This window comes from Macaca fascicularis, chromosome 3, assembly GCF_037993035.2.
Source record: "Macaca fascicularis isolate 582-1 chromosome 3, T2T-MFA8v1.1".
Taxonomy (NCBI): domain Eukaryota; kingdom Metazoa; phylum Chordata; class Mammalia; order Primates; family Cercopithecidae; genus Macaca; species Macaca fascicularis.
The window spans coordinates 85,513,074-85,582,922 of NC_088377.1; the positions used below are offsets into that span (position 1 = coordinate 85,513,074).

Genomic DNA, 69,849 nt, shown 5'->3' on the forward strand with positions numbered 1-69,849 from the left:
AGGTCAGGAGATCGAGACCATCCTGGCTAACAGGGTGAAACCCCGTCTCTACTAAAAAATACAAAAAGCTAGCCGGGCGACGTGGCGGGCGCCTGTAGTCCCAGCTACTCGGGAGGCTGAGGCAGGAGAATGGCGTAAACCTGGGAGGCGGAGCTTGCAGTGAGCTGAGATCCGGCCACTGCACTCCAGCCTGGGGACAGAGCGAGACTCCGTCTCAAAAAAAAAAAAAAAAAAAAAATCAGTAATAATAAGTAATGTGTGAATCCATTAGAATGTTGAGAAGTAGACCTGTGACATTTCAGAAAAATGTATATATCAGACACAGCCATATATATCGGTATTGCCAAGTTGGAAGAGCATCACAGGGCATAGTTTCATGAAAGCTTCAAAAAATATACTAATTGCTGGTAATATGTGAACAGAAAAGAATAGCCATGTTAAAATAGGAGTGCCTGAGAATTAGCTCTGTTCATCTTGTCTCCTAGCTGTAAGCACCCTAGATTCAAATTATGCACCTAGAAAACTAAATTATTGTGTATGTTATAGACCTTTGAAATGGATACATGAAAGTTAGTGAAATCGGAATGAATGTTTCGCCTGCCAAAGATACGTATTTTTGTAAGTGATACAAGGGCCCCATGAGCTCCGTGGCCACATCTGTACAAAACAGGCCCTCCTTTCGGGAACTTGTCTCGGGAGAGCAAAGGGGTCAGCTCCCTAAATGGCAGCTGAGACAGCCCTCCCTGGTGGCATGGCCCTGTTTCCTGTTGATGTGGTGATGGTTGGAGAGTCAAATTTTTTTTTCCAGAATTTGTGAATATCATCTCTGATTAATGATTACACAAAAGCTTTTAAAATTCTTTTAAATTATTTCTTTCTAATTCTATAAATAAACTGTAGTTGTACAGCCACTGTACAGCTAACATTTCAACACTGGAAATGAGGCTGGTTTATTCCAGTTTGGCTCAGATTCTTCAGGGAAGCCCAGTTAAGACAAATAGCTCTCTATACTCAATCCTTACTTCGCTGAGAAGATACAGGCCTGCCCACTCATTCCCACCTACTCTTCATGAGAGGTCCTTTATTTCTGCGTGTTTCCTGTTCTTTGGGACCTTTAGGAGCTACCCTCTACAGATATTGATAGTCTGTAGAGTCAAGAATACCATGTAACATGTTAAAGTAGACTCTAAAGATTAGTTCTTTGGCAATAGCCCAGTTTGGACTTAGTATGTACTTTTGAAAATAAAACTGCTTATTTTTAAACTCTGTAATTAGGACGTTTTGCTATTTGAGTTATATTCCTTTCTAACTTCAATGTCTGCATTCATGTATAATAGCCATTTTATGCACAGGTGAGGTGGTTCCCACACTTTTTCACAGATGTTTCATTACCTAGATGAGTGTATTACATAATAAATTTGAATAATGGTAGTCTTCCAAATGACAAAAAGCAAGCTAGTTGATTTGTCAATTTTGAGTTTAAATGTTTTGACTGCTTATCAGCGAAAAATTCAAAGAGTAGCATACTGCTATTAATGGAAATGCAGAGTATATTTAATTAGCATGATTTTTCCATGGATATGTGTGCTTCATTTGATCTTCTATTGTATGTAGCTCGTGATCACATTTTCTGTTGGTTAACGTCGTTCCTAGCTTATATGATGGAATTAAATATATTCTGTGTAAAAAGAGGTATGGACTAAATATTTCTGGACAATGACTTTCAGCTTTAGAAACTCTGAGAAAGGACCTGGTGTGGTGGCTCACGCCTGTAATCCCAGCACTTTGGGAGGCTGAGGCGGGAGGATCACAAGGTCAGGAGATCAAGACCATCCTGGCTAACACGGTGAAACCCCGTCTCTACTAAAAATACAAAAAATTAGCCGGGCGTGGTGGCAGGTGTCTGTAGTCCCAGCTACTCGGGAAGCTGAGGCAGGAGAATGGTGTGAACCTGGGAGGCGGAGCTTGCGGTGAGCCGAGATTGCGCCACTGCACTCCAGCCTGAGCGGCAGAGTGAGACTCTATCTCAAAAAAAAAAAAAAAAAAAAAAAAAAACTGAGAAAGGGCTGGGTGCGATGGTGCACACCTGTAGTCCCAGCTACTTGGGAGACTGAGTAGGATTGTTTGAGCCTGGGAGGTCGAGGCTGCAATGAGCTGTGACCATGCAACTGCACTCCAGCCTGAGCAACAGAGTGAAATCCTGCCTTTAAAAAAAAAAAAAGGAAGAAACTGAAAAAGTGAGTCCTCCCCTCTCTGAAGGTGTTGGAGAGGGTGGACGTAACCAGCCCTGGCCACTCTCAGGCCACACTCTGCTGGAGTGCCTCAGGCTCCTCTCAGTTTTCCATTTCCACAGCAAGAAGTCAATAATACTTCATTTTACAGATGAGGAAATTCAGGCAGAGGAAGATGATTCAACATCCCAGGGTCACATAATCTGAAGTGGGAAAGTGCTGAGAATCTGGTCTGTTTAGCTCCAAAACTTGTTTTTTCCTGTGGAAGGGGACAGTCACTAAACATTTCTTTGAAAACCTACCAGCCTGTCTTATGTGGATTTATCTCATTTAACCTCCTGAATTAATCTGGGAAATAAATACCAGCCTCATTTTACAAGCAAAGAAATTCAGTTTCAGAGATGTTAGATAGAGCCTGGCGCAGTGGCTCACACCTGTAATCCCAGCACTTTCAAAGGCAAGTGGATCACTTGAGGTCAGGAGTTTGAGACCAGCCTGGCCAACAAGGTGAAACCCTGTCAAAATACAAACCCAAAAAATACAAAAATTAGCCAGGCGTGGAGGCACGTACCTGTAGTCTCAGCTGCTCGGGAGGCTGAGGTGGGAGAATTGCTTAAACCCGGGAGGTGGAGGTTGCGGTAAGCCAAGATTTCACCGCTGCACTCCAGCCTGGGTGACAGAGTGAGACTTTGTCTCAAAAAAAAAAAAAAACATGTTAGCCCAAGCCCAGGACATGGCTCCAGTTGATGACAGGAATCTGAACCCAGGTCAGTGCAAAAAGTCTCACTCACAAGTCTGCTTAAGGGGGTCTGCAACTGACCTGTGGACATGCGATGGCACTTACATTCTTCTGGTTTGCTTGAGGCCACACGTAGAAAAGTATCTATAAAGCCCTCACGTTAATGTCTCACATGTAGAGCCAGGTGGCCTTTTGAGCTTAGGTAGCTTTGTGCCTGTTTATCGTCTGGGCTTTCAAAAAGAGTTTGTGGAATAGGTATCTATGAGATGTACATGTATTTCCTGGATGGACAGAAGCCATGACTCCCTATTTAGTATGGAACCAGGCAAGCCTGGCACTCAGTATTCAGTTTAGCACTTCCTGCACACAAGCAGGCTCATCTAGTCTCCAGTCCAGCCCTACAAGCCCCTCACATGCCCAGAATACCCGTAGGGAACTAACACTCTGGGAATTGCCTGTAGACTCCATAGCCTCCTGCCACAGCTGAGTGTGAGTGTGGACCTCAGCAGCTGAGGAACTCTGCTCCAAGACTGCTTGGTGGAGTTCAGCAGCAAAACCCTATGTGACAGCTTGTCCTGTCAAAAACTTGCTCCTGCTCCCACACATGCCCCAACACAAGCTGCTTTTTTTTTTCTCACTTCTCATCAGGGGCATCAATTCCTCAATCCCCGTTCCACTTTGACTGCCTCTGCCCACTTCCTGCTATCTTCTTCCCCAACAGCCACATACTTCTGGAAACTGTCATGAGAATCTGTTTCAGATATTCTTCCTGGAGCACATTCGTACTGTATTCACACATTGCAGAGCACACATTCTGATCTTCAGTTCTGACCGTTTCTTCAGATTTACACACATCCTGTCATTTTCCACTCCCTATGCTCTTGTAGTCACCTCCTAATCACCCAGTTTTGTTTGTTTTTTTAGAGACAAAGTCTCATTGTGTTATCCAGGCTGGTCTCGAACTCATGGGCTCAAGCAATCCTCCTGCCTCAGCCTCCCAAAGTACTGGGATTACAGGTGTGCACCACCATACCCAGCCCAGTTTTCCAGTTTTAACCCATTCTACATACCACTGGCAGACCGTCCATATACCACATTTTAGACTGTCCCTAAAATGTGGCCCTCTGAGTTTGGCAAACCCTGCTCTAGTCAGTGCCTGTCTCATCCAGAAAGGCAAGGCCTTGTGTCTGCATCTGAGGACACATACTCAAGCTGCTTCCTCTACTGGTCCTCTATCATCAAGTTTGGTTTTCTCCCACCAGTGGGTGTGATTTCCTTTCCAGTTCATCCTCTGGTCCTGATGTATTTAAAGTCTGCCATATGCCACTGCAGGGACTTTGCACGCAAACTGCTACTGTCCGGCTGCCACCCTCAAGAAGCTTAAAACCTAAGTGAAGGAAGGAGACATGGGCATATAGACGGATTCCAGGCACAAGGCTGCATATTGTTGTATGACAGGGCGCCAGATGTGCGGTACTGGCCCCTTCCCATTGTCCAGAGATTTTTTTTTTTTTTTTTTTTGAGACAGAGTTTTTGCTCTTGTTGCCCAAGCTGGAGAGCAGTGGCAAAATCCAGCTCACTGCAACCTCCGTTTCCCAGGTTTGGGCGATTCTCCTGCCTCAGCCTCTTGAGCAGATGGTATTACAGGCACATGTCACCATACACAGCTAATTTTGTTTGTATTTTTAGTAGAGACGGAGTTTTGCCACGTTGGCCAGGCTGGTCTCATACTCCTGACCTCAGGTGATCCGCCCGTCTTGGCATCTCAAAGTATTGAGATTACAGGCACGAGCCACTGTGCCTGGCCACAGATTGTTTTTTCAAGTAAAAACTAAGATTTTTTTAGGCCGGGTGCGGTGGCTCAAGCCTGTAATCCCAGCACTTTGGGAGGCCGAGACCGGCGGATCACAAGGTCAGGAGATCAAGACCATCCTGGCTAACCCGGTGAAACCCCATCTCTACTAAAAAGTACAAAAAAAAAAAACTAGCTGGGCGAGGTGGCGGGGGCCTGTAGTCCCAGCTGCTCGGGAGGCTCAGGCAGGAGAACGGCGTGAACCCAGGAGGCAGAGCTTGCAGTGAGCCGAGATCCGGCCACTGCACTTCAGCCTGGGCGACAGAGCAAGACTCCATCTCAAAAAAAAAAAAAAAAAGATTTTTTTTAAAGCTGGATGTAGTGGCTCCTGCCTATAGTCCCAGCTACTTAGGAAGCTGAAAGCAGGAGGAATCCTTGAGCCCAGGAGATCAACACCAGCCTGGGCAGCATAGCGAGACCCTCATCTCCCCACCAAAAAGAATTTTAATTTTAAGGTTCTTTTATAAGGTGTTCTAAGGGGAAAAAAAAATGTTTTTAAGTGTTCCAAAGTACCCACATATAAACACCTCAGAGTTCAAAGGCGGAGATTTCCACTCAGTCGCTAGGAGTGTCCTGGGAGTGTGAAAGTGAGAGCCTTGGAGATGGGGATACCAAGCTAAGGGAGGGGAGGGAAGGAGAGAAAAAGGGAGGGAGAGGGAGTACAGAAGGCGGAAAGAAGAAGGAGGGGAAGGAGGAGACGGGAAGAAAAAAGAAGTGGAGGGAAGGAGAGATTGAGAGGGAGGCAGCACAGACAGGCAGGCATTCCACAAGAGAATGAGAGCTGTGGCATGTCAAGTTGCTGAGGGGCAAATTCCCTCCTGGGATCAGTAGGTAGTAGAGACTGACTGAAAGGGAATGCCACCCTATAAGGGGTTAGGTTTTGTAGGGTGATGCTTACTCTCTGCCTCACGCTGTTCACATGTCCACACCACTGGTTGATGAATCTCCTCACACTGCTTTGAGAGTACAAAGACAAGTCCAGTAGCAGGGTGGAGGATGAGTTTAGGGAGGAAGAGAGCTTGGGGTAGACAATCGGAAAATGAAGATCACTGGATCTTAATGAGATGGGGTTGAGTCTGGATTGGCGTATCTTATTCTGCTCCAAAGACATGTGACAGCTCTGCACCAACAGCTGAGGAGAGAGAAAAAGAACCTCTTGAAAGCAACAGCATTCGAACCATTTTTCCACACCAAGGAGAGTTACAACCCCAGAGTGGGTCAAGGCTTTGAGAGGACCCTGAGCCCTGAGGCCTTGGCCCAAGAGCAAGTCCTCAGAATTATGATATAGTCTAAATTGCCACTTGCCAGAGGAGAATGGGAGCCCTTTAAAATTCACAAGTAAGTTGTTCTTGGGATAAATCCCAATTTGTTCCTGTCTGCTGATACCTTCATCCTTCCTTGGTCAGGAAGAAAAGAAAATAAAACTTCCTGTTTCTCCAGTACAGTCCAGAGATAACCAATAACATTTACCCACTTTTTTTTTTTTTTTTTTTTTTGAGATGGAGTCTTGCTCTGTCACCCAGGCTGGAGTGCAATGGCCAGATCTCGGCTCACTGCAAGCTCCGCCTCCCGGGTTCACGCCATTCTCCTGCCTCAGCCTCCCGAGTAGCTGGGACTACAGGCACCCGCCACCTCGTCCAGCTAGTTTTTTGTATTTTTTAGTAGAGACGGGGTTTCACCGTGTTAGCCAGGATGGTCTCGATCTCCTGACCTCGTGATCCACCCGTCTCAGCCTCCCAAAGTGCTGGGATTACAGGCTTGAGCCACCACGCCCGACCAACACTTTTTTTTTTTTTTTTTTTGAGACAGAGTCTCACTCTGTCACCCAGGCTGGAGTGCAGTGGTGCAATCTCGGCTCACTGCAATCTCTGCCACTTAGGTTCAAGCAATTCTCCTGCCTCAGCCTCCTGAGTAGCTGGGATTACAGGCACCTGCCACCACGCCCGGCTCATTTTTGTATTTTTAGTAGAGATGGGGTTTCACCATATTGGTCAGGCTGGTCTCGAACTCCTGACCTCGTGATCCACCCACCTCGGCCTCCCAAAGTGCTGGGATTACAGGCGTGAGCCACCACACCCGGCCTTTTTTTTCTTTTTCTTTTCTTTTTTTTTTTTTTTCTTTGAGACAGAGTCAAGCTCTTCTTCTGCCCAGGCTGGAGTGCAGTGGCGTGATCTAGGCTCACTGCAACCTCCACCTCTCAGGTTCAAGTGATTCTCATGTCTCAGCCTCTCGAGTAGCTGGGACTACAAGCACCATGCCTGGCTAATTTGTGTATTTTTAGTAGAGATGGGGTTTCACACGTTGGCCAGGCTGGTCTCGAACTCCTGGGCTCGAGTGATCCATCCACCTCGGCCTCCCAAAGTGCTGGGATTATAAGCATGAGCCACTGCCCCCAGCCTATCTACTTTTCTACAAGGTAATTGCTGCATCATTATGAGGTCATTGTTCCACCCTTTCTACATTGCAGCTGGCTACTCCAGAACACCTGGTGGTCAGTCTTCTTACCCATCCATGCTGGATTTGGTGCTACTGTAGGATGGTTTCTTTCTTACTGCATGCATAGAGACACACTGGAAAAAAAGATCACAAAATTATTGCCAGAGTAAGAAAGGAAAAAGCTTCAGGGGTGACTGGTACTCAGGAACCACAGCCAGAGGGTGCAGTGGGACTGAGAAGGACTCAAGGCCCATTGAGGAAAGGCGGCTGGCTGGGCTCGACTCCCTGACTATGGGACTAGAAAAGACTTTGTAATCCCAACACGTCGGGAGGCCAAGGTGGAAGGATCACTTGTGTCCAGGAGTTTAAGACCAGTCTAGGCAACATAGTGAGGCCCTGTCTCTACAAAAAATCAAATATTAGTCAAGCGTGGTGGCATGTGCCTGTAGTCCCAGCTACTTAGGAGGGTGAGGTGGGAGGTTCACTTCAGTCTGGGTAGTCGAGGCTTGAGTGAGCTGTGATTGTACCACTGCACTCCAGCCTGGACAACACAGTGAGACTCTGTCTCAAAAAAAAATAAAAGACTTTGTGTCCTTGAAATTGACCTAGATAAATGACACAAACACTCTCACAGGAAATTGAGGAAGTTGCCATTGGCCCAGCATCACAGGTGCAAAAATAGAGCCCCCATTCTGAGAACCATGTCACTGCCCCGCAGATCAGTGAATACGAAAACTGGGCTGCAAGCAGCAGTCCTGCAGGAAGTGAACTAGGCCGACTCAGAACCATGCTGTAAAGACGTTTATGTGGGGTTGGGCGTGGTGGCTCACGCCTGTAATCCCAGCACTTTAGGAGGCTGAGGCGGGTGGATCACAAGGTCAGGATATCGAGACCATCCCAGCTAACACGGTGAAACCCCATCTCTACTAAAAATACAAAAAAATTAGCCAAGCGTGGTGGCGGGCACCTGTAGTCCCAGCTACTCAGGAGGCTGAGGCAGGAGAATGGCGTGAACCCGGAAGGCAGAGCTTGCAGTGAGCTGAGATTGCACCACTGCACTCTAGCCTGGGTGACGGAGCGAGACTCCGTCTCAAAAAAAAAAAAAAAAAAAAAGTTTACGTGTCCCAGGACACACGGGACTTTAATGGAAAACACCTTTTAAAAAAGGTACAAACTTTGAGAGGCCTAGGTGGGAGGATCACTTGAACTCGGGAGTTCAACAACAGCATGGGCAACACAGGGAGACCCTGACTCTACAAAAAATAAAATAAAAAATTAGCCAAGCTACTTAAGAGGCTGAGATGGAAAGACTGCTTGAACCAGGGAGGTCAAGGCACAGTAAGTCATGATCACACCACTGCACTCCAGTCTGGGCAAAAGAATGAGACCCTGTCTCAAAACAAACAAAAAAACCAAAAACCATATAAGAAGGCAAACCACCAATAAAAAAAAAGAGCAGCTGGATTTTAAAAAGAATTAGCAATTGCATAAATGAAAGATATAGGCCAGGCAAGGTGACTCACGCCTGTAATCCCAGCACTTTGGAAGGCTGAAGCAGGAGGATCACTTGAGGTCAGGAGTTTGAGACCAGCCTGGCCCACATACCAAAACCCCATCTCTCCTAAAAATACAAAAATTAGCCAGGCGTGGTGGTGCATGCCTGTAGTTCCAGCTACTCGGGAGGCTGAGGCAGGAGAATTGCTTGAACCCAGAAGGTGGAAGTTGCAGGGAGCCGAGATTGCACCACTGCACTCCAACCTAGGCAACAGAGCAAGACTCCATCTCAAAAAAAAAAAAAAGAAAAAAAATTACAGGTTGAGTACCCCTTCTCTGAAATTCTTGGTACCATCTTATTGAATTTGTGATTTTTTTCAGATTTTGAAATATTTGCATATGCATTATGAGCTATCTTAGGGGATGTGACCCCAGTCTAAACACAAAATTCATTTATGTTTCATATACACCTAATACATGTATCCTGAGGATAATTTTATACAATTTTTTTTAATGTGCATGAAACAAAATTTTGATTGCATTTTGACTACAACCATCACATGAGGTCAGGTATGGAATTCTCCACTTGTGGCATCTTGTCAGCACTCTAAAAGTTTTAGATTTTGGAGCATTTTGAATTTTGGATTTTTAATTAGGGATACTCAATTTGTACCAAAATTAGGCACTACTAGAGGAAGTAAGTACTGTAATTATACCCTTTTTACAGATAAGGAAACAGACTTAGCATAAATCACTGCCCCAAGGCTCCCCAGGTGGTAATTATAAAAGTGAACTCAAAGCCAGTCTGACCAGAGCTCATCTCAGAGTGGAGAACAGGCTGGAGGCAGCACTACAACCCAGACGGTGTCGAAATTTCCAGGGAGGCCACTGACTGTGCACCTAAAACTAGGCCCCTGGAGCCCAAGTTGGGCCCAAGGTACTCACCATCTCCCACCTCTGGATGCCTCCTCCCACTGCAGCTTCAGCTAGTGCTGGGGGTTGACTTGTAGTTAGGGTCAGAAATTTTGAAAAAGCTTAAATGTACACAACTTTTAGGGATATATGTTAGTTACTGTTTGCCTAAAGTATTCCCCCAAAATACTGAAATTCAGGAAATTAAGCATTTGACTGAAAAAGTCTTTTTTTTTTTTTTCAGGCAGGGTGGGCGGGTTTGTTTGTTTGTTTGTTTTTTGAGACGGAGTCTCGCTCTGTCGCCCAGGCTGGAGTGCAGTGGCGCGATCTCGGCTCACTGCAAGCTCCGCCTCCTGGGTTTACGCCATTCTCCTGCCTCAGCCTCCTGAGTAGCTGGGACTACAGGGGCCCGCCACCGCGCCCGGCTAATTTTTTGTATTTTTAGTAGAGACGGGGTTTCACCGTGGTCTCGATCTCCTGACCTTGTGATCCGCCCGCCTCGGCCTCCCAAAGTGCTGGGATTACAGGCGTGAGCCACCGCGCCCGGCCTGTTTGTTTGTTTTTAAGACGGAGTTTTGCTCTTGTCGCCCAGGCTGGAATGCAATGGCGCGGTCTCAGCTCACTGCAATCTCTGTCTCCCGGGATTACAGGCCCAGCAGCTCACGTCTGTAATCCCAGCACTTCGGGAGGTCGAGGCGGACAGATCACCAGAGGTCAGGAGCTCGAGACCAGCCTAGCCAACATGGTTAAACCCAATCTCTACTAAAATACAAAAATAAGCTGGGCGTGGTGGCCAGGATTACGGGAGTACCTGTAATCCCAGGTAATCCAGAGGCTGAGGCAGGAGAATCGCTTGAACACGGGAGGTGGAGGTTGCAGTGAGCTGAGATCACACCGCTGCACTCCAGCCTGGGCGACAGAGACTCCATCTCAAAACAAACGAACGAACGAACAAACAAACTTGTGCTTACTTCCACACCCTTGTGTGTTCACCAAGAATCCATTCTACGGCCGGGCACAGTGGCTCATGCCTGTAATCCCAGCACTTTGGGAGGCCGAGGTGGGCAGCTTACAAGGTCAGAAGATCAAGACCATCCTGGCTAACACAGTGAAACACTGTCTCTACTAAAAAGATACAAAAAATCAGCCGGGCATAGTTGGGGGTGCCTGTAGTCCCAGCTACTGGGGAGGCTGAGGCAGGAGAATGGCGTGAACCCAGGAGGCAGAGCTTGCAGTGAGGTGAGATTGCATCACTGCACTCCAGCTTGGGCGACAGAGCAAGACTCTGTCTCAAAAAAAAAAAAAAAAGGAATCCATTCTATTTCTTCCCAGATCTGCATATGTGAAAAATATCTATTTTAAATATGCAATTCAGTTAGCAATTATGTAAATATATTATGAAATAAATATGAAAAAAGTTTTTTCTATGAAAAGTAGATTTAGGCCGGGCGCGGTGGCTCAAGCCTGTAATCCCAGCACTTTGGGAGGCTGAGGCGGGCGGATCACAAGGTCAGGAGATCGAGACCATCCTGGTTAACATGGTGAAACCCCGTCTCTACTAAAAAATACAAAAAACTAGCCGGGCAAGGTGGCAGGCGCCTGTAGTCCCAGCTACTCAGGAGGCTGAGCCAGGAGAATGGCGTAAACCCGGGAGGCGGAGCTTGCAGTGAGCTGAGATCTGGCCACTGCACTCCAGCCTGGGCGACAGAGCTAGACTCCGTCTCAAAAAAAAAAAAAAAAAAAAAAAAAAAAAAAAAAAAAAAGAAAAGTAGATTTAAAAAGAGTGGATTAACACAAATTGCCTTTTTTTTTTTTTTTTTTTTTTTTTTTTTTGACAGAATCTCACTCTGTTGCCTAGGTTGGAGGGCAGTGGAACAATCTTGGCTCACTGCAACCTCCACCTCCTGGGTCAGCCTGCTGAATAGCTGGGACTACAGGCATGCGCCACCACACCTAGCTAATTTTTTTTTTTTTTTTTTTTTTTTTTTTTTTTTTTTTGAGACAGAGTCTCTTGTTGCCCAGGCTGGAGTGCAATGGCTTAATCTCAGCTCACTGCAACCTCTGCCTCCTGGGATAAAGGGATTCTCCTGCCTCAGCCTCCCGAGTAGCTGGGATTATAGGCATGCGCCACTACGCCCGGCTAATTTTGTATTTTTAGTAGAGATGGGGTTTCTCCAGGTTGGTCAGGCTGGTCTCAAACTCCCTACCTCAGGTGATCCTCCCACCTCAGCCTCCTAAAGTGCTGGGATTACAGGGGTAAACCACTTCGCCTGACCTTTTTTTTTTTTTTTTTTTGAGACGGAGTCTCGCTCTGTCGCCCAGGCTGGAGTGCAGTGGCGCCATCTCGGCTCACTGCAAGCTCCGCCTCCCGGTTTCAGGCCATTCTCCTGTCTCAGCCTCCCAAGTAGCTGGGACTACAGGTGCCCGCCACCACGCCCAGCTAATTTTTTGTATTTTTTTTTTAGTAGAGATAGGGTTTCACCGTGTTAGCCAGGATGGTCTCGATCTCTGACCTCGTGATCCACCCACCTGAGCTTCCCAAAGTGCTGGGATTATAGGCGTGAGCCACCACACCCGGCCTTTTTTTTTTTTTTTTTTTTTTTTTTTTGAGATGAGTCTTACTCTATCGCCCAAGCTGAAGCGCAATCGCGCGATCTCGGCTCACTGCAACCTCTGCCTCCCGGGTTCAAGTGATTCTCCTGCCTCAGCCTCCTGAGTAGCTGGGATTACAGGTGCCTGCCACTACACCCGGCTAATTTTGTATTTTTAGTGGAGATGGGGTTTCATCATGTTGGCCAGGCTGCTCTTCAACTCCTGACCTCAAGTGATCCTCCTGCCTTGGCCTCACTCAATACTGGGGTTACAGGCATGAGCCACTGTGCCTGGTCTGATTTCCAGCTTTTGTTTTGGAAAATTGCTTAATAAGTAATAAAAGTAATAATGAATGGGCTGGATGTGGAGGCTCACACCTGTAATCCTGGCACTTTGGGAGGCGAAGGTGGGAGGATCACTTGAGGCCAGGAGTTCAAGACCAGTCTGGCCAACATAGTAAACCCCACATCTCTACTAAAAATACAAAAATTATGGCCTGGCATGGTGGCTTATGCCTGTAATCCCAGCATTTTGGGAGGCCAAGGCAGGTGGATCACCTGAGGTCAGGAGTTTAAGACCAGCCTGGGCCGACGTGGTGAAACCCCATCTTTGCTAAAAATACAAAACAAATTAGCTGGGTGTGGTAGCGGGTGCCTGTCATCCCAGCTACTCAGGAGGCTGAGGCAGGAGAATCTCTTGAACCCAGGAGGCGCAGATTGCAGTGATCCAAGATTGCACCATTGCACTCCAGTCTGAGCAATAGAGCATGACTCCGTATCAAAAATAAATAAATAGCCGGGCATGGTGGCTCACGCCTGTAATCCCAGCTACTCAGGAGACTGAGGCAGGATAATAGCTTGAACCTAACAGGCAAAGGTTGCAGCAAGCTGAGATTGCACCATTGCACTCCAGCCTGGGTGACAGGGCGAAACTCCATCTCAAAAAAATAAAAATAGGCCGGGCGCGGTGGCTCAAGCCTGTAATCCCAGCACTTTGGGAGGCCGAGACGGGCGGATCACGAGGTCAGGAGATCGAGACCATCCTGGCTAACACGGTGAAACCCCATCTCTACTAAAAAATACAAAAAACTAGCCGGGCGAGGTGGCGGGCGCCTGTAGTCCCAGCTACTCGGGAGGCTGAGGCAGGAGAATGGCGTAAACCCGGGAGGCGGAGCTTGCAGTGAGCCGAGATCGCGCCACTGCACTCCAGCCTGGGTGACAGAGCCAGACTCCGTCTCAAAAAAAAAAAAAAAAAAATTAAAATAAAAATTAAAATAAATAAATAAAAATACAAAAATTAGCCAGGTGTGGTAATGCGCACCTGTAGTCCCAGCTAGTCAAGGGGCTGAGGCAGGAGAATCACTTGGACCTGGGAGGCAAAGGCTGCAGTGAGCCAAGATTAGGCCACTGCACTCCAGCCTGGATGACAGAGGCAGACTGTCTCAAAAAAAAAAAAAAAAAAAGAAAAAGAAAAACAAAACAATAAAGGCCGAGCGCAGTGGCTCATGCCTGTAATCTCAGCATTTTGGGAGGCCAAGGCGGGCAGATCACCTGAGGTCAGGAGTTCGAGAGTAGCTTGGCCAACGTGGTGAAATGCCGTCTCTACTAAAAATACAAAAATTAGCTGGGAGTGGTGGCGGGCACCTGGAATCCCAGCTATTCGGGAGGCTGAAGCAGGAGAATTGCTTTAACCCGGGAGGCAGAGGTTGTAGTGAGCTGAGATAGTGCCATTGTACTCCAGCCTGTGTGACAAGAGCAAAACTCCGTCTCAGAAAAAAAAAAAAAAAAGTCTAATTTTTGAACAATATTTTTGTTTAAGTACTTGGAGTGAGCCACATACTACTGATTTATTTTAAAATGTATGTTTTTGAAATTTTTCATATGTAATGCAGGTAAAAATAAGTCCTCTGGCCACAGTCCTTGAGCCTCTACTTGGAGACACCCACTATGAAACATTTCTTCCCTGTCCTCCCAAGGATATTATAGGCACATGCAAGCAAAAAGATACATTTAATTTTACTTTTTACAAAAACTGTAGCATATGTTATATTGCATTCTACTGTTCTTTGTTGTTTTAAATCTAACTTTACAAAATCTATGTCTGTCTGAGGCTATTTTGAGGATGTACTACATTAGCCTTTATCTTCTTTCTTTTTTTCCTTTTTAATCTGTCTTTTTTTTTTTTTTTTTTTTTTTTTTTGAGACGGGGTCTCACTCTGTTGCCTGGGCTGGAGTGCAGTTGGCCCGATCTCGGCTCACTGCAACCTTCATCTCCTGGGTTCCAGCGATTCTCCTGCCTCCAGCCTCCCGAGTAGCTGGGACTACAGGTGCCCACCACCATACCCGGCTAATTTTTGTATTTTTGGTAGAGATGCTTACATGTGCCTATAATATCCTTGGGAGGACAGCGAAGAAATGTTTCACTGTGGGTGTCTCCAAGTAGAGGCTCAAGGACTGTGACCAGAGAGGGCTTATTTTTACCTGCATTACATATGAAAAGTTTCTGCCGGCCTTGGCCTCCCAAAGTGCTGGAATTACATGTGTGAGCCACCACGCCCGGCACATTGGTCTTTTTTAAGTTTAATTTAATTAACTTTTTTATTTATTTTTATTTATTTATTTATTTATTTGAGACGGAGTCTCGCCGTGTTGCCCAGGCTGGAGTGCAGGGGCGCCATCTCGGCTCACTGCAAGCTCCGCCTCCCGGGTTTACGCCATTCTCCTGCCTCAGTCTCCTGAGTAGCTGGGACTACAGGCGCCCGCCACCGCGCCCGGCTAGTTTTTTGTATTTTTTAGTAGAGACTGGATTTCACCGTGTTAGCCAGGATGGTCTGGATCTCCTGACCTTGTGATCCGCCCACCTCGGCCTCCCAAAGTGCTGGGATTACAGGCGTGAGCCACCGTGCCCGGACCCTTTTTTTAAAACATAGAGACTTTGGGAGACCGAGGCGTGTGGATCATGAGGTCAGGAGATCGAGACCATCCTGGCTAACCCGGTGAAACCTAGTCTCTACTAAAAAATACAAAGCACTAGGCGGGCGAGGTGGCAGGCACCTGTAGTCCCCAGCTACTCAGGAAGCTGAGGCAGGAGAATGGCGTAAATCCGGGAGGCGCAGCTTGCAGTGAGCTGAGATCCGGCCACTGCACTCCAGCCTGGGTGAGAGAGCAAGACTCCGTCTCAAAAAGGAAAAAAAAAAAAAATAGAGACAAGGTCCATGCTGTAATTCCAGAACTTTGGGGGCAGATCATGAGGTCAATAGATTGAGACCATCCTAGCCAACATGGTGAAACCCATCTCTACTAAAAATACAACATTAGCTGGCGTGGTGGCAGGCCCCTGTAGGCCCAGCTACTCGGGAAGCTTAGGCAGGAGAATTGCTCGAACCCGGAAGGCGGAGGTTGCAGTGAGTTGAGAATGCACCACTGCACTCTAGCCTGGCCACAGAGCAAGACTTCCTCTCAAAAAAAAAAAAATAGAGACAAGGTCTCACTTTGTTTCCCAGTCTGGTCTCGAATTCCTAGGCTCAAGCGATCCTCCCACCTTGACCTCCCAAACTGCTGAGATTACAGGCATGAGCCACAGCACCCAGCCTACACCGGTGTTTTAACAATTACTTCTACCTCATCGTGTTGGTGGTTTCAGCTGGACAGCAATGCCTCCAGGAGGCACTTTGAAGATTTGTGGGCCTCCGACAGTGGATGGGGAGATGTTGCACATCTTGTCGTGCATGGGACTGTCCACATGACTGAAATGTCCAGCCAGATGTTCATGTACATGAATAGCTCATTTATTATTGCCTAAATCTAGAACTGTGTTTTGCATATAAACACAAAGGGGTTTGGTTGTAGTTTTGCTTGTTAAAAGTTTTAACATCCCTAACATTCTCCAGGCCTGCAAACTGCAGTGTAATCAGACAGAAGCATGAACTTTATTTTACTTGTTTATTTTTATAAATTTTTTTATTTGGAGATGGGGGGGGTCTCCCTATGTTGACCAGGCTGGTCTTGAACTCCTGGCCTCAAGTGATCTTCCCATCTTGGCCTCCCAGAGTGTGGGATTACAGGCATAAGCCACTGTGCCTGGCCAAAGCATGAACTTCATTGTTTGGAATTTTGTTGAATTGTTCATTTCTGAGGGTCAGCTGGTGTCACCTGAGATATTGAAAGACATCTAAATTGCACTCCTTGCTACAAGCAGTTATAGCAGGATGTACTCGACCTCTCACTGTACCCTCTCCAGTGATCTTAGAGACCCAAGCATTTACAGAGTGAAACACATATTATTTCATCATCAGGGATTTCCCTTTCCTTTGTCCTTTATTGTCTAGTTAGATATTACTAATCTTTAAAAATGATGTTAGAAAGTCACACCCATAATTTGAGTTCAGGGCAGTAATTGGATCTGTAAGGCTATTATAAATTAATAGGCCGGGCACGGTGGCTCACGCCTGTAATCCCAGCACTGTGGGAGGCTGAGGCGAGCAGATCACCTGAGGTCACGGGTTCGAGACCAGACTGGCCAACATAGTGAAACCCCGTCTCTACTAAAATTACAAAAATTAGCTGGGCATGGTGGCGGGCATCCGTAATCCCAGCTACTCAGGAGGCTGAGGTAGGAGAATTGCTTAAACTAGGGAGGGAGAGGTTGCAGTAAGCTGAGATCACACCACTGCACTCCAGCCTGGGAGACAGAGTGAGACTCCATCTCAAAAAATAAAATAAAATAAAATAAAATAATAAATTAATAGAGAACTGTAATTTGTTTAGCCAGTCCCCTATGATGAATATTTATACTGTTTCCTAAAATTACATTCATACACAACCACTGATTCAAACAAAGCAAGAAAATTTTAAACATGAAGTAGAAAAAATAGTATTTCAGAGTTCAAGGTTCTAAAGATGACCAATCTCATTTCCTCTTGCATTTATTTATATTTTATATTAATATATTTTATATTATATATGGTTTTTTTTAGATGAAGTTTCGCTCTTGTTGCCTAGGCTGGAGTGCAATGGTGTGATCTTGGCTCACCACAACCTCCACCTCCTGGATTCAAGTGATTCTCCTGCCTCAGCCTCCTGAGTAGCTGGGATTACAGGCATGTGCCACCATGTCCGGCTAATTTTGTATTTTTAGTAGAGATGGGGTTTCTCCATGTTGGTCAGGCTGGTCTTGAACTCCCAACCTCAGGTGATCCACCTGCCACGGCCTCCCAAAATGCTGGGATTACGGGTGTGAGCCACCGCGCCCTGCAATATTTTTTTTGAGACCGTCTTGCTCTGTTGTCCAGGCTGGAGTGCAGTGGTGCAGTCATGGCTCACTGCAGTCATGACCTCCTGGGCTCAGCCAATCCTCCTGCCTCAGCTTCTTGAGTAGCTAGGACTACAGGCATGACCATCATATCCAGCCTCCTCTTTCACTTAAAGTAGTCTTGTCATTAAAGCAAATTTACTTTTCACTACTGGCATTACTATCCTGGCCCAAGCCCCTTTCCTCACTCCTGGATGATGTAGTAGTCTCCAGATTTCACTCTGCCACACAGTCTGTCCTCAACAGACTTCAGTCAAAGTGACCTTTTTAAGAATGGTGGCTTAGGCCGGACGCGGTGGCTGATGCCTGTAATCCCAGCACTTTGGGAGGCTGAGGCGGGCAGATCACCTGAGGTCAGGGGTTCAAGACCAGCCTGGCCAACATGGCGAAACCCCATCTCTACTAAAAAATACAAAAAATTAGCCAGGCGTGGTGGTGGTGGGCACCTGTAATCCCAGCTAGTTGGGAGACTGAGGCAGTGACAATTGCTTGAACCTGGGAGGTGAAAGTTGCAGTGAGCTGAGAGCACGCCACTGTACTCCAGCGTGGGTGAACAGCAAGACTCCGTCTCGGGAAAAAAAAAAAAAAAAAAGTGGCTCTGTTGGGCATAGTGGCTCATACCTGTAATTCCAGCACTTTGGGAGGCCGAGTCGGGCAAATCACCTGAGGTCAGGAGTTCAAGACCAGCTTGGACAACATGCCGAAACCCTGTCTCCAGTAAATATACAAAAATTAGCTGGGTGTGGTGGCACTCGCCTGTAATCCCAGCTACTCGGGGGGCTAAGGTAGGAGAATCACTTGAACCGGGGAGGTGGAGGCTGCAGTGAGCCAAGATTGCACCACTACACTCTAGCCTGGGTGACAGAATAAGACTCTGTCTCAAACAAACAAACAAAAAAAAGAATGGTGGTTCATGCCTGTAGGCCAAGGCAGGCGGACTGCTTCAGCCCAGGAGTCTGAGACCAGCCTGGGCAACATGGTGAAAGCTTGTCTCTACAAAAAATTTTAAAAGAATTTTTTGGCCGGGAGTGGTGGCTCATGCCTGTAATCCCAGCACTTTGGGAGGCCAAGGCAGGTGGATCACTTGCGGTCAGGACCAGCCTGGCCCACGTGGCGAAACCCTGTCTCTATTAAAAATACAAAAACTAGTCGGGCGTGGTGGCATACTCCTGTAGTCCCAGCTACTCAGGAGGCTGATCCACAACAATTGCTTGAACCTGGGAAGCGGAGGTTGCAGTGAGCCGAGATAATACCAGTGCACTCCAGCCTGGGCAACCGAGAAAGACTCCGTCTCAAAAAAAAAAATTTTCTTTTAATATTAGCCAGGTGTGGTGGGTGGCACATGCCTGTAGTTCCAGCTACCAGGAGGCAGAGATAGGAGAATCGCCTGAGGCCAGGAGGTCGAGGCTGCAGATCAGTTCACTTCACTCCAGCCTTGGCAACAGAGCAAGACCCTATCTAAAAAAAATAAAAAATAAAAAATGTAAGGCAAATGCTGTCACTTCTCTGCTCAAACTTCTATAGATATATGGATCCTATTTGGATCTAAATTCAAAGAAGACAACTGGGAAAACAATTATTTAACATATTGAATAAAAATACGTAAGTCCATAGTGACAGGAGGAGGGAGGGATCAGAAGGGTACTTTACAACTGCAAAAGGGAAAAATTGATTCAGACAAATGCAATTAATGCCAAAACACAACAATCAGGTGAAAAGGCTCTCTTCTTGGAAAGAGGGTCTTTATGCAGAGGCAAAATATCACCCCTCAAGATTACCTAATTTTCAGAAAAGGGAAAAGATACCTTTCCAGTGGAGCAGTCTGACAGGCATTACTGCAATTTCAAATTTAGCCTCACTGATGAGTCAGCCGGAGACTTTGTGCCACCTGATGTGAGGCAAGATTAAGTACACAAAGCATGACCTATGAAATCTTCCTGATAAATGTGTTGAATCTGAATCTAATTAAGCTTCTAGGCCTAGTGTAATTTCCAATTTACAGAAAATACAGGAGCTAAGAGAGAAAAACAGGAAACAGCTCCAGAATAACAGACATTCCACAAAGTCAATGTCCTGAACTCTTTATTTGTTTCTTTTTTTTTTTTTTTGAGATGGAGTTTTGCTCTTGTCGCCCAGGCTGGAGTGCAATGGCAGGATCTCGGCTCACTGCAACCTCTGCCTCCCTGCAACCTCCATCTCCCGAATTCAAGCAATTCTCCTGTCTCAGCCTCCCAAGTAGCTGGGATTACAGGCATGCGCCACCACGCCCGGCTAATTTTTGTATTTTTTAGTAGAGACGGGGTTTCACCATGTTGGCCAGGCTGGTCCTCAGGTAATCCACCCACTTCGGCCTCCCAAAGTGCTGGGATTACAGGCGTGAGCCACCACACCCAGCTGTTTTATTTCTTTTGGAGACAAGGTCTGGCTCTATCACCCAGGCTGGAGTGCAGTGGCACAATCACAGCTCACTGCAAACTCCGCCTCTCAGGTTCAAGGGATTCTCCCACCTCAGCCTCCTGAGTAGATGGGACCACAGGCTCACATCCTGTGTGTCCGCAGGCTCGCACCCGGTTAATTTTTGTATTTTTTGTAAAGATGGGGTTTCACGATGTTGCCCAGGCTGGTCTCCAACTCGTGAGCTCAAGCGATCTGCCTGCCTCAGCCTCCCAAAGTGCTGGGATTACAGGCGTGAGCCACCGTGCCTGGCTGTCCTGAACTTTTTTTTTTTTTTTTTGAGACGTTGTCTCGCTTTGTCGCCCAGGCTGGAGTGCAGTGGCGGGATCTCAGCTCACTGCAAGCTCCGCCTCCCGGGTTTACGCCATTCTCCTGCCTCAGCCTCCCGAGTAGCTGGGACTACAGGCGCCCACCACCTCGCCCGGCTAGTTTTTTGTATTTTTAGTAGAGACGGGGTTTCACCATATTAGCCAGGATGGTCTCGATCTCCTGACCTCGTGATCCGCCCGTCTCGGCCTCCCAAAGTGCTGGGATTACAGGCTTGAGCCACCGCGCCCGGCTGTCCTGAACTTTTGAAAGAGTCAATATCGGCTGGGCGCGGTGGCTCATGCCTGTAATCCCAGCACTTTGGGAGGCCGAGTTTGGAGGATCACTTGAGCTCAAGAGTTTGAGACCAACCTGGACAACATGGTGAAACCCCCTCTCTACTAAAAATACAAAAATTAGCTGGGTGTGGTGGCACGAAAGCACGAGCCTCTAATCCCAGCTACTTGGGAGGCTGTGGAAGGAGAATCACTTGAACCTGGGAGGCGAAGGTTGCAGTGAGTGAAGATCACCCATTGCACTCCAGCTTGAGTGACAAGAGTAAGACTCTGTCTTAAAAAAAAAAAAAAAAAAAAAGGGCCGGGCACGGTGGCTCACACCTATAATTCCAGCACTTTGGGAGGCCGAGGTGGGCAGATCACAAGGTCAGGAGATCGAGACCATCCTGACTAACACGGTGAAACCCCACCTCTACTAAAAATACAAAAAAAATTAGCCGGGCATGGTGGCAGGCACCTGTAGTCCCAGCTACTCGGGAGGCTGAGGCAGGAGAATGGTGTGAACCTGGGAGGCAGAGCTTGCAGTGAGCCGAGATGGTGCCACTGCACTCCAGCCTGGGTGACAGAGCGAGACTCCGTCTAAAAAAAAAAAAAAGCCGGGCGCAGTGGCTACCGCCTGTAATCCCAGCACTTTGAGAGGCCGAGGCAGGCTGATCACAATGTCAGGAGATCGAGACCATCCTGGCTAACACAGTGAAACCCTGTCTCTACTAAAAATACAAAATAATTAGCCGGGCTTGGTGGCAGGCACCTGTAGTCCCAGCTACTTCGGAAGCTGAGGCAGAAGAATGGCATGAACCTGGGAGGCTTAGCTTGCAAGTGAGCCGAGATTGCACCACCGCACTCCGGCCTGGGTGACAGAGTAAGGCTCCGTCTCAAAAAAAAAAAAAAAAAAAAGTCAATATCACTTAAGGAAAACAATGTTGCCGTGCACCTGTAATCCCACCTACTCAAGAGGCTGAGACTTAACCTACTCACCATATAAAGATGAATATTTATATTTCCTAAAATTGCATTCATACAGAACCACCGATTCAAATAAAACAAGAAAAATATAGAGTAAAAAAAATAAAGTCCAGGAGTCCAGTCCTGCACTGAGTCCAGGAGTTTGAGGCTGCAGTGAGTTATGATTGTACCACTGCACTCCAGGTTGAGTGACAGGGCAAGACTCCATCTCTAAACAAACAAAAAAAAAGTGGGAAGGTGCAAAGACCACATAGTGTATGATTCTCTGTAAAAGTCCAGCCAGGCCCAGTGGCTCACACCTGTAATCTCAGCACTTTGAGAGGCAGACGTGAGAGGACTGCTTGAGCCCAGGGATCAAGACAGGTCTGGGCAACGTGATGAGACCTCTCCTTTACAAAAAACTTAAAAATTACCCAGACGTGGTGGCACATACCTGTGGTCCCAGCTACTTGGGAGGCTGAGGCAGGAGGATCACTTGAGTCCAGGAGATCGAGCTGTTAGTGAGCGATGTTCATGCCATTGTACTTTAACCTGGGTAACAGACAAGACCCTGTCTCAAAAAAAAAAAAAAAAGAGAAAAGTCCAGAAACAACAAATCTATAGAGACAGAAGGCATTTTTGCAGTTGCTAGGTGGTGAGGGGACTGCAGTTGAAGCAATATTGACCACATATGGGCACAAGGCCTTGTACTGGGGTGATGGAATGCTCTAAAAACTAACTGAAAATTATTGAATTGTGCTCTTAAAAAGGGTAATTTTGGCCAGGCACAGTGGCTCACTCCTGTAATCTCAGCACTTTGGGAGGCCGAGATGGGTGGATCACCTGAGGTCATGAGTTATTTGAGTTCGAGGCCAGCTTGACCAACATAGTGAAACCCCACCTCTACTAAAAATGCAAAAATTAGCCAGGCATCTGTAATCCCAGCTATTCGGGAGGCTGAGGTGGTAGAATCACTTGAATCCAGGAGGGGGTGGTTGCAGTGAACCAAGATCACAGCCATTGCACTCTAGCCTGAGTGACAAAGACAGACTCTGTCTCACAAAAAAAAAAAAAAAGGTAATTTTATGGTATATGAATTATAATCTCAATAAATTTTTAAAAGCTAATAAGCAGAAATTACAGGTTTTTGGTTTGTTTTTTAAGGTGGAAAGACTGCTCTGGAGTAAAAAAAACCAAAGACACCTAACAGTCAAATGTAATGTGTAAAACTAAATTAGATCCTGGGAGTGGTGGAAAGAGGAGGAACAGTTCTAAAAGACATTCTAATTGTATGTAAATGATACCTTAATAAGGATGATTTTAAAAATACATTCTTACAGAGAGAGCAGGATTGAAATACAATTTTTTTTCTTTATTTCTTAAAAAAAAAAAAAAAACAGGCCGGGCACAGTGGTTCACACCTGTAATCCCAGCACTTTGGGAGGCCAAGGTGGGCAGATCACCTGAGGTCAGGAGTTCGAGACCAGCCTGACCAACAGAGTGAAACCCTGTCTCTACTAAAAATACAAAAATTAGCTGGGCATGGTGGCGCCTCCCAGCTACTTGGGAGGCCATGGCAGGAGAATCAGTTGAACCTAGGAGACAGAGGTTGCAATGAACTGAGATCGTGCCATTGCACTCCAGCCTGGGTAACAAGAGCAAAACTCCATCTCAAAAAAAACAAAACAAAAAAAAACCCAGGATACATGTGTAGAACATGCAGGTTTGTTACATAGGTGTATGTGTGCCATGGTGGTTTGCTGCACCTATTGACCCTGAAATAGAATTTTATTTATTTATTTATTTATTTATTTATTTATTTATTTGAGACAGAGTCTCGCTCTCTCACCCAGGCTGGGGTGCAATGGCACAATCTTGGCTCGCTGTAGCCTTCACCTCCCAGGTTCAAGCGATTCTCCTGCCTCAGCCTCCTGAGTAGCTGGGATTATAGACATGCACTACCATGCCTGGCTAATTTTTGTATTTTGAGTAGAGATGGAATTTCACCATGTTGGCCAGGCTGGTCTCGAACTCCTGACCTCAAGTGATCGGCCTGCCTTGGCCTCCCAAAGTGCTGAGATTACAGGCATGAGCCACCGTACCTGGACTGAAAAAGAATTTTAAAAAGCAATAAACATAAAAACACATTATAAGCACAAGGGAGGACATCTGAATGTGAACCAGATATTATAGATTTTACAGATTTTACAGATTTTCTGAGATGGAGAAAGGCATTGGCTGACTTTCCCAGAAATGGTTCTTACGTTCTCAAAGATGCTGAGGCCACACTCTAACCCAGGATGCTCAACTTGCCTTCTCCTGGGGGCCTGCCTCATAATAGTGGCAATTTCAACCTTTCTTTGCACAATTAGGTTTGTGCTTGCTTCTCACTTTTTTCTCAATATGTTTTTAGGGACACAGGTGCTAGAGATTGATGAACACAAAAATTGAAATCATGGGCTGGGCGCAGTGGCTCACGCCTGTAATCCCAGCACTTTCGGAGGCCGAAGCAGGAGGATCACCTGAGGTAGGGAGTTCCAGCCTGACCAATATGGAGAAACCTCGTCTTTACTAAAAATACAAAATTAGCCGGACGTGGTGGCACATGCCTGTAATCCCAGCTACTTGGGAGGCTAAGGCAGGAGAATCACTTGAACCCGGGAAGCGGAGGATTGCGTCGAGCTGAGATTGCATCATTGCACTCCAGCCTGGGCAACAAGAGCAAAACTTTGTCTCAAAAAAAAAAAAAAAAAAATTGGAATCATGGTTCCCTCTGAAGAGGAGAGAGCATGCAACTGAAGAGGACTCACAAAGGGCATTTCTGGGATACCAGTAGATATGCTGGAGTTCTTTTTATTTCTGGTCTTTAAATTGTACATATTTTATAGACTTGCGGTAGGCAACTCTTAAAGATGGTCCCTTATCCCCACCCCCAAAAATGGGGTTTCATCATGTTGGCAAGGCTGGTCTCGAACTCCTGACCTCGTAATTCACCCGCCTTGGGCTCCCAAAGTGCTGGGATTACAGGCGTGAGCCACCATGCCCAGCTGCCTGGGTAATTTTTCTATTTTTAATATAGACAAGAGTTTCACCATGTTGCACAGGCTGGTCTTGAACACCTGGGTTCAAGTGATCTGCCTACATTGGCCTCCCTGGTGTTGGGATTAGAGGTGTGAGCCACCATGCCCAGTCTAGAATATTTTTAAAGGGCTCAAAAGGGGATCTATCACACAGTTACTGTGGTATTTCTTCTGAGCCTTCTCTGAACCAAGCTCTGGCCTAGATACTGGGATACACTGGTGAAAAGCTAGATAAATCCCTGCTGGGTGTTTACACACTAACAGAACTGTTCATACATGTACCATGTGCTAACCACTCTTCTAAGTACTTCATATTTAATCCCCACAACCCTGTGAAGCAGAGTATTTTTTTTTTTTCTTTTTTTTTGAGCTGGAGTCTTTTTTTTTTTTTTTTTTTTTTGTTGAGACAGAGTCTCGCTTTGTCGCCCAGACTGGAGTGCAGTGGCCGGATCTCAGCTCACTGCAAGCTCCGCCTCCCGGGTTCACGCCATTCTCCTGCCTCAGCCTCCCGAGTAGCTGGGACTACAGGCGTCCGCCACCTCGCCCGGCTAGTTTTTGTATTTTTTAGTAGAGACGGGGTTTCACCGTGTTAGCCAGGATGGTCTCGATCTCCTGACCTTGTGATCCGCCCGTCTCGGCCTCCCAAAGTGCTGGGATTACAGGCTTGAGCCACCGCGCCCGGCCTGAGCTGGAGTCTTGCTCTGTCACCCAGTCTAGAGTGCAGTGGCACAATCTCAGCTCACTGCAACCTCCGCCTCCCGAGTTCAAGTGATTCTTGTGCCTCAGCCTTCCAAGTAGTTGGGATTATAGGTGCATGCCACTATGCCCAGCTAATTTTTGTATTTTTAGTAGAGACGGGGTTTCACCATATTGTTCAGGGTTGTCTCAAACTCCTGACCTCAGGTGATGATCCACCTGCCTCAGCTTTCCAAAGTGTTAGAATTACAGGAGTGAGCCACCACGCTGGGCTGAGTATCTTTTTTTTTTTTTTTTTTGAGACGAAGTCTCACTCTGTTGCCCAGGCTGGAATGCAATGGAGCCAATTTTAACTCACTGCAACTTCTGCCTCCCAGGTTCAAGCGATTCTCCTGCCTCAAACCTCCTAAGTAGCTGGGATTACAGGCGTGTGCCACCATGCCTGGCTAATTTTTGTATTGTTAGTAGAGATGAGGTTTCACCATGTTGGTTAGGCTGGTCTTGAATTCCTGGACTCAGGTGATCCACCTGCCTCGGCCTCCGAAAGTGCTGGGATTACAGGTGTAAGCCACCGTGCCCAGCCCCGAGTATCTTCTTATTCACTGTGTAAGGCATGGACATATACAGCAAATTCAGTTCTCAGCGTGGTCTAGGCAAACTCCCGCCTCTCAGCTTGTAAGTTTCCTAAGGGTTTCCATGAGCCTCCAACCACCAGAAAAATGATGGGTTTTCCTGGTTACTTTTATTCCAAGAACCACTTCTTTCTCAGGGTAGCCATTTGAGACCTTCTGACCAGGTCAAATCTTACTACACATGCTGATGACAGGTTACCAACTTGGCATCTGACTCACCTTCCCTTTTTTTTAGACGGAGTTTTGCTCTTTTGCCCAGGCTGGAGTGCAATGGTGTGATCTTGGCTCACTGCAATGTCCACCACCTGAGTAGCTGGGATTACAGGCTAATTTTTTGTGTTACTAGTAGAGATGGAGTTTCACCATGTTGGTTGACCTCAGCTGATCCACCCGCCTTGGCCTCCCAAAGTGCTGGGATTACAGGCGTGAGCCATGGTGCCTGGCCTGGTCTTCCTTTCAGAAGGTCTGTTGAGGGAGAAAATTGTCTACTTTGGCACATAATTATCTTCCCAGCGGTTGGGCATGGTGGGTCACACCTGTAACCCCAGCACATTGGGAAATGGAGGCGGGAGGATTGCTTGAGGCCAGTTTTTTTCTTTTTGAGACAGAGTCTCACTGTCGCCCAGGCTGGAGTGCAGTGGCGTGATCTCGGCTCACTGCAAGCTCTGCGTCCCAGGTTCACACCATTCTTCCGTCTCAGCCTCCTGAGTAGCTGGGACTACAGGTGCCCACCACTACGCCCGGCTAATTTATATTTTTAGTCGAGACAGGGTTTCACTGTGTTAGCCAGGATGGTCTCGATCTCCTGACCTCGTGATCCACCTGCCTCAGCCTCCCAAAGTGCTGGGATTACAGGCGTGAGCCACCACGCCTGGCGTCCCAGCTTATTTTATTTGTAGAGTCAGGGCCCCCCCATATTGCCCAGGCTGGTCTCAAACTCCTTAGGCCTTGGCCTCCCAAAATGCTGGGATTACAGGTATGAGCCACCACAGCAGGACCCATTTTTTTTTTGAGACAGTCTCTCATTCTGTCTCCCAGGCTGGAGTGCAGTGGCACGATCTCGGCTCACTGTGCTTCCTGGGTTCAAGCAATTCTCCTGCCTCAGCCTTCCAAGTAGCTGGGATTACAGAAATGCGCCACCATGACCATATAATTTTTGTATTTTTAGTACAGACGGGGTTTCTCTATGTTGGCCAGGCTGGTCTCAAACTACTAGCCTCAGGTCATCTGCCTGCCTTGGCCTCCCGAAGTGCTGAGATTACCGAGGCCCAACCGAAGTACTGAACTCTAATACCAGATGTCAGGAACCATGCTGGGCACCGGAGAAATTTTTTTTTTTTAAAGAGATGGAGCTGGGCGTAGTGTCTCACGCCTGAAATCCTAGCATTTTGGGATGCTGAAGTGGGCGGATTGCCTGAGGTCTGTTTGAAACCAGCCTGGCCAACATGGCAAATCCCTACTCCATTAAAAACACAAAACATTAGCTGGGTGTGGTGGCGCACACCTGTAATCCCAGCTACTCGGGAGGCTGAGACAGGAGAACTGTTTGAACTCAGAAGGCAGAGGATGCAGTGAGCAGAGGCAGTGCTATTGCACTCCAGCCTGGGCAACAAGACCCAAACTCTGTCTCAAAGAAAAAAGTTCAATACTTGGATGAATAAAAGCAGTTAATGACTTGATGTGGTAAGACAACTATCTTGTTAACTAATGGAATAAGGTAGTAGTAGGGATAATGAAAGGATGTTTGATGTTTATTTCCACCTTGTGCTCAGGCCTGAGCCACAAGTACATTAAAACATTGAATGCTATCACCCAGGGAATACGTAACCTTACAGGACTGAGATGTGCAAGTGGTGGTGGTGTGGTAATTCACACAGAAGGAAACAGACAGTAAAACAAAAATTGCAGAACACATCAAATGATCAAATCTGACACCTTTAGGATAGGAAAACTTGATTGCTGGGTTAAGAACCCTAGAGGTCAGTTAAGGTGGGCAGTGAAGGGGTTTTCTCAACTTAGATTGTTCTGACATGTACTGTTAGACCTATATATCTAATTGCCAGCAAGCACTGTACATATAACTTCATGAGAAACCAAGTCCTTAATGGGAAGGGTATCCCTTTGACCAGATCTTATGGCTTAAATTGGTCAGGTTTGGAAAACCTCAAAGTCTCCATAACCAAAGCTAGGGAGAGGCTCTATATGCTAAAAGCAGAACCTCATCACTGGTTAGTCTGGGCCTTAACCCTCTGCAGGGAGACTGACTGCAGTAGCAAGTACTTGGCTTTTCAAACTCTACATGGGAACTCCACCGTAATTAAAGATGTATAAACTTGATCTACAGACTAAAGCCCAATATGCTTCCCTCAAGAACACCAAGTGTTCAAGCTTAGCTTTGTTATAGAAAATGAGGTCAGGTACAGTGGCTCACACCTGTAATCTTGGCAGTTTGGGAAGCCAAGGCAGGCACATCAGCTGAGGTCAAGAGTTTGAGACTAGCCTGGTCAAAATGATGAAACCCTGCCGGGCGCGGTGGCTCAAGCCTGTAATCCCAGCACTTTGGGAGGCCGAGACGGGCGGATCACGAGGTCAGGAGATCGAGACCATCCTGGCTAACACGGTGAAACCCCGTCTCTACTAAAAAATACCAAAAAAAAACTAGCCGGGCAAAGTGGCAGGCGCCTGTAGTCCCGGCTACTCGGGAGGCTGAGGCAGGAGAATGGCGGGAACACGGGAGGCGGAGCTTGCAGTGAGCTGAGATCCGGCCACAGCACTCCAGCCTGGGTGACAGAGCGAGACTCCGTCTCAAAAAAAAAATAAATTAAAAAAAAAATAAAAAAAATAAAAAATGATGAAACCCTGTATGTACTAAAAATACAAAAACTAGCTGGGTATGGTGGCGCACGCCTGTAATCCCAGCTACTCAGGAAGCTGAGGCACAAAAATCACTTGAACCCAGGAGGCGGAGGCTGCAGTAAGATGGCACCACTGCAGTCCAGGGGAGAAAAAAAAAAATGCATGAACTCAGTGCACACTGGTCCAAGCTCTTATTTCTGGCTCCTTGCTTCTCCTGCCTCTTGCCTACCTTTAAGAGACAGGGTCTCACTGTGACACCCAGGCTGGAGTACAGTGGTATGATCATAGCTCAAGGGCTCAAGCAATCCTCCCATGTCAGCCTCCAGATCAGCTAGGACTAGGCATGCACCAGACAGCATCTCGCTATGTTGCCCAGGCTGATCTTGACTCCTGCCCTAAGGTGGTCTTCTGCCTCAGGTAATACATTACAAACAGTGGGCCACCATGCCCAGCTGCTGCCTACATTTTCAATATTCTACTCAACAAACATTGAGACTTCCTGGGTCTGGAAAGAAAGAAATCTAAGTATTATGTAGACTTAAGCAAACAAGTGATGTTTCAGAAGTAACCCATTACTGCTTAAAATAAAGCCTACATCAACACTCTAACTCAAACAAGGACAGACAATTGTTACTTAGTTTTTATTTCATAATCATAAACTTAACTCTGCAATCCAGCTAGGCATGGGAGAGAACAAGGAAAACATGGAACCCAAAGGGAACTGCAGCGAGAGCACAAAGATTCTAGGATACTGCGAGCAAATGGGGTGGAGGGGTGCTCTCCTGAGCTACAGAAGGAATGGTCTGGTGGTTAAGATAAAACACAAGTCAAACTTATTCGAGTTGTCCACAGTCAGCAATGGTGATCTTCTTGCTGGTCTTGCCATTCCTGGACCCAAAGCGCTCCATGGCCTCCACAATATTCATGCCTTCTTTCACTTTGCCAAAGACCACATGCTTGCCATCCAACCTTGAAAGGGAAGAACAATCACTATGATTGGTGACTACAAACAATGTCCATTGTGTGTCATGAACCAAGACAAGAAAGGTAGTTTTTTTTTTACTAAAACCTTTTGTACTGTCATTAAATGTACAATTCTCCAATTACCATTGAAGAGTTACACATATAGAATGAACTGCTCCCCCCCCCACAAAAAATAAACACAACACAACAAAAAAAACCTCAATCAATCGCATGTTATTAATAGTAACATAAAAGTAGCACTTAATTGGCCGGGCACAGTGGCTCACGCCTGTAATCCCAGCACTTTGGGAGGTCAAGTCGGGCAGATCACTTGAGGCCAGGAATTTGAGACCAGCCTGGCCAACATGGTAAACCCCTGCTTTACTAATAATACAACAATTAGGTGGGAGTGGTGGTGCATGCCTGTAGTCCCAGCTACTTGGGAGGCTGAGGCAGAAGAATCGCGAGAACCCGGGAGGAGGTTGCAGTGAGCTGAGAGGGCACCACTGCACTCCAACCTGGGAGACAGCGAGATCCAGTCTCAAAAAAAAAAAAAAAAAAAAAAAAAAAAGCACTTAATCGGCTGGGTGCAGTGGCTCATGCCTGAATTCCCAGCACTTTGGGAGGCCAAGGTGGGTGGATCACCTTGTCAGGGGTTCAACACCAGCCTGGCCAACATGGTGAAACCCATCTCTACAAAAATACAAAAAAATCAGCCAGGTGTGGTGGCGCACATCTGTATTCTCAGCTACTCAGGAGGCCAAGGCAGGAAAATCGCTTGAACCCAGGAGGCAGAGGTTGGAGTGAGCCCAGATTGTGCCACTGCACTCCAACATGGGCAACAGAGCGAAACTGCATCTTTAAAAAAAAAAAAAAAAAAAAAAAGTCACACTTAACCGCCCAGCTAAGTGCTCAGTTTCTATTATAGTATCTGGCATTCTGTATCACATTGACTATATTTGTAGCTATGTATGCTCTTCTAGTATCTTAGGGATGAAAAAGTCTATGGAAGGAAAAGTTGAAGAAAACAACTAGTGTTTGTTCTGTTCCCCCCAGGGCAAATTTTCATTTAGTCAGGTGGTTAGTGTGCCATGTTGTACCCTTACCACTCAGTCTTGGCAGTGCAGATGAAAAACTGGGAACCATTTGTGTTGGGTCCAGCATTTGCCATGGACAAGATGCCAGGACCTGTATGCTTTAGGATGAAGTTCTCATCTTCAAATTTCTCCCCATAGATGGACTTGCCACCAGTGCCATTATGGCGTGTGAAGTCACCACCCTGTCAACATATAGGAAAACTGTGACAACCATCAAGTGTGCCAAATCTGCAAGGCTCAAACTTTAAAACCAAGTTCAAACTGAATAGAAGGGTTAAATAGAACCAAAATGTTAAGAGTAACAGCTCAGATATTGTGTATTCTGAAATATTCTGGCTCAATACCAAATGAAGGGAGCAACCCAAATAAAATAAAATTCAGTAAATTTCGTACCTGACACATAAACCCTGGAATAATTCTGTGAAAGCAGGAACCCTTATAACCAAATCCTTTCTCTCCAGTGCTCAGAGCACGAAAATTTTCTGTTTAAAAAAAAATTAAAACACATATATACACACACACACATTATATATATATATATATATATATTCACATACACAAACTGTCACAATTGGAACATCTTTGTTAAACTTAGAAAATGGACCAACCTGCTGTCTTTGGAACCTTGTCTGCAAACAGCTGTAAGAGAAAATTACAGTTAATTAACATCTGCTTATTTTGTTGCTTAGTACCCATGCCTTTAGGGGCTTCTGAGTCAAAAATTCATTTTCTCACTACAATACTTCTTCAGTAATTACTTTAATCCTGAGAACTGCTCCTGACAGCCATAAGGCCCTGCAGGCAGTTGGGTTAAGAAACATGAAACCCGAAGACATGCCAAAAATCCAGAACTAGTCATGACTTAAATAGTGAGACTTCTAGAAAGTGTCTCAAACTTTTAGTACATCACACCTGCTTCTGAAAAGATATATGGCTTCTTAAATGTCTATCACCACCCCCAACTTGAGCTAGAACCTAAAGGCAAAATTCTAAGGAAGAGCAAGCACTGCTGCATGATCAGGGGTAAATAGCTGTTGTTTTAGCCACTCATAATGAAAATGCTACTACCTCCAATCTGTTAACATAGCTTTATGGATTAGATGAGCAGTCACTTCTTGGTTTCCAGGCCCCTTACCTAGTAGTGGGGTAAAAAATAAAGATTGGTTTCTAGTATATCTGGTTTTGAACCTTTCTTGAATGCATTATGGTTAGAGAGGTAGCTTAAATACCACAAACATTTACAAGCCCTTTCATAAAAACAGCTTGTTTAAAAGTAGCATTTTATAAGCTATTCCAGAGATGTGACTGAATTAACTGTCAGTATCCGTGTACATTTCTCTTACAGCAATGTACTTTTTTTTTTTTTTTTTTTTTTGAGACAATCTCGCTGTCGCCAGGCTGGAGTGCAGTGGCTCACTCCAACCTCCGCCTCCCGGGTTCAAGCGATTCTCCTTGCCTCAGCCTCCGGAGTAGCTGGGATTACAGGCAAGCGCCACCATGACCAGCTAATTTTTGTATTTTTAATAGAAGTGGGGTTTCACCATGTTGGCCGGGTTGGTCTCGATCTCCTGACCTCGTTATCCGCCCGCCTGGGACTCCCAAAGTGCTGGGATTACAGGTGTGGGCCACCGCGCCTGGCCAACGTACTTATTTTTTTAGTTTTTAGGTATTTGTACCTAGAACGTATGGTCTTTTTAAAACATCAGCTTTTCTCAGAGCTTTGTAGTCGGTACATTTAAGTTACTATGGCTTCCCTTTCAGACTTTCGCTAAACCCAAAGCCCTTATTGGCAGTTACCCCTCTATTCTCACCAAGACCTGCAAGTCCTTTCTCACTTCCCTTAAGCTCTCTGGGTAACCTGATGCTCAGTATTAGGTCAGGCCAAGTTTCCACGAAAGCCCTTGTCACTTACCAGCTTTGACTACAGTCATAGGTGGGGTGGGGTGTGGATTAACACGCAGTGTTTCAGTGCCTATTAAGTGCCAGGCACTACGGACAGGGTAGGCAACAAGGAAACCGCCCTGTCCTCAGGAAGACTGCATGAGGATCGATCTGGTAGCCTTTTGAGATGTGGTTTAAAGTAATAAAATCACTAATATCCTATTTCGCTACTCCCTAAGGTCTATCCATGTTAACTGGAATGGAATCGCACTCATTAACTTTTAAGACATACGCCAAGTTTAGATATTATGCTGTAATTACAACTGATCTTTAAGAACTCATTTAACGCTCTCAAAACTAATTAGGTAATCACTGGTAATCCACCTTGGTCGGAAGAGGCCTGCCTTGTGGCCAGTCGCTACTCGCCTGGTAGGCAAAGGGACAATCGGGAGGGGCTCAAGAGCGCCTCCCCCGCCAACGCCGTCACTGCAGTGGAAGGCGGTCCTTGGGCACCAGCAAAGGCAAGGCCCATTTTCACATTTCCGCTTGGGGGTGGGGGACACGGGCGGACGTTGGGGCTCATGTATAAATATTCCTACTTTATCTAAATGGAAGATACTTCAAGCGGCAATCCATCACATCCCAGCATTATCTCCTTTAATAGCATGGCCTCCCGGGATCTACAGAAGGACTGAGCATGGACCGGCTCACACCGCGCCTCGATCCTTGAGAAAAACCCTCAAGCAAGCAGCTTCCCAGCTCAGGATGTAAAGCACCCGTGCCTGCCGAGGAACAGCTTCCCAGGAAAGCGGTCGTGAGCGCGCTTCTGGCTCCGGTCTGCGACGCCCAGGCCGAGCTAGGGCGGAGCCCAACGGCTCTCAAGGCGCTGGCCTGAGCGCGGCCGCCAAGCACGTGCGTCGGGCAGGACAGGGCGCGGCCACATGGGGCAGGCGGGCGGACGCGGACCCCCTCCCCCAACAGCCGCGCAGCCGCCCCGCCTGCCTTTGTCCGCCACCGCCCCGGCCTCCTCCCCGCGCCTCGCGGACCTCCCAAAATGGCCCCTAGTCAGGAAATGGCGCCGCCGCCCGCCCGCGCTCGCCCCTCCAGAAGGGTCGCCCCGCGCCCGGGCCTTCGGGGCGCCACCACCCACCCCGACCTCGGCCCGCTTTCTGGGCCCCATTCCCGCACGCCACCGCCCGCCCGACCTCGAAGGAGACGCGGCCCAAAGGCTCGCCGTCGACGGCAATGTCGAAGAACACGGTAGGGTTGACCATGGCTAGTAGTACAGGACCTTCCTCGGCGGCAGCGTCTGCAAAGCGGCACGAGCCTGGCCTCCCGCCCCTTTTATACCAGATTCGGCCCCGCCCGCAGCCTGGTCTCGCGCCTCCGTCCTGGCCAATCGCATCTGCGACTTTGCCAGAGTGACAGTGCAGCTGGCCTATGGACGGAAGTCGGCGCTGGAGGGGACGACACAGGAGGCGCGCGTGCGCGCTAACGCGCGGAGGCAGGTTCCCGCCCGCGGGCTCCGTCGCGGTGGCTGCGGCATGGGACTCGGGGCGGGGCAGCAGTGCGGGGCGCGGGGCATGGGGGAGGGTCAGTGCGGAACGGGGGTGGGCAGCTTGGCGCGCGCGCACGCGGGAGACGGAAGCGCGGCAGCTCTTCGGCCGTTGTCAAGCGATGAGGCGCGTCTCCCCATTGCACAGAGGGAGTAACTGAGGCGAACGCAGGCCTCAAGGTCGCGCCGCCAGTCAAGGTCGACTGGGGTCCCGCGCCCGGACCCTGCGCCTCCGCGAGCGGAAATGGGGATGACGCGTCCCCGAGACCGAGGAGCAGCCTTGCGTCCGCATTCCGTGCGGGCGACCACCGCGTCGCGTCCGACCAGGCAGTGTCAGGAAGGAGGTTGCCTTTGAGCATCGCTGTTTTCTCTAATGAGGTGGGACAGGAGCAGTCTCCGGTTTTGAGAGATTATGAAATACCTTCAAAATGCCCTACTTTCCTAAAATATCTTACACTCTGTTTGAGTCTTCTTCAGGAGGAAGCCATTAAAACAGGAGCCTGGCAAGGATCTTACCTGTGAAGACGGACTGTGCACGTTTTGCCCTCTTTCTTACTCTTTTCGAATCTCTGCTCCTGGTCCTTCCCCGCCCTCGCCCCGCCCAGCTCCCACCGTCCCCGCCTTGGGACTGAATTGTGCTTTGATTTCTGGGTGAAATGTAAGCCACAATTTAAAAGCGAATTTCTTCAGGTAAAGACATTAATAATACTTTTATTAAAATACACTTGTAGGCCAGGCGCGGTGGCTCATGCCTGGTGCTTTAGGAGGCCAGGAGGCCAAGGCCGGGGAGGATTGCTTCAGCTTAGGAGTTTGACATCAGCCACCAGCCTGGGCATCTTAGACACCGTCTCTACAAAAAATAAAAAAATAAAAATTAGCTGGGCGTGGTGGCGCTCGCTACTCAGGAGGCTGGGCGGGGAGGATTGCTTGAGCCCGGAGGTCGAGGCTGTAGTGGGCAGTGATAGCATCACTGCATTCCAGCCAGAACGACAGAGTGTGACCCTGTCTCAAAAAATAAAATAGGGCCGGGCGCGGTGGCTCAAGCCTGTAATCCCAGCACTTTGGGAGGCCGAGACGGGCGGATCACGAGGTCAGGAGATCGAGACCATCCTGGCTAATATGGTGAAACCCCGTCTCTACTAAAAATACAAAAAACTAGCCGGGCGAGGTGGTGGGCGCCTGTAGTCCCAGCTACTCGGGAGGCTGAGGCAGGAGAATGGCGTAAACCCGGGAGGCGGAGCTTGCAGTGAGCTGAGATCCGGCCACTGCACTCCAGCCTGGGCGACAAAGCGAGACTCCGTCTCAAAAAAAATAAATAAATAAAAATAAAATAAAATAGGCCGTGCGTGGTAGATCACGCCTGTAATCTCAGCACTTTGGGAGGCCGAGGTGGGAGGATCACCCGAGGTCAGGAGTTCGAGACCAGCCTGCACAACATGGTGAAACCCCATGTCTACTAAAAATACAAAATTAGCCGGGCATGATGGCGCGCACCTGTAGTCCCAGCTACCCCCTCGGGAGGCCGAGGCAGGAGAATCGCTGGAACCCAGGAGAAGGGAGGTTGCAGTGAGCAAAGATTGCGCTACTGCACTCCAGCCTGGGAGACAGAGACTCCGTCTCAAATAAACAAAAATATAAAATAAAACGCACTTATGTGACTGGTGTTTTGTTCAGAAAACCTTATAAGGAAATTGATATATCCTGGGCTCTCACTTAAGTTGCACTATTAAGGATATTATTTAACGTTTCTTTTTGTTTTTTTGAGACAAGGTCTCACTCTCACCTAGGCTGGAAATGCAGTGGTGTGTTATTGGCTCACTGCAACCTCCCTTCCCTTGCTTAAGCGAGCGTCCCACTTTAGCCTCCTGAGTAGCTGGGACTACAGGCATGTACCCACACCCAGCTCATTTTGTTTGTGTGTGTATTGTAAAGATGGGGTTTCGCCACATTGCCCAGGCTGATCTCAAACTCCTGGACTCAAGCGATCCACTTGCCTCACCTTCCCCAAAGTGCTGGGATTATAGGCATGAGCTGCTGCACCTGGATGTTATTTAATGTTTCTAAAACTCAGTTTCTTCATCTGCACAACCAGGATAGGGTTGTGGTGAGACAAAAATGAGAATTCATCTGATAGATGAAGTACAGTTTCTGGCCTCTTGCCACTGTTAATAACCGTGAGCCAACGTGTTAGAAATCTATTTATTCGAGATAGGGTCTCACTCTGTTGTTAGTCTGGAGTGCAGTGGTGCAATCCTAGCTCACTGTAACCTCGAACCCTTGGACTCAAGCAATTCTCCCTCCTCAGCCTCCCAAATGTCTGGGACTGAAGGCACAAGCCACTGTGCCAGCTAATTTAAACTTTTTTACAGAAACTGGTTCTGGCTGTGTTGTCAGGGCTGGTCTCAAACTCCAGGGCTTAAAGGATTCTCCCAGCCGGGCGCGGTGGCTCACGCCTGTAATCCCAGCACTTTGGGAGGCCGAGGCGGGCGGATCACAAGGTCAGGAGATCGAGACCACGGTGAAACCCCGTCTCTACTAAAAATACAAAAAATTAGCCGGGCGCGGTGGTGGGCGCCTGTAGTCCCAGCTACTCAGGAGGCTGAGGCAGGAGAATGACGTAAACCCAGGAGGCGGAGCTTGCAGTGAGCCGAGATCGCGCCACTGCACTCCAGCCTGGGCGACAGAGCGAGACTCCGTCTCAAAAAACAAAAACAAACAAACAAACAAAAAAAAGGATTCTCCCACCTTGGCCTCCCAAAATTACGGCATTACAGCTGTGAACCGCCATGCCCAGCCTGTGTTAGAAATTTAGAGTATGTTGTTTTGTTCTCACAACCATCCCATTATCCCCATTTTACAGATGTGTAAAGTAAGGCTCTAGCTTCTTGTTCAGAGTAATTGCTTATGAGTGTTAGCAAACCCAAACTGGAAGCTGCTTTTTTCCCCCCAACTCCACATCATTTGATGCTTTGTGATCTTAAGGAAGCCACCTGTCCTCATCTGACACTGAAAAAAATTGCCCAAGGCCTTCAGGCATAAATTTTTTCAATTTCTCTCTCCTCCATCCTAAAACCTAGAGCAGTTAGGAACTCCTCCTAAGAAGTAAATGAATGAGGCCGGGCGAGGTGGCTCATGCCTGTAATCCCAGCACTTTGGGAGGCAGAGGCGGGTGGGTCATTTGAGGTCAGGAGTTCAAGACCAGCTTGGACAACATAGTGAAACCCCATCTCTACTAAAAATACAAAAATTAGCTGGGCGGAGCTGGGTATGGTGGCTCACGCTGTAATTGCAGCACTTTGGGAGGCTGAGGTAAGTGGGTCACTTGAGGCCAGGAGTTCGAGACTAGCCTGGCCAACACAGGGAAAACCCATCTCTACTAAAAAGTACAAAAATTAGGGCCGGGCACAGTGGCTCACGCCTGTAATCCCAGCACTTTGGGAGACTGAGGCAGGCGGATCACGAGGTCAGGAGTTCAAGACCAGCCTGACCCACGTGGTGAAACCCTGTCTCTACTAAAAATACAAAAATTAGCCAGGCATGGTGGTGTGCATCTGTAATCCCAGCTACTTGGGAGGCTGAGGAAGGAGAATCGCTTAAGCTTGGGAGGCGGAGGTTGCAGTGAGCCGAGATCGCACCACTGCCATTCCAGCCTGGGGGATGGGGTGAGAGTCCATCTCAAAAAAAAAAAAAAAAAAAAAAGTGAATGAATAATAAAGTAAATAGGCTGAGTGCAGCCTGTAATGCCAGTGCTTTGGGAGGCCAAGGCAGGAGGATTGGTTGAGTCCAGGAGTTTGACACCAGCCTGGGCAACAGAGGGAAACCCTGCTTCTACAAAAAAATATATATCTTCTTTTATTTTTTATTTTTTGAGACGGAGTTTCGCTCTTGTTAACCAGGCTGGAGTGCAATGGCTTGATCTCGGCTCACCGCAACCTCTGCCTGCTGGGTTCAAGCAATTCTCCTGCCTCAGCCTCACAAGTAGCTGGGATTTTAGGCATGTGCCATCACTCCCAGCTAATTTTGTATTTTTAGTAGAGACGGGTTTCTCCATGTTGGTCAGGCTGGTCTCAAATTCCCAACCTCAGGTGATCTGCCCACCTCGACCTCCCAGAGGGTGGGGATTACAGGCGTGAGCCACCGTGCCTGGCCTATTTTTATTTATTTATTTATTTATTTATTTATTTATTTATTTATTTATTTATTGAGACAGAGTGAGTTTTACTCTTGTAGCCCAGGCTGGAGTTCAATGAATGGCACGATCTTGGCTCACTGCAACCTCTACCTCCTGGGTTAAAGCAATTCTCCTGCCTCAGCCTCCCAAGTAGCTGGGATTACAGGCATGCACCACCATGCCTAGCTTATTTTGTGTTTTTAGTAGAGATGGGATTCATCATTTTGGTCAGGCTGGTCTTGAACTCCCAACCTCAGGTGATCCGCCTGCCTCAGCCTCCCAAAGTGCTGGGATTACAGGCATGAGCCACTGTGCCTGGTCAAAACATTTTTAAAAATAAAAATTAGCCGGGCGCGGTGGCTCACGCCTGTAATCCCAGCGCTTTGGGAGGCCGAGGCGGGCGGATCACAAGGTCAGGAGATCGAGACCACGGTGAAACCCCGTCTCTACTAAAAATACAAAAAATTAGCCGGGCTCGGTTGTGGGCGCCTGTAGTCCCAGCTACTCAGGAGGCTGAGGCAGGAGAATGGCGTGAACCCGGGAGGCGGAGCTTGCAGTGAGCCGAGATCACGCCACTGCACTCCAGCCTGGGCGACAGAGGGAGACTCCGTCTCAAAAAAAAAAAAAAAAAAAAAAATTAGCCAAGCGCAGTGGGGTGGCGCACACCTGTAGTCCCAGCTACTCAGGAGGCTGAGACGGGAGGATCACTTGAGCCCAGGAAGTTGAGGCTGCAGTGGGCCATGATGGTGCCACTACACTCCAGCCCAGGTAGCAGAGCCAGACCCTGTCTCAAAAATAAGTACATCTGGCTGGGTGCAGTGGCTCATACCTGTAATCCCAGAACTTTGGGAGGCCAAGGCGGGTGGATCACTTGAGGTCAGAAGTTCGAGACCAGCCTGGCCAACATGGCGAAACCCCGTCTCTACTAAAAATACAAATATTAGCACAGTGTGATGGTGGGCTCCTGTAGTCCCAGCTGCTCGGGAGGCTAAGGCAGGGGAATCGCTTGAACCTGGGAAGTGGAGATTGTAGTGAGCCAAAATTGCGCCACTGCACTCCAGCCTGGGTGACAGACTGAGACTTCGTCTCAAAATAAATAAATGAATACATCCTTGTGACTTGTCCTCCCTCTTGCTACTATTTGAAGTCCTGCCTTTTTGTCACCATCAACGTTGTCACAGCGAAGTCCTAGTTCTTGTCATTTCATCTACACAGGCATAGGGTATATACACTCAAGAATACAAATGTTCATGCTTTGTTTGTAAGTGGGGAGCTGATACTGTAGGGGTTCTTTTTCTGACATTATCTGTTGAGCTGGACTGTCTAATTGTGGAAAATATCAGCAGACACAGAACCTCAGGAATGTGGGGCTGTCCATGCCTTATTTGGATGAATCAGACCAAAAGCAAATCCAGCTGAACTCAACAGTGTCCTGATCTGGCTAGCTGGAGGTGTTCTATGCCAGCAAGCAGAACTCTGAAAATCAACTAGCTCCTGATCATATGGCATCTTATAAACAAATGCTTATCTCAAAAATATGCCTGAGCAGGAGAGAAGGTAACCAGAGAAAAAATTAGGGTATTCAAAATTATGAAAACAGACGACTTTGGGTAGTAACTTGTCTTCTCTGTGCCTCTTGCCCAAGGCCTAGCTTAGTGCCTCTGCTCTCTAGGCTGAATGGAAACCGCTTCTGCTCAGACCACCAGTGACCTCTCAGCCCACAAACTCAGGTGCTTTTGGCAGGTCTGACACTGCCTGGATCAGGCAGGTTTTATCACCTCCTTGATTGGAAAGCTTCCTTTCCTTGATGACTTTGACTTTTCTTTCATGTTTCCTTTACCATTTCTGCTTTAACTCTTTCATAAATTTCTGCTCTGTCAGAGTTAAGCATTTGATCTTGTTTCCTCACACAGCCTCCAAGATCAACCTCATCCTTTCCTATGGCTTAAATTCCCAGATGATTCTAAACCAAGTTCTCAGCCAGGCACAGTGGCTCACACCTGTAATCCCAGCACTTTGGGAGGCTGAGGCAGGCGGATCACCTGAGGTCACGAGTTCAAGACCAGCCTGGCCAACATGGTGAAACTCCATCTCTACTAAGAATACAAAAATTAGATGGGTGTGGTGGTGTGCACCTGTAATCCCAGCTACTCAGGAGGTTGAGGCACGAGAATATCTTAAACCTGGAAGGTTGAGGTTGCAGTGAGCCAAGATCAAGCCACTGCACTCCAACCTGGGCAACATGGTGAAACTGTCTCAAAACAAACAAACAAAAAACAAGTTTTCTAGCAAGCAGTAGAAAACTTCATCAATACTGGCTTAGACAGGAGTTAATTTGTCTCATACAATAAAAAATCCAGAGGCAGAGAGCAACTCAAAGGTGCTCTTAGTAGAATGAACCTACTAAGTGGTGATCAGAAGTCAGAAAAGCAATGTGGAATAACAGAAATTCAAATAGGTATCACCTTATTAGCCCTAAGAGTTGGGTGGGCCCTGAAGTATATGAAAGATTCTGAAATACCTGTCAAGCACAGAAATGGTCAGAGACATTAATCTTTTTTTTTTTTTTTTCTTTTTGAAACAGGATCTTACTCTGTTGCCCAGGCTGGAGTGCAGTTTTTCAATCAGGGCTCACTGTAGCCTCCACTGCCCAGGTTCAAATGATCTTCCCACCTCAGCCTCCTGAGTATCCAGGACCACCACGCCTGGCTAATTTTGTATTTTTTAGTAGAGATGGGGCTTTTCCATGTTGGTGAGGCTGGTCTCAAACTCCCAACCTCACGTGATCTGCCCACCTCAACCTCCCAAGGTGCTGAGATTACAGGTGTGAGCCACCGTGCCTGGCTTGCATTTTAATATTTAAGATAACTTTAAGTTCAACATATTTAAAAGTTTATTAAAGTTATTTAATACTCAGGGAGGTTTTTTTGGTTAATTTGGATAATTAAGTACTTTAATAGGAAACCAAATTCATTACATTGACAAATGTAGTTTAAAATGTAGAACATGCCTGGGTGCAGTGGCTCACGCCTGTAATCCTAGCACTTTGGGAGGCCAAGGAAGGTGGATCACCTGAGGTCAGGAGTTCAAGACCCGCTTGGCCAACATGGAGAAATGCCATCTCTACTAAAAATACAAAAATTAGCCAGCCGTGGTGACGGGCGCCTGTAATCCCAGCTACTGAGGAGGCTGAGGCAGGAGAATCGTTTGAACCTGGGAGATGGAGGTTGGAGTGAGCCAAGATTGTGCCACTGCACTCCAGCCTGAGCGAGGAGACAGAGAGAGACTCCGTCTCAAAAAAAAAAAAAAGTTTGCAAATATATTCAAAGAGTTCAAATTTGCTATACTTATAAAGACACTAATATTATTTCTAAGGTAAACTTGAAGCCCAGGAAAGAAGTAGATTTTAAAATTGTAGTTTATTTTTTACAAACCTGATGTTTTAAAAATAAAATAATAAAAAATAAAATTGTAATTTAGGCTGGGCACAGTGGCTCACACCCATAACCTCAGCACTTTGGGAAGCCGAGGTGGGAGGATTGCTTGAGCCCAGGAGTTTGAGACCAGTCTGGGCAACATAGTGAGACCCCTCCCATCGCTACAAAAAAATTGCTTTAATTAAAATTGTAGCTTTAATGAATTAAATATCAGTTGTTAACATATAATAACCCCTGAATAGTCTTTCTACATAGGAAAGCCACATGGCACAAAACTGCCACAACAGGTGCCCCAGGATTGGACAGGAAAACCAGGAGAGAAGGAAGAAGGGCAAAAGTTGAGGGAGGAGCCACCACCATCTGTCCTGTTTCAAAAGTTTTCCAGGAGCCCCACTCGGCAGCTTCCACACTTGGCTATAAGCAACCAGGAAGATAACTATAGTTGACCCTGAACGACGTGGTGTTTCGCCATGTTGGCCAGGCTGATCTCAAACTCTTGACCTCAGGTAATCCGCCCTCAGCCTCCCAAAGTGTTGGGATTACAGGTGTGAGCCACCACACCCAGCCTAAATAGGCCTTTTGAGGAGTCAAAGGTTATATGTGGATTTTTGACTGAAAAGAGTATCAGCATCCCTAACCCCCATGTTGTTCAAAGGTCAACTGTATTTTTCTTTTTAGAGATGGGGTCTTGCTATGTTGCCTAGGGTGGAGTACAGTGGCTATTCACAGGCACAATCATAGTACATTATAGCCTTGAACTGCTGGGCTCAAGCAATCCTCCTGCCTCAGCCTCCTGAGTAGCTGAGACTACAGGTGCAGCCACCATGCCCGGCTAAGGGTCAACTGTATTTTGATTGGGCCTGTGGCTGCCCACACCACTCAAGGTCCTGATAGTAAGGAAGAAGGCAAGAGAGAAGCCTGTTGTGTAGACAATGGATGCATGTCTGATGCACCTACGACCTGACTGGGGAGAGAAGGGAATGACTGGAGAGTCCTTGGGCACATGGGAAGCTGGCACAGAGCCCAGCATGGGCCTAGGGAGGACCCTACCAACTCTCCAGTGGACCCAGCCCTGAAGCACCCCTCTGGGTTGATGCTAAAGTTGAGGTTGGGGGTGGGGAGGATACACCTGCTGGGTTGAGCCCTTAATCTCCGCCTGTGCCTTCAGGCCTCAGTATCTAAGGTCTTCAGACTTTGCCTCCCACTTGAGCTCAGAAGGTGGGGAATTTCCCTAACAGGAAGGGGCACAATAACAAAAAAATAAACCCGGAAACAAGGCTTCAGTTAGTAAACATAGAATCCTAGAAAGTGTTAGTTGCCATTATTAATGGTCATTGGGTTTTTCTGTTTAGTTTTGTTTTTTGAGACGACGTCTCCCTCTTGATGCCCAGGCTGGAGTGCAATGGCACGATCTCTGCTCACTGCAACCTCTGCCTCCCAGGTTCAAGTGATTCTCCTGCCTCAGCCTTCCGAGTAGCTGGAATTACACGTGCCCACCACCATGCCCAGCTAATTTTTTGTATTTCTAGTAGAGACAGGATTTTGCCACGTTTTCCAGGCTGGTCTCAAACTCCTGGCCTCAGGTGATCCACCCACCTCAGCCTTCCAAAGTGCTGGGATTACAGGTGTGAGCCACTGCGCCTGGCCCTTATGGTCATTGTTAAATTCGCACAGCAGTCCTTTGAATATTTATTTATTTTTATTTTTTGAGACAGAGTTTCACTCTTGTTGTCCAGGCTGGAATGCAATGGCACGATCTTGGCTCAGTGCAACCTCTGCTTCCTGGGTTCGAGCGATTCTCCTTCCTCAGCTTCCTGAGTAGCTGGGATTATGGGCATACGCCGCTATGCCCAGCTAATTTTGTATTTTTAGTAGAGACGGGATTTCTCCACGTTGGCCAGCCTGTTCTCGAACTGCCTACTTCAGGTGATCCGCCTGCCTCAGCCTCCCAAAGTGCTGGGATTACAGGTGAGAGCCACCGCACCCAACCTTATTTATTTATTTATTTTTGAGACAGTCTGACTCTGTTGCCCAGTCTGGAGTGCAGTGGTGTGCTCTTGACTCACTGCAACCTCCGCCTCCTGGGTTTAAGTGATTCTCCTGCCTCAGCCTCCCAAGTAGCTGGGATTGCAGGCACATGCCACCACACCCAGCTAATTTTTGTATTTTTAGTAAAGACGGGGTTTTACCATGTTGCAAACCATTGGCCAGGCTGGTCTTGAACTCCTGACCTCAGGTGATCCACCCACTTCGGCCTCCCAAAATGCTGGGATTACAGGCGTGAGCCACCGTGCCCAGCCTAAATATTTATTTTTACTATTGTTATTCTTTTTTTTTTGAGACAGAGTCTTGCTCTATTGCCCAGGTTGGAGTGCAGTGGTGAAATCTCGGCTCACTGCAGCCTCCACCTCCCAGGCTCAAGCGATCCTCCCGCCTCAGCCTCCCAAGTAGCTGGGACTGTGCCACTACGCCCAGCTAATTTTTGTATTTTTAGTAGATACAGGGTTTCACCATGTTGCCCAGGCTTGTCTCAAACTCCTGGGGTCAAGTAATCCACCTGCCTTAGCCTCCCAAAGTGCTGGGATTACAGGCATGAGCCACCACACTCAGCCTGTCCTGATTTTTTTTTTGAGTGCACAGTTTGTGTTCATTTGGCCATATCTTATAGTCAACTGCATAATAACTCAAATTTAGCTCTGGTATGGGTTTGGTTCTTACCACCAAATGTAAGGTCAACATTTCCCACAAGGCCCAGTTCTCCAGGTTCCTGGGGTGATTTTGGTCCCTGAGGTGACCATCTTGGCCTCTGATGCCGAAGGCAGAACTGCGGCAGGTGAGGATGAAGCAGGAGGGAAAATGGTGGCAACTGAAGATGAACCCTCTGCCCAGGCCCAGAGCAAAATGAAATGTGGGGCTTCTCATTAAAAAATTATCAAGAATTGAATTTCAAGACCATAACAGCAAAGCATTAAACCAAACACGAAGCCCTTCTGAGCATGGGGCCTGTGCAACTGCACGCTCACACCCAGGACGTTGGCCCTGCCACTGCAGTCAACCTCTAGGTGCACCAGATACAAGAGAGTTGGTACCTACTTACCCACTCTTTCCCAAGAGCCATCGCCCAGTGCTCAAGGGGGAGAGTGGAGGCCAGTCCAGAGACCGAAGAAGCCTACATGAGGTACAGATGCTGGAGTCTGAAGGTGGAGAAGGAGTGCTGAGAGGAGCCCTCCTAACACAAGGGGCCTTGCAGTGAGAGCCTGAGAGTGTCCCTGGGGAGGGGCATGAGTGAGACCTGGGGGCAGAGCACAAGTTCTGGTGGGAACTTGGTGGACATGTCCTACACTGACCACCATGGGGGCTGTGACAAGAGAACTGAGGCCTCTCAGGGTGAGTACATTCTGCAAGCAAGGAGCAGTGTGAGAAACACCACACATGTTCCCAGGGGTTGCACTGAGTACCAGGCAGCAGCTATCTCTCACTGGAGAGGGAAGAGAGAGCAGCAATAGGCCACCCTGCCAGGGTGTAGGTGCACAGGGGTGACTGCAACAAATCTTGCAAACATGGAGATGCCAAACCAATAAAGGAAGGTGTCTGCCCTCAAATAATGTGAAGCCTGTGGTGAACTGAATTCCACAGCAAAGTCCAGACCCAGCTCCCTGAAGACTGGATGGGCTTGACCCCAACACTAACAGACTGCCAGAGGAAGGTGTATGCAATTCTCCAAGCAGAACTGCTATTTACTTCAGTCTCTGCTATTCTTTTTTTTTTTTTGAGATGGAGTCTCACTGTGTTGCCCAAGCTAGAGTGCAGTGGTGTGATCTCGGCTCACTGCAACCTTGGCCTCCCAGGATCAAGCAATTCTTCTGCCTCAGTCTCTCGAGTAGCTGGGACTACAGGTGTTTGCTACCACACCTGGCTAATTTTTGTATTTTTAGTAGAGACAAGGTTTCACCATGTTGGCCAGGCTGGTCTCGCACTCCTGACCTTACGTGATCTGCCTGCCTCCGCCTCCCAAAGTGCTGGGATTACAGGTGTGAGCCACCACGCCTGTCCTCTGATATTCTTTTACACACAATGCCTAGCATTTAATGACAAATTCCTCCAGTCTGGCTGCCTTCAAACTGGGTCATCAACTTTTTCCTGCCTTCAGATTGAAACTGAAACATTTGTCCTCCCCATGTCTTGAGCTTGCTGGCCTTTGGACTGGAACTCATGCCTTCTGCTCTCCTGGGTCTCCAGCTTGCTAGCTCACCCTGTATATCCCTATATATTCTCTTTCTCTGGAAAACCCTAATCCACACACCCAAAAAAACAAGATAATGTGATCCATCATCCAGAGAGGCAACAGTCAATAGAAGCAGATCCAGAAATGGTCTACATTCTCAGATAGAGAGACATTGGCCATGAGAAGTGTTTAACAGGATGCAGTGCAAAGAGTGTACAACATGCATGAAAAGAGGGGAGGCTGTTTGCCTGTTTGCCATGTGTGGATGCAGTAAGAAGGCACTGCCTCTATGAGGTTACTCACTGATCTACAATGGGAATGATCCTTAGAAAAGCAGAGCTGAGGCCGGGCGCGGTGGCTCAAGCCTGTAATCCCAGCACTTTGGGAGGCCGAGACGGGCGGATCACGAGGCCAGGAGATCGAGAGACGATCCCGGCTAACACGGTGAAACCCCGTCTCTACTAAAAAATACAAAAAAACTAGCCGGGCGAGGTGGCGGGCGCCTGTAGTCCCAGCTACTCGGGAGGCTGAGGCAGGAGAACGGCGTAAACCCGGGAGGCGGAGCTTGCAGTGAGCTGAGATCCGGCCACTGCACTCCAGCCTGGGTGACAGAGCAAGACTCCGTCTCAAAAAAAAAAAAAAAGAAAAGCAGAGCTGATATGGCTGGGCACGGTGGCTCACACCTGTGATTACAGCACTTTGGGAAACTGAGACACAAGGTCAGGTGACTTGATCACAAGGTCAGGAGATCAAGACCATCCTGGCTAACATGGTGAAACCCTGTCTCCACTAAAAAAAAAAAAAAAATTAGCTGGGCATGGTGGCACGCACCTGTAGTCCCAGTTACTCAGGAGGCTGAGGCAGGAGAATCGCTTGAACCCGGGAGGCAGAGGTTGCAGTGAGAAGAGATCACACCACTGTGCTCCAGCCTGGGCGACAGAGCGAGACTCTGTCTCAAAAAAAAAAAGAAAGAAAAAAACAAAGCAGAGCTGATATCCCCCTGGAGCCACAAATGTTCACCATGGGTAATGAGTGTGCTTCTGGGTGGTTGGGACAAGTTAGGCCAGCATATCATCTGGTGAGACCTCATTCAGAACCAAGAACCCTGTCTAAGCCTTCCTTGGAATTCCAGAGAGGCACCCTAGCTCTCAGGGGTGTCCTTCAGGCCTGGCCATTCCCAAAAGGCCGGGGCTGCAAAGTGGTAGCAGTTGCCTCCTGGCCTGTAGCAGTTGCTCTCCCTGCTTGGACCCCTCTACCATCTGCCCTCACTGCTTCATTTGATTCATTTATTGGTGTTTGACAGGCGAAGTTCTGTGTTACCTGCTGTTTCACTGGAGCTTAACACAAGTTCCTGAGACAAAACTCAAACTCAACAAAGGTCTCCCTTTCCTTTCCTCACCTTGGTCTGGGCACATTGTGTTGGCCTCCCAACTACCACACAGCCCTGTCCAGCAAGGCCCTCAGCTGAATCATGATTGATTCTTGGCTGGGAGAACACACTGGGCCATGGCTCACACCTCTCCCAGAGGTGCTGATTGTAACTCTTCTCTGCCTTGGGGTAAAGCGAAACCTGAGGTTCCCCGTTCCCTAAAATGTCTCTCTTCTGATTTCAGTGGAAATCTCCATGGGTCCCTTCCCTCCTTAGTCCTATCCAACTGCCAGTGAAGACTCACAGCAGGGATGCCATAGATGAATCCCCTAAACCCTATCCCACAACAGAACAGTGATTAGGGGAAATAACCCCACTCCAGCCAATTAACCAGAAAGCATCCCTCCGAGACAGTCAGTGTGAGTGGCCTGGTCAGGCTGGGAGGGAAGGGGTGTCCTGCTGCACAATTTGTTTCCGCATTTCCAAGCCTCTGTTCATTCAGTGGATATGTATGAGCCTGGGTACGCCTTCCTGCTTCCTCCAAAGCCCGGTGCTGGCAGGCTGAGAGAGAGGGGTGCCCTTCTCCTAAGTGCCGAGCCTGCTCTGCGACTCAGGGTAGGGGTGTGTAAAAACACAGGGTGCCAAGTGCGATGGCTCACGCCTCCCAGCACTTTGGGAGGCCAAGGCAGGCGGATCACGAGGTCAGGAGATCGAGACCATCCTGGCTAACACAGCGAAACCCTGCCTGTCCAAAAAATACAAAAAATTAGCCAAGTGTGGTGGCATGCACCTGTAGTCTTAGCTACTCGGGAGGCTGAAGCAGGAGAATCACTTGAACCTGGGGGGCACAGGTTGCAGTGAGCTGAGATCGCGCCACTGCACTCCAGGTTGCAGTGAGCCGAGATTGAACCACTGTACTCCAGGCTGGGTGACAAGAGTGAGGCTTCGTCTCAAAAAACAACAACAACAACAACAAAACACAAGGCATCTAAACACAGGAAATCACAATGAAGACTCAGTGATCATGTGGATGGGATGCCTATGCCTTCTGCCAGATCGGCAGCACTGCTCTCTGTTTTTGCTAACAATACCTTAATTCCTTAATTCCCTTTAGGGAACCCCCTGCCCAGTATAGGTGCTCTGGGTGGAGCTGACCTCATTTCCAGCTCCAGAATTGAGCAGTCACTTGACTTGGGCCTGTAAAAACTTTGGTGTTCAGTTCAGGATGGGCACAAACCCCAAAAACTGACAGGGTGAACCTTCTCAGGACTTGTGCTGAAAATATTGGGAAAGAGACCCCATTTCTCCTGAGATTGCTGGATGTGGTCCTCACTCCAAAGTGTTCGAAGGGCTTTTCCCTGGCTGGGTTGGTGTGCCAACCTCTCCTGGTGCTGTGCCACCTCTCTCTGGGGCTGTGCCACCTCTCCTTGGGCTGTGCCACCTCACCCTGGTGCAATGGCACTTCTCCCCAGGGCTGTGGCACCTCTCCCAAGACCTCACTTGTTCAAGTGTTATGAAGAATTTCACAACAGTAATGGCAGAGCTTAACCTGAGCCCAGCCCTTCTGAGAAAGAGTCCTATGTGACTGCAAGAATCACCTGTCCGAAGTTGGGCCTGTGTCCCACACACGTGCAACCTGAGGTACAGCTGAAGACCCAGGAGGAACCACCACTCAGGGCTGGTGGTGCTTCTCTGCAGCCCTCTTGTCTCTGGGACCCTGTCCCCCAAGTCCTAACTGTCTGGGAGCCCTGGCCACAGCCTTTCCTTGGCCCCATGAGGTCCCCACTGTCTGGGTTCCACCTCTCAGCACTGTGCTTGGCTGAGGCCAGAGGGAATATGGGGCCTGCCCCAAGCTCTTGCCTCTCCCAGAGACCACAGCTCCGGCTGACCAGTGGCTGAAAGCTGTTGTTTCCAAAGCCCAGTGTTGACAGGAGGGCAAGTTTACAATCAGTCACTCTGTCATGACCAGAATTGGAATCCATGTATCCTTTTGAAAGATGTAGGGGCTGGGCACAGTGGCTCATGCCTGTAATCCCAGCACTTTAGGAGGCCGAGACGGGCAGATCATCTGAGATCAGGAGTTCAAGACCAGCCTAGCCAGCATAGTGAAACCCCGTCTCGACTAAAAATGCAAAAATTAGCTGGGTGTGGTGGCACATGCCTGTAGTCCCAGCTACTCGGGAGGCTGAGGCAGAATGGCTTGAACCTGGGAGGCAGAGGTTGCAGTGAGCCGAGATGGTGCCACTGCACTTCAGTCTGAGTGATAGAGTGAGACTGCATCTCAAAAAAAAAAATGTAGGGTTCTGAACCAGTAAAAAATTTTGGTTGTGATCAACAGAAATCAACTCTAGCTAAATTAGACCAAAAAGGAATTTGTTGGAAGGCTCTCTTTCGTAACTCACAAATACAGAGGGAAGCCAGGAGACTCAGGCTTAGAAAATGGGCGGGAACTAAGGGAACATACACACAAGGAATTGGTGGCATTAGCCTGGTGATCAGCAAGGGATGGAAGAGGTCCCCTGCTCCGGACATTCTACAGCCCCGTTCACCACCCGACTGGCCCGCACCTGCAGCATCCCCACCTCACTACACATGAGCCCAGGTTGCGTGCCTGCCATAGCTGCTGTCATGGGAAGGCCAAGCCCCAGTCCTCTCACACTGGAGGTGACCATGTGGACAGGGGTCCGGGCGGAAGAAGACTTACATATGGCAAATATCTTTCTAGACTTACATGTGCGCTTTTTGGTTTGTTTGTTTGAGACAGAGTCTTGCTCTGTCGCCCAGGCTGGAGTGCAGTGGCACAATCTCGGCTCACTGCAAGCTCTGCCTCCTGGGTTCACGCCATTCTCCTGCCTCAGCCTCCTGGGTAGCTGGGACTACAGGAGCCCGGCACCATGCCTGGCAATTTTTTTTTTTTTTTTTTTTTTTAGTAGAGACAGGGTTTCACCATGTTAGCCAGGATGGTCTTGATCTCCTGACCTCGTGATCTGCCCGCTTTGGCCTCCCAAAGTGCTGAGATTACAGGCGTCAGCCACCGCACTTGGCCTGTTTGTTTTTGAGAGAGTCTCGTTCTGTCACTCAGGTTGGAGTGCAGTGGCACAATCTCGGCTCACTGCAAACTCTGCCTCCCAGGTTCAAGTAATTCTACTGCCTCGGCCTCCTGAGTAGCTGGGATTACGGTGTGAGCGACCACACCCGACTAATTTTTGTATTTTTAGTAGAGATGGGGTTTCTCCATGTTGGCCAGGCTGGTCTCAAACTCCTGACCTCAGGTGATCCACTCGCCTTGGCCTCCCAAAGTACTGGGATTACAGGTGTGAGCCACAGTGCCCAGGCTTGTTTTTTTTTTTTTAAATCAATAAAAATAATTATGGATGTTATTTGGTATTTACAAATAGTAAGTAAGATGCTGTGATGGTTAATGTTGAGTGCCAACTTGATTGGATAGAAGGATGCAAAGTATTATTCCTGGGTGTGTCTGTGAGGATGCTGCCAAAGGAGATTAATATTTGAGTCAGTGGACTGGGAGAGGCAGACCCATCCTCAATCTGGGTGGGTACCATCTAATCAGCTGCCAGTGTGGTTAGAATAAAGCAGGCAGAAGAAGATGGGAAGACCAGACTTGCTGAGTCTCCTTCACCTTTCTCCCATGCTGGATGCTTCCTGCCCTCAAACATCTTTGGCTTTTGGACACTTGGACTTACACCAGTGGTTTGTCAAGGGCTCTCAGGCCTTTGGCCACAGACTGAAGGCTGCATTGTCAGGTTACATACTTTTGAGGTTTTGGGACTCGGACTGTCTTCTTTGTTCCTCAGCTTGCAGACGGCCTATTGTGGGACTTCACCTTGTGATCACATGAGTCAATACTCCTTAATAAACTGCCCTTCATATAGATACGTATCCCATTAGTTCTGTCCCTCTAGAGAACCCTGACTAATACAGATGCTAATTTTAAAAACTGTCTTTATTTTATTTTTTTTTTTTTTGAGACGGAGTCTGGCTCTGTCACCTAGGCTGGAGTGCAGTGGCGCGATCTCGGCTCACTGCAAGCTCCGCCTCCCGGGTTTACGCCATTCTCCTGCCTCAGCCTCCCGAGTAGCTGGGACTACAGGCGCCCGCCACCTCGCCCGGCTAGTTTTTTGTATTTTTTAGTAGAGACGGGGTTTCACCGTGTTAGCCAGGATGGTCTCGATCTCCTGACCTCGTGATCCGCCCGTCTCGGCCTCCCAAAGTGCTGGGATTACAGGCTTAAGCCACCGCGCCCGGCCCTGTCTTTATTTTTTAGAGCAGTTTTGAATCTTGTATGTATCATTTTACCATTATAATATCATACAGAGTGGCTTCACTGCCCTAAATATCCTCTGTGCTCCACCTATCCCTCCCTCCCTCCCCACTAACTCCCGGCAACTGCTGATCTTTTTACTGTCTCCAAAGTTTTGCCTTTTCCAGTATGCATAGAGTTGGAATCACACAGTATGTAGCCTGTTCAGATAGGCTTCTTCCACTTAGTAAAATGTATTTAACATTCCTCCTCCATGTCTTTTCACAGCGTGGTAGCTCATTTCTTTATGGCGCTGAATAATATTCCATCGTCTGGAGGTACCACAGTTTATTTATCCATTCAACTACTGAAGGGCATCTTGCTTGTTCGAAGTTTTGGCAATTATGAATAAATCTGCCATAAACAATGGCATACAGGTTTTTGCGTGAACATAAGTTTTAAACTCATTTGGGTAAATATAAGGAGAGTGATTGCTGGATTTTATGCTTAGTTTTATAAGAAACTGCCAGCCAGGCGCGGTGGCTCACTCCTGTAACCCCAGCACTTTGGGAGGCCGAGGTGGGCAGATCACCTGAGGTCAGGAGTTTGAGACCAGTCTGACCAACATGGAGAAACCCCGTTGCTACTAAAAATACAAAATTAGCTAGGCATGGTGATGCATGCCTATAATCCCAGCTACTCAGGAGGCTGAGGCAGGAGAATCATTTGAAACTGGAAGGTAGAGGTTGCAGTGAGCCGAGATTGCACCATCGCACTCCAGCCTGGGCAACAAGAACAAAACAAGAACAAAAAGAGTTTTTGCTCTGTTGCCCAGGCTCTCAAAAAAAAAAAAAAAAAAGAAAGAAAGAAAGAAAGAAAAGAAAAAGAAAAAAAAACTGCCAAACTGTCTTCCAAAGTGGCTGTACCATTTTGCGTTCCCACCAGCAATGATTTCCTGTTGCTCTGCTGTTTTATCTCTCTATTTATTTATTTATTTATTTATTTAATTTTTGCGTGTAAGAGAGACAGGGTCTTGCTTTGTTGCCTAGGCCAGAGTGTAGTGGTGCAAACACGGCTCACTGCAGCCTCGACCTCTTGGGCTCAAGGGATTCTTCTGCCTCAGCCTCCTGAGCTGGGACTACAGGTATGTGCCCACCATGCCTGGCTATTTTTTTTTGAGACGGAGTTTTCTCTGTTACTAGGCTGGAGTGCAGTGGCATGGTCTCGGCTCACTGCAACCTCTGCCTCCTGGATTCAAGTGATTCTCCTGCCTCAGCCTCCCGAGTAGCTGGGACTACAGGCGTGTGCCACCATGCCCAGCTAATTTTTGTATTTTTAGTGGAGACAGAGTTTCACCATGTTGGTCAGGATGGTCTCGATCTCTTGACCTCATGATCTGCCTGCCTCAGCCTCCCAAAGTACTTGGATTACAGATGTGAGCCACTGCACACAGCTAGCTAAGTTTTAATTTAATTTAATTTTTTTTTTTTTTTTTGAGACAGAGTCTTGCTCTGTTGGCCAGGCTAGAGTGCAGTGGCATAATCTTGGCTCACAGCAATCTCCATCTCCTGAGCTCAAGCAATTCTCCTGCCTCAGTCTCCTGAGTAGCTGGGATTACAGGCGCGTTCCACCAAGCCCTGCTAATTTTTGTATTTTTAGTAGAGACGGTATTTCACTATGTTGGCCAGGCTGGTCTCAAACTCCTGACCTCAGGTAATCTGCCTGCCTCGGCCTCCCAAAGTGCTGGGATTACAGGTGTGAGCCACCATGCCCGGCCCATTTGTTTTGTTGTTGTTGTTATGGAGATGAGATCTCACTGTGTTGTCACTTCCTGGGTTCAAGCAATCCTCCCGCCTCAGCCTCCTAAGTGCCAGGATTAAAGGCATGAGCCACCTTGCCTATTTTAAATTTTTGTTTTTTTTTTTGTTTGTTTTTACCATGAGCGTGTATTTACTATATAGAAGCAGCATTTCCCTCTAGGTTGCAAGCAACTGAAGGTTGAATGTGACACTTCATTGTGAGGCGATGGCCTGGGCATCCTGGCTAACTCCACTGCTGATGAGGGTGGTCTTTCTGTTCTTACTTTGGGCTCGTGTGGGGACAGTTGGGAAAAATGCCAAGAGAAAACACAAAAGAGCAGACCGCAATCCAGATCTCTCTGCAAAGAGAAACTGGAAGAGCAGGTTGACTTAGGGACCAGGAGCCAGGAGCCCTAAGGATCCTTCTGTTTCACCTCCAAGGCTCTGTGGTCCTGTGCGGCTTCCATCAGGATAGGGTTTGACTTTGAGACAGAAAACACCAACAACACGGGCTCACACAGCGCGGACACCTATTTCTCTTCCTCCAGTCTCAGCCCAGGCCAGCGTTACGGCTACACAAGCACTGGAACCCAGGGCCCTTGTCTTTTCCATCCACCACTCTCAGCATTTGGTGTCTACTTGGAGGTCAGTGCTGAGCGGCACATCCAGATCCCAGAAGCAGGAAGGAAAAACAGTGCAGAGGGGGCACATCCCACCCTCTAAGGAGACATCCTTCGATATCCCACTGCCTGGCCACAGACAGTGGCCGCAGAGAGCTGCAGAAGCATCTGGAAAGGGAGTCTGTTCTCCTGGTCAGCAGAGTGTCCAGCTAAAAATGAGGGTTCCTGCCACCAAGTCAGAGGAAGCAGGCAGGTGTCTGGGTGGTGCCTGGCATTCCTTGCTATGCTGTGATTGAGGGTTCTTTTAACAGTAGACCCCTGGCCCCGAGCTGTGACTCCTGGGCCACCCATCAGTCCCACTCAATTACCAATCCTATCACAGTAGACTAGCAGGCACTTCCTTAACCAAACCAGCACATGTTCACTGGATACCTCCATGTCCCACTTCACCCTGCAGAGTACACTTCCTTAGCCAGGACATTCACAGGCTGAGTGGACATGATAACACCCAGACAAGACAAGCAGGAGGTGTGTTTGCTCCCTTTTTCCAGGGTTAATTTCTTTGACAAATATTGCTAGCACTGGAGCATGTCAGGATGACACTGCCCTCATGGAGCTTACAGTCTAGCCAGGAAAACAGGTGAAAAATGAGGGTCTCCTCAGGTCAAAAATGTTTAATCAGGCTCCAGCCTTATCTTTCAAGTGACAGGAAATATGATAATAAAGGAAAGAGTAAATGATATCAGGAGGGAATGCTTAGGGGACATTCTATAAGACGACTCTCCTGAACTGTGCAAAAAGATCAATGTAATTAAAAAAAAAAGACTGTTTTAGATTAAAAGAGACTAAAGAGACACAACAACCGGCACAAAATGTGTTGATTGGATTCTGTTGAAAAAAGAAGTTATAACTGGAGCATACGAATATAATAAATGATGCTATGGAATTACTCTCTGTATCCACCGATTCTGCATCCACAGATTCAACCAACTTCAGATCAAAAATATTTTGGGGGAAAATAAAAATAATACAACCATAAAGATAAAACAAATAAAAACAATATAGTATAACAACTATTTACATTGTCTTAGGTATTATAAGTAATCTAGAAATTATTTTAATGTTTTTTAAAATTTTACTTTTTTTTGAGACAAGGTCTCACTCTGTCACCCAGGCTGGAGTGTGCAGCGGGGCAATCTCGGCTCGCTACAACTCCGCCTCTGGGGCTCAAGTGATCCTCCTACCTCAGCCTCCTGGGTAGCTGGGACTACAGGTACACACTACCACACCCGGCTAAGTTTTGTATTTTTTGTAGAGACGAGGTTTCACCATGTTGCCCAGGCTGGTCTTGAACTCCTGAGCTCAAGCAATCTGCCTGCCTTGGTCTCCCAAAGTCCTGGGATTATAGGTGTGAGCTGCTGCACCTGGCCTAGAGGTGATTTAAAGCATACAGCATGCGTAGAAAGGGTAGGAGGAAGTGGGTAGACAGAGATTTGTTAAAGGATATAAAATTACAGCTAGATAGGTGGGCTAAGCTCTAGTGGCCTACAGCATTTTAGGATGACTGTGTTTCATCATTTCAAATAGCTAGAAAGAGAATATTGAATGTTCCCAACAAAAATAAATGATAAATGTTCCAGATAAATACCCTGATCTCATCACTATACATTACATGTATCAAAACATCACTATGCACCCTATAAATGTGTAGTTGTTTATATCAATTAAGAAAATAAAAGAAAAAATGTAAATAAGGCATAGAGAAAGATATGGAAATTCTATGGCACTTTATATACAGGACTTGAGCATTTGTGTATTTTGGTATCCACAGGAGGTCCTGGAACTAATCCCCCATGGATACCAAGGGATGGTAGTATTGTTAATGTTCTGAGCTGTGACAATGGTAATGTGGTTACATATGAAAACGTGCTGGCTGGATATGGTGGTTCAAGTCTGTGATCCCAGCACTTTGGGAGGCTGAGGTGAGCAGATTGCTTGAACCCGCAAGTTCGAGACCATCCTGGGCAGTAGCGTGAAACTCTGTCTTTACACACACACACACACACACACACACACACACACACACACTAGCCAGGTGTGGGGGCATGTGCCTGGAGTCCCAGCTACTTGGTAGGCTGAGGTAGGAGGATTGAAGTGGGGGCTTCAGTGAGCTGTGAGTGCACCCCTGCACCCCTGCCTGGGTGACAGAGCAAGAATTTGTCTCAGAAAAAAAAAAAAGGAAAAATAAAAGTTAAATTTTTTTCCAACATGCATACAGAAGTATTTAGAGATGAAGTATTTATTTTGTCTGCAACTTACTTTCCAAAGTTGGCAACAACAAAAAAAAGGTGTGTGCATATAAAAATAGACATATGGAGAGAGAGAGAGAGAGCATGTGAGCAAATGTGGCAAGATGTTAACAATTGGTGAATCTCAAGGTTATGTGGGTGCTCACCGCACTATTCTTTTAATTTTATTTTTATTTTGGTTTTTTAGAGACAGATTGGTGAATCTCAAGGTTATGTGGGTGCTCACTGCACTATTCTTTTAAATTTATTTTTATTTTTGTTTTTTTTTTGAGTCTTGCTCTGTCACCCAGGCTAGAGTGTAGTGGCACCAAGATAGCTCCCTGCAGCCTCAAACTCCTGGGCTCAAGTGATCATCCCTTCTCAGCCTCCCAAGTAGCTGGGACTACACAGGTGTGCTCCACCACACCTGGCTAATTAAAACAATTTTTTTGTAGAGACAGGGTCTCACTTTGTTGTCCAAGCTGGTCTTGAACTTCTGGATTTAGGCGATCCTCCTGCCTTTACTTCACAAAGTGCGGGGATTACAGGTGTGAGCCACTGCACAGGTGTGAGCCACTGCACTTACCATTGCATTACTTTTTAACTTTATTAAAATAAATAGTGTGGGGCCGGGGCCGGGCGCAGTGGCTCACTCCTGTAATCCCAGCACTTTGGGAGGCGTAGGCGGGGGGATCACTTGAGGTCAGGAGTTCATAACCAGCCTGGCCAACATGGTGAAACCCCATCTCTACTAAAAATACAAAAATTAGTTGGGCTTGGTGGCAAACGCCTGTAATCCTGGCTACTCGGGAGGCTGAGGCAGGAGAATCGCTTGAATCCAGGAGGTGGAGGTTACAGTGAGCCGAGATCGCGTCACTGCACTCCAGCCTGGGCGACAGAGTGAGACTCGGCTTAAAAAAAAAAAAAAATTAGCCGGGCGTGGTGGTGTAAGCCTGTGGCCCTAGCTACTCGGGAGGCTGAGATGAGAGGAGTGCTTATGCCCCAGGAGGTCAAGCCTGCAGTGAGCTGTGATTGTACCACTGCACTCCACCTGGTGACAGAGTGACACCCCCCCGCCATCTCTAAAAAATAAATAAATAAAAAGTGGGGAGAACAATCACAGCACTGTTTAACTGATCGGCTATGATGGGAACCATGAAAGGCAGTCCACAAAGTGAATTGAGGCTTCAGGAGGAGGCCCTGACTTGTCCTGGAAGCAGAGGGTTCCCCCGGGAATGACATCTCAGCCGAAGCCTGACCCAGAAGGTAGATGGGCAGGAACTGGGTAATATGGAGACTACTGGGAGCAGGCAAGGGCTGCATCCCAAGGCAATGGGAAGCCTTCTGTACTCCCTCTTGTGATAACTACTTCCCTTCTTTTGGGCAGTGCTCCTAACCCCACTCTGTGTGGGTGGGTCCCTACCTGGTTGAGTCAACCAGAGCCCATCCCTGGGATTTTAAACTTGGAACCAGAAGGATAGTGATCATCACCTCTTTTCTGGGGTGAATTAATGAGAAGTGAGGCTCCGGAGCTTGGATCTCAAGTTCACAGAAGCAGCTGGTTGAGGGTGAAACTCACACACAGAGGCCAAGAAGTCATCCTGAAAGGATGCCTATTCATGTCCAGCTGCCTCTGGGGCCCTTTCAGGACTGCTATTTTGAGCCCCTTCCTTTCTTAGATGGTTTGAATTGGTCACCGTCACTTGCAACCTAACGAGTCCTGGCTAATGTACCATGAAAGAGTTCAAGACTTGGTCAGAGAAGAGCTGGGGTATAGGACGTTGGGGAAGGGTACCCATTAATCCTCCCTTCTAGGTGGTAACTGAGGGAATGAACAAGAACAATATACAGTTAAATGAAAATAAAAAGGCCAGGCATGGTGGCTCACGCCTGTAATCCCAGCACTTTGGGAGACCGAGGCAGGTGGATCATGAGGTCAGGAGTTCGAGACCAGCCTGACCAACATGGTGAAACCCCATCTCTACTAAAATTACAATTAGCCAGGTGTAATGGCGCAAGGCTGTAATCCCAGCCACTCAGGAGGCTAAGGCAGGAGAATCGCTTGAACCCGGGAGGCAGAGGTTGCAGTGAGCCGAGATCATGCCACTGCACTCCAGCCTGGGTGACAGAGCAAGACTCCATCTTAAAAAAAAGAAAATAAACATAGAAACTTTAAGGACCAGTTAACAGTAGGGCACACTCTAATATTCACTGACATAAAGTTTCAGAAAGGACAAAATTAATTTCTGGTGACAGGGGCCAGAACAGTGATGACCTGGGGTGGGGTGTGGGCTGGTCTCTCCTGTCAGGTTTCGAAGGGCAGGTACACAAGCATGTGCACTTACCAAAACCTACTGCACTGTGCATCCGACTGCACTGATGTCCCTGGCTTCTCTTTGAAGCAACTTGGGTGACAGGCCATCCAGAGCCAGTCATGTCTTGCCCTCCCATCCAGGGCAGGCAGGATGGGCTGTCTCAATGGCTACCAAAGCCTGGAAGGTTGGAAGGGTGGCAAGGAGGAGACCCACAGTGGGTACAGTTACATAGGGCAGAGGTGGGGGCCACTGCCTGCTGGGGAGGGCCATTGAAGGGAGCTGGGGCAGAGTGGGAGGGACTGAAGGGAGCGGAGCTGACCCCTCACATGAGTTGGGAGAGTTAGGAAGTGTTTTTTCCTCTGCAATGTTTGGGAGAATTTGGGGATTTATGTCCATTCTTTAGTGTTTGGTAGAATTCACCATCTGGTCCTGGGCTTTTCTTTGTTGGGAAGCTTTTGATGACTGGTTCTACCTATGTGTTTTAGGTTGGTTCAGATATTTTCATTTTTCTTCTTTTTTTGAGGTAAGGTCTCTGTCTCTGCCTCAATCCTGGCTGGAGTGCAGTGATGTCATCATAGGTCATTGCAGCTTTGAACTCCTGGGCTCTAGCTATCCTCCTGCTTCAGCCTCCCAAGTAGCTGGGGCTTCAGGCACATGCCATCACACCCAATTTATTTTTAAAGTTTTTGTAGAGGCAGGGTCGCTGTTGCCCAGGCTGGTCTCGAACTCCTGGCCTCAGGCCATCCTCCTACCTCATTAGTTCTCCCCAAGTGCTGGGATCACAGGTATGAGCCACTGCGCCTGGCCCTGTTCAGATTTTCTGTTTTTCCTGGGACAGTTTTGGTCATTTGTATCTTTCTAGGAATATTTTTTTTGAGACAGAGTCTTACTCTGTTGCCCAGGCTGGAGTGCAATGGCGTGATCTCAGCTCACTGCAACTTCTGCCTCCTGGGTTCAAGTGATTTTCCTGCCTCAGCCTCATGAGTAGCTGGGATTATAGGTGTGAGCCACCACGCCTGGCTAATTTTTGTATTTTCAGTAGAGATAGGGTTTCACCATGTTGGCCAGGTTGGTCTCAAACTCCTGACCTCAGGTAATCTGCCTGACACAGCCTCCCAAAGTGCTGGGATTACAGGTGTGAGCCACCACACCCAGCCAAGATGTCGCTTCTTTTAAAATGTTGGCATTTGCAGCTATAAACTTCCCTCAGAGCAGTTTTTGCCTCATTCCTTAAGTTCTGGTATGTTGTATTTTTATCCATCTCTATTTTCTAATTTTCCTAGTGATTTCTCCTTTGACTCTTTGGTTGTTAAAAAGTGTGTTCAATTTCTATGTATGTGTGAATTTTCATTTTCCTTCTGGTATAGATTTCCGGTTTTATTCTATCGTGATTGGAGAAGGTAGTTTGCAGGATTCCACTCTCTAATTTACTGGGACTTGCTTTGTACACTAACATGTGGTCTGTCCTGGAGGATATTCGCTGTGCACTTAGGAACGTGTGTTCTGCTGCTGTTGGGTGGAGCGTTGTTAGGTCTGGTCAGCCTTTTGGTTTTTATGCAATACTTGGCACATACACAAGAAAATATGTGACACAGAAAGTACAATAAAGTGAAACCCACGAAGCCACCACTGACCCTGAGGTTCAGAACCTCCAGCATCTCTGCTCTTCCCTGAGCGCGGCCCCGTCCCCTCGCCATGGGTGAGCACTGTGTCGTGCTGACTCCCTGCCCTCCTTGGTGACTTTAGCACCTGGGTATGAATCCCATACGTATTTGGTTTTGAGATTTATAAAAATGGCATCATACTGTATGAACTGTCTTGCTTTTTCACCCCACGTTGTTTCTGAGATGTGTTCGTGACGGAGCACAGGGCCACGGTGCCCACGCATTCCTCTATCATTTCTCCAGCCTTCTGAGGATGGGCTTCTGGGTTGTTTGCAGTCTTTTGCTTGTCCCAGTCTTCCGGTTTCTCCACTCCATCCAGGAGCATCACGTTTGCAACAGGCGGGGCAGGTGGTGCATCAGATGTTCAGGACACAGTTGTTTGACACCCAAGAAAGCAGGGTCCGGGACCTGGATCAGGCCATGGCTGAGTGGGACAGCACTGGGCTGTCTCCACACCCAGCACCAGGAGTGTGTGCACTGCTGCTTCTTTTGTTTCCTCCACTTCTGTTCCCTCGTCCAGAGAGGGCAGAAGAGCTGGAAACAGAGACTTTGTCAGGAAACAAGGAAGCCCACCTGTGTGGTCCCAAATGTTGCAGGAACAATGCTCACACCAGACACCTTCCTCCTTCTCCCTGCAGCTTCTGGGCTCCCACAGACAGATGCCCTCCTCTAGTGCCTCAAGGGGCAGGCCTTGGCTGCCAGCCTGAGGATGCCCAGAGCTCCCCTCCTCCCCTAGGTTCCCATGTTCCCCCAGTTCTTGCCTCTCCTGCTGGCTGGCTGGGAAGGCCCTCAAGGATGGGGCCCAGGACAGGAGGAAAGGGTGACCCAGACCCCCACCAAGCTGGACAGGCAGATGGTAGGCAGGACACACCTCTGCAATCTCTGGTAAGTGACAAGCAGAGGCCTCCCAGGGACAAGAGCTGAGAAGGAGCCCCTGGCTGGGCTGGGACTGCCAAACAGCTGGCTCAGTGCCCCAGGGCAAGCCCAGATAAGGTGACATAGTGGCAAATGTCTCTCCTGGGCAAGCCTGGAACGCTTCACAAAATAGCTCTTCAGCTGAAGCCAACTTGGAAAATTCCAGGGAAAAGGAAATTTACTATGGGGCGGGAATAGCTGAGCCTTAGCTTGGAACATCCAGAGCTCAACCTGGGGTCCCAAAAGCCACTAGAAGGTCGACCCAGCCCCCAGAGCCTGCACAGGCTTTGCAGGCACAGAGGCCCAAGCTTTAGGCAGGTCGCTGGCTTACAGGGGAGAAAATAGTCCCTGGGAGCATGAAGGAGGGACTCGGCCAGGCCCACCAAGAGGGAGTCCTTTAATAGAGATCGGCACAGACAGGAGACACAACAGCCCGGGCGCCCTGCTCGCACAGGCTGGGGCCCTGAGCCAACAGATGCAGTGGCTTCCTCCTCCCCACCTGGGTGTGGAACCATGGGGTGGAGACGGAGAGGTGGCTTTAAAAAACACAGCTGTACTAATTCTTCACTTTCACAGAAACGGGGAACTTGGGAGCGCAGCCCGCTAGAGAATCTTTATACAGAGCTGAATCTGAGAGCCCACCCACCCCCCTTGGCCGGGCCAAAGCTCATTGTCCCCCACCCACTGGAGGTTCCTCCCTGATCTGTCTGCACATGGGAAGGAGCAGAGTGCACAGGGAGACCGGGCTGTACAACAGGAACATGCTGGCTGGACAGCTGGCTCCCCTTTCCCAGCTGTTAGTGTTTCTACACTATGTACATTGTTGTGCTTTGTAGCTCCCCCACCCCGAGGATTCTGCCTGAAGCTGGGGTGGGGAGAGGAACCCGACACGACACACGGCTGGGCTGCCAGAGCTCCAGGCCCCCAAGAGGCTGCCATTCAGCGAGGTTCCAAGAGCTGGACTGCCAGGCACAGGGACCACTGGAGCCAAAGGCGCAGGGGACAGAGCCAGCCCCGCCAGATGCCCAGCTCTGCCCAGTGGAGGAGTTGTTGAAACAGAAGGATCAATGCTGGACAAGAAGCAGGCTGGGCGGGGGCAGGCAGGGGTGGAAGGACAAGGTGTGAGGCTGTGAGACCAGGGGTGTGAGGTGTGCGTGGACAAGGCTGGAGAGGGCTGGGCAGGGGCACCTCAGCAAAAACCGTTCTGCAGCAGCAGGCTTGGTAGAGGGAGGTGGCGAGGGCTGCCGGGCTGGGAGCCCCTCCAATCGAGCACAGGGCTGGCGGCAGAAGGCTCTGGCTCCAGGTGTGTTTTGGGGGAGGTTTGGGAGAGACCACCGGGTGTCTCAGGGGGCTGGGCATGAAGGGCAGGGCTGTGGTGACATCTGTGAGCGTGTCCCCGCCGGGCCTGGGGTAAACACAGGATCAGTTGTTCTCAAACAGAGAGAGCAGGTCGTCATTGTTGTTTGTGGGGAGGTCGGGCGGTCCCAAGTAGGACAGTAGCTCATCAGGGTTGGTCAGTTCTGGGAGCAGCTGAGGACAAAGTGAACTATGTTAGCAGCTTTGGTCACTGGCCACACCTGAGTGACCATCCTGTCACCACATCCCATCCAGGTGCAGTGGGGATGCTGAGCAGCCCCTCCCCACACACAGGCTGGGTGCGGGGCCCCACTATAGGCCTGCATGTGCTCAAGGAGGCACACGCCACCCCCGGGACCTCCCTGCAAGGCTGCTGAGGCCAGAACAGCTCGCAACATGCTGTTCAATACCACCAGGAAATGGGATGTGAGGGAGCACAGCCACTCCACACATTCTCTGTGCACCGGCCTGCGTGGGGATCCCCACCGTGATTCCCCAAGGTGAATGCTGGTGGTGGAATTCCATGCCCCTAGGATTTTCTGCTTGGAGCTGTTCTTCCTAACTTTTTTCATGTTGAACTTCAATGAGTTTCTATTATGGTCCAGGGACAGTCAGTCCTGTCTTCCATGTACTGAGTGTGCACTCCCATTCTACCTGTGAGTCAAGGCCCAGGGCTACTGAGCAAATGGACAGATGAAATCTGACTCAAAGGACCGTGCTGTCAGCTTCCAGCACAGTCTCCTCTGAGGACTCTGCGTCGCCCGTATGGCATCCAGGCCCCTCATGAACACAAATGTGGTACATCGCATCCCACCCACAGCTACTCCAGGTATCTGACTCGTGAACAAAAGCTGCATTTAGTTGATCTCATCTGACCGGCTCTCTGAGGGGTCACTGTCTTCCCTTCCACAACACACTCGGAACCCAGGGACAACAGACACACCACCTCTAGCCCTGGCTCCCACGCACTCCCTGGCATGGGGCCTGGTACTCACGTCCAGAGCTGGTTCCGGGGCCTCCCCAGCTCCAGACATGCTGGGGGGCCCCATCACGCCTGTGGCAGGACTGAAGGCCAGTTCACCCGTGGGCCCTAAGCTCGCTTGGCCCAAGGACTGCCGGGACGCTGAGGGAGGGTTTGAATGGTGCAGCTGGGGACCCGGAGGGGCCCCAAGGTTGGAGGTGTGTAGTCCTGGTGTCCCAGGATTGTGAGTGGGGTCCAGGTGACCTGCTGGTGCCATCTGAAGACACAGAGAAGAACTTGTTAAAACAGCTCAGGGGCTTCCCTGAGGAGACAGGCCCCCTTGGCCTCTCGGCATGGCACTGACCTGGCCTGGTAGGCAGGTGGTAGACTTCTCTGGAGTCAGGAGGCTGCTGGGAATGTCAGACTGGTAGGAGATGGGGGGTGGCCCCGGGGTGAACTCAGCAAGGGTTGGGGTGCTGGGCGTGGTGGGCGGGAAGGACTCAGGGAAAGTTCCAGGCCCCAGGAAGCTGGAACCTGCAAGAGGAGAGTTGGGGCCTGGGTGAGGGCTGGGGAAGGCTACCGCTGGCAGAGGGGCCAGGAGGGAGGCTTGCTGTGGCATGGGTGGGACTTGCAGTGCTCACCCACAAACAACAGCGGGTTTTGCAGAAGTCGCTATTTGGAAAAGGGCATTTCTTCTCATTGCTGCCAAGGGAATTGGCCTTGGGACATTCCTAGGAGTGAAGGTCTCGGAGGTTATAGGAATGGGAGCAGCCACAAACGCATGCACCACGCGTGTGAGGTGGGTCCCAGAGTGGGGCCCCAGATGGGGCCAGTCTGTGGAGGTGTTCCAGCCAAGAGCCCCTTACTCCAAACAGGGGGAAGGAAGGGTGGAAGCCCCACTGTCTGTTTCCTAGGACCATAGCCGAGACTATGCCTTCACCGCCACGTCCCTGAGATGGAAGGAGCGGGAGGTGCCCCATGGCATGTTTTGTGTGGAAACACTGATAACCTAGGTGTGCAGCCTGCATAGCCACATTCTTGCAGGTGAGGAGACTGATCTGGGGAGAGGGGCCATATGCCCAGGGTCATCTGAGGTTCAAGGCTGGCCTGCTGTACTTACCCTGGCCAGGGTAGTCGCTGGGGGCAGGGACTGAGGGGGGCTGCAGGGGGGCAAAGGGGGCAGCGCCGGGGCCCAGGGCGGCGATCATCTCCATCACGCTGGGCATGAGCACGTGGGCGGGGCTCACGGTGCGGCAGCGCTTCAGTGCCGGCCCGTCCGGCTCCTCCTTGATGTGCATGTCAGGCTTCACGGGCACAGGCTTCCAGCTGCATGTGGGGTCGATGGTGATCTCCTCATAGTCAGAGCTGGGCAGGGACATGTGGGGAATGGTTACCTCCTGGCCTGCTGCTGACCCGGTACCCACTGCCCCTCCCAGCCCTGGGCTAAGTTTTCAGGCAGTTTCCCCCCCTCAAATGCTTGCTGCCACCCAGCACCTTCCACGCCCAGCAGAACGCTGGGACCAGCACCAACACTCAGGTAGGACACACACGCTGTCTCTGGCCTGGAATGCAGCCTGCTCCATGCTAGAAAGAGGCTGGAAGGCTGCACTTGGCAAGGGACATCCCCCTACACGTCCTGGGGCTGCCCTCCAGTGGCCACAGATGCAGGGATCACAGGAAAAGGATGCTTACTTCTGAATGTAAATCAGGATGCCCAGCATGTACTGGTCCACCTCCAGGCCCTCCAGCAAAGCTGTCTTGCTGTGGGGAAAAAAAGGGACACAGCTTAGAGACCTTACACAACCTTGTCCTGGGCACAGGCCCTGTCATTTCTCAGCCCTGTCAGCTGTGACCCAGGATGAGGCAATCCTATGTGAGGCAACTGAACAAGGTAACTCTGTGTGAGCTGACCCTGTGTGAGGTGACAGTACAAGGTGACCCTGTATGACTGACCCTCGTGTGAGGTGATAATAAGAGGTGATCCTGTGCATGTGGTGACCCTGTATGAAGTGACTCTGCACAAGATGACTGCATGAGATGACCCTGCGTAAGGCCACCCTATACGAGCTCTCTGCACTGAGCTGCACAATCCCAGTCCATGCGGCGACTTCTCCCACCAGGCTTGTGTCTTTGATGATGCCACTGGAGGTTTCACCCATGAAAGCCTCTAAAAGCACCAGCCCCTCCCCCATCACACATTGCATCTGAGACTCACTTGCACACAGGACACCTCCAAGTCCCCCGCTCACAGTTGAGCTGCAGGTACGACTCCAGGTCAAAGCACTACAGAGAGATGGGGAGAAAATCAGTTTCTCATTGTGGGCAGGACAGGGAAGACCTGGTCACTCTGCAATCCATTTTCAGGAATGTGTGACTTATTTACATGCATATCTGAGATACTTCATTTACCAGGTTTTCCCTGCACCATCATTCTAATGGATCAAGGTTGGGAACAGCCCAAACAGCTCTCACTGGGACTGGAATGCCACGTGGCCAAAGCAAGAATCGGGCAGCTGTGCTGACTAGGACCCACTTCCAGAACATGGTGTTTTTGTTTGTTTTGTTTTGTTTTGAAACAGAGTCTCGCTCTGTCGCCCAGGCTGGAGTGCAGTGGCTCGATCTCAGCTCACTGCAACCTCTGCCTCCCGGGTTCAAGCGATTCTCCTACCTCACCCTCCTGAGTAGCTGGGATTACAGGCACACACCACCATGCCCCAGCTAATTTTTACATTTTTAGTAGAGACAGGGTTTCACCATGCTGGCCAGGCTGGTCTCGAACTCCTTACCTCGTGATCCACCCGCCTTGGCCTCCCAAAGTGCTGGGATTACAGGCATGAGTCACCGCACCTGGCCTCAGAACATGGTATTACAAGAAGAAAAATGACAGCACAGAGCAGTTTGTGCAATAGGGACCACTACGTAACTACAGAGACAGTGCGCTGTGCGTCTATTTGTCCATACCCACAGTATTTCTGCAAAGACAGACACGCTAACGATAGTCACCCTTGCGGGTAGGGCAGGAAGACTGGACCCTGCAACCTTATGCCTTTCAAAACGTGAACTCTTGGCCGGATGCAGTGGCTCCCGCCTGTAATCCCAGCACTTCGGGAGGCTGAGGCAGGTGGATCATGAGGTCAGGAGATCAAGACCATCCTGGCTAAGATGGTGAAACCCCGTCTCTACTAAAAAAAAAAATATAAAAAATTAACCGAGCGTGGTGGCCCCCGTCTCTACTAAAAAAAAATACAAAAAATTAACCAGGCGTGGTGGCAGGGGCCTGTAGCTACTCAGGAGGCTGAGGCAGGAGAATGGCGTGGACCTGGGAGGCGGAGCTTGCAGTGAGCCGGGATCGCGCCACCGCACTCCAGCCTGGGCGACAGAGTGGGAGTACATCTCAAAAAAAAAAAAAAATAAAAAATAAATAAATAAATAAATAAACTTGAACCCATAATGAAGCAGGCAGTAAAAAAGTTAGTAAAATGATAATTATATTTGGAAGAAAAAATAGCCTAGTCTTGGGGGAGCCAGGCCCACCTGCCTCCTTGACGGGGGAGGCCTGTCCTGTCAGCCTGACAGCCAAGGCACTAGGAGTTCATGTCTGTCCAGAGAATGACACTGATGTATTGACTCAAGATATTTTAGCAGCAGCAAATTCCGCCAAGGTTCTGCAGTAACCACCTACCTGTATGTGGCGACAGTCATGACCTCGGGCGGGGAGCTGGATCCTGCGGAAGGTGATGGGGCACTTCAGGGACACCTTGATAGCTGTCTGCTCCACCCCGTCCTCTCCGTTGGGCCCAGGGGTGCCAGGGATGGTGCCACTGCTGAAGTTCCGCTTTACTGACATCAACAAGGTAATGGACTTGAGTAAAGGGTCCTCAAGATGGGGAGGTGTGAATGGGGATACCAACTAGGCAGGGACCCACTCACTGACCCACTGACAACTGAGGGGCCACCTGGAGCTACCCACTGCCCCTACTGCAGAGCCACCTGTCCAAGGAGATGACCTGGTGTGGTGTGAGGAGGTGCCCGCAAGGAGGATTGTTTGGCTTGGGCATGGACCACATAGAGTGCGGATGGCTGCCTGGCAGCTGAGGGGTAGGGGCCACTCACTCTTGGTGATGCAGTGCTCGGCAGGCAGGAGGCGCTTTTTGAGGAGGCCCTGCAGCACTGAGCGGACGGACGGGCGGTGCACTAGCTGCAGCACGAAGAGGTGGGACTGCAAAACAACGGGAGGATGCTGTTGGTGTCGTTGGGGAGAATTGGGCCAGGGGCCACCCTGGCCAGGTAAAGGGTGTGCAGGGGAGTGTGTGTCAGGGGCTGCCAGGTGGGGGAGGGACAAGGCTGAGGGCAGGGTGGGCTGGGGGTGGAGGGTCAGCCAGCAACATTCCTCAGTGGCTTGGCCCCATCCAGCTGCCTTTCCTGGCCTCAGCACCCTGCCCACTTGTACCCATCTCTGCAGCTGTGCTGGGCATCCTGCCTGTCTAATTATCACCCAGTCACCACCTCTCCATCAAGAGAATCAACTCAAGTCCCCTTGAACGTCCCCCCTGCTCGCACATCCACAGTCACAGATGCTGGGTCTGTGTTGACATCTGCCACATCCCATAAATTTGCGGTGTGTGGCCACCCCGTCCCCAAGGCCCTCATGCCCAGGCTGACTAGTGCACTCATAAGCCGTGCCTTTCTCCTCTAGCCCAAGGGTGACCCTGATGCTTGCTAGAACCGGTAATGCTTGATCAGCTGGGGACTCCGAGCTCCATGAGCTTTCTGCACAGCCTGGTTTCTCTTACATAATTAATGTGACCATCAAATCTAGTCAATTTATTCTAACTGGAAAACAGCTAGGGTGTATTACTGAATCGCTTTCCTAAAGGGCAAGGATGACAGATTAAAATGGAAATACAAGGCAGTAACAAGGAGAAGCAATGCATTTTTCTGAAATAATAAAGCCCCCATGGCCTGCTCTTCATCCCCCAAGGGGGCACACATGCTACAGCAGGCAGCAAGCAGCAGGCAGCAAAACAGCAGGAGGCGGCGGCCCGCCCAGGTCCTGGCTCTGCTCCCACTGCGCCGCTGGGCCCGGCCCCGCCCACACCCCGCCCCACCCCATGGCACCGCCCCCACGGCACCGCAGGACACGCACGCAGCAGCAGGCGGTGACGGTGATCTGGATGGTGTTGCGGCCTGGCTGACACACGTGCTTCAGGTAGAGTGGCTTGTGTGAGGTCTTGTTGTCGCCGCGCTCGATGGTGAGCGGCGTGGCATTGACGCTGACCTGCACCGAGGCTGGCCAGTTGGTGTTCATCTGCCGGTCCTCGTGGTGGTAGCACTTGAACTGCAACTCCAGGTCAGGCCTGCTTAGGAAGATGGGTGGACACCCAGAAAACGGGCCCTGAGAGTGTGGGAGGAGGAACAGAGCCACGTGGGGGTCAGGTGGGGGCCAGGCGGAGCTCACCTCAGCATCAGGGTCTTGTAGACTGAGTCTCGCAGCTGGAAGACGTGGTTGCTCACAGCCAGGTTGTGCTGCAGGCGGAAGGGCTCCAGGACCACCCCATCGCGCACAGGGAAGGTCAGCCGCAACTCGTCACAAGGCCCACTTCCTGGAAGCAGAGGCCACTGGCTGTGAGCTGGGCTGCCCCAGCCCGAGCATCTTGTGCCACTCAAGGAGGGCAGCGGCTTCCCAGTCACCTTCCCCACGGGGACCTTGGCGAAGGGAGCCCCTCCTGTCAGGCACTGCTTGGCAGGCCTGAGTGGTGCCCTGGGGCTGGGGCCATGGGCAGCATCTCTCCTGAGGCCTGGGCATTTGGTTGTGATGTTCTCTTTTGTCTCCTGCCTCGGCAGCCCAGCCCAAAGTCCCCTAAACCATAATAGGGGAACATGTCCCCAATCCAGACAGAAGCTGTTTCCAGTGCTTTCAGAGAGACTAGGAGGCCAAGGTGTGTGAGGGCCACCTGCAATTGCCCTACAGCTCCGTTTAGAGTTCTACGACCCCAACTTCTGCTGCTGTGATCTCCCTGGAATGGGCTTCGGGGGGGTTCATAAATCCCCTGAAATTATATACAACATTTTGTGCACAGGGGTATTTTTCTAGAGAGAAGAGCCACAGCCTCCTTTGCAAATAAACCCACAAACAGAACA

At 48.9% G+C, this 69,849-nt stretch overlaps 2 protein-coding genes and 1 long non-coding RNA gene across 27 annotated transcripts in view; 1 reads left to right on the forward strand and 2 right to left on the reverse strand.

The window, feature by feature from the left end:
• Positions 1 to 29,453: 29,453 nt before the first annotated feature.
• PPIA (peptidylprolyl isomerase A) lies at positions 29,454 to 34,123 on the reverse strand. Of its 3 annotated transcripts, none has more exons than XM_065542010.2 (6): positions 33,978 to 34,123; positions 31,960 to 32,026; positions 31,500 to 31,530; positions 31,285 to 31,373; positions 30,901 to 31,073; positions 29,454 to 29,800 (listed from the first exon to the last, which is right to left on the reverse strand). In XM_065542010.2, exons 4-6 carry the CDS (start codon positions 31,291 to 31,293, stop codon positions 29,665 to 29,667), a joined length of 318 nt encoding a protein of 105 aa, XP_065398082.1. In that variant the 5' UTR covers positions 31,294 to 31,373; positions 31,500 to 31,530; positions 31,960 to 32,026; positions 33,978 to 34,123; the 3' UTR covers positions 29,454 to 29,664. The 3 variants fall into 3 exon arrangements, with proteins under 3 accessions (XP_065398082.1, XP_073891189.1, XP_045245013.1); XM_074035088.1 differs by having other exon boundaries at positions 29,454 to 29,821; XM_045389078.3 differs by lacking the exon at positions 31,960 to 32,026.
• Positions 34,124 to 34,262: 139 nt separating this feature from the next.
• On the forward strand, positions 34,263 to 35,062 carry LOC123572362 (uncharacterized). Its single transcript, XR_006696894.3, has 2 exons — positions 34,263 to 34,705; positions 34,805 to 35,062. It is a non-coding gene; the product is annotated as an uncharacterized lncRNA (long non-coding RNA).
• Positions 35,063 to 61,768: 26,706 nt separating this feature from the next.
• The window catches only part of ZMIZ2 (zinc finger MIZ-type containing 2), a 21,170-nt gene continuing 13,089 nt past the window's right edge, over positions 61,769 to 69,849 (reverse strand). For 20 of the 23 annotated variants that reach the window (XM_074035063.1, XM_074035062.1, XM_074035056.1 and 17 more), the window contains 10 exons: positions 69,167 to 69,311; positions 68,855 to 69,065; positions 67,822 to 67,927; positions 67,391 to 67,548; positions 65,924 to 65,991; positions 65,401 to 65,469; positions 64,829 to 65,073; positions 64,073 to 64,242; positions 63,743 to 63,985; positions 61,769 to 62,921 (listed from right to left, as the gene is read on the reverse strand). In XM_074035063.1, coding sequence (XP_073891164.1) covers positions 62,814 to 62,921; positions 63,743 to 63,985; positions 64,073 to 64,242; positions 64,829 to 65,073; positions 65,401 to 65,469; positions 65,924 to 65,991; positions 67,391 to 67,548; positions 67,822 to 67,927; positions 68,855 to 69,065; positions 69,167 to 69,311 — 1,523 coding nt within the window. In that variant the 3' untranslated portion in view covers positions 61,769 to 62,813. Of the gene's footprint in view, positions 62,922 to 63,742; positions 63,986 to 64,072; positions 64,243 to 64,349; positions 64,440 to 64,828; positions 65,074 to 65,400; positions 65,470 to 65,923; positions 65,992 to 67,390; positions 67,549 to 67,821; positions 67,928 to 68,854; positions 69,066 to 69,166; positions 69,312 to 69,849 lie in introns of all 23 variants that reach the window. The other 3 variants (XR_012432480.1, XR_012432481.1, XR_012432479.1) reach the window with 1 other exon arrangement.

Bases quoted from the DNA above. Each gene is read 5' to 3' on its own strand.
- PPIA (XM_045389078.3), bottom strand. From the start codon at position 34,046: ATGGTCAACCCTACCGTGTTCTTCGACATTGCCGTCGACGGCGAGCCT. The intron at 31,531-33,977 runs GTCGGGCGGGCG...TTTCTCTTACAG, and splicing joins TGGGCCGCGTCTCCTTCGAG to CTGTTTGCAGACAAGGTTCC. The intron at 31,074-31,284 runs GTACGAAATTTA...ATATGTTGACAG, and splicing joins TTCCAGGGTTTATGTGTCAG to GGTGGTGACTTCACACGCCA.